The sequence below is a fragment of the Acomys minous genome, assembly GCF_964271855.1.
Source record: "Acomys minous genome assembly, chromosome: 18".
Taxonomy (NCBI): domain Eukaryota; kingdom Metazoa; phylum Chordata; class Mammalia; order Rodentia; family Muridae; genus Acomys; species Acomys minous.
Genome location: NC_140501.1, coordinates 51,766,254 through 51,838,342, shown reverse-complemented (window position 1 = coordinate 51,838,342; position 72,089 = coordinate 51,766,254). Strand labels below are relative to the sequence as shown.

Below are 72,089 nucleotides of genomic sequence, written 5' to 3'. Positions count from 1 at the left end.
TATATAGCTGATGATAGCCTTGAACTCCCAATTCTCCTGCCTCCACTTCCCAGATGCAAGGGTCTCTCTGAGCCTCATCCCAGATCCAGGGTGGAAGGGCAGAACCAACTCCATATGTGTCCCACAGCACGTGCACATGCACATGTGCATACTAATAAGAATTATGATGATGATGATGTGTAAAGGACCAGTGGGTATAAATTAACATCATATCATTTTCTTCTTTTTCTTAGGCCATATCACCCTTGGTGAGAGCATCTAATAGCCAGAGAACAGACTGCTGAGACACTAATCCTTAGCATCCTCATCTACCCCTCTATGATTCGGTGTGACACTAGGCCAAAGTCCCGACTCTAATGTCACGTGTCATATTCCACTGCAGTGACCCTAAAGGAAAAAGGATGTCACCCCCTATTTTATATTGTGTCCTGGGAGCTTCTTGTACAGTTGTTCCTGAAATCCACACAAAACTTCTGTGAGTCCATTATATTTATTAATAATAGATGATTAAACAGAAGCCCAGAAACTTTAAATAGCACAACCTATGTCACAGGCAAACATGCAGGGTTTACATATAATTTGCTTACACAGTTCATTCTTTATCTTGGAGAAATTAAGTATGTGCGTATGAGGGTTGTTCATGTGACTGTGTGTGTGTGTGTGTGTGTGTGTGTGTGTGTGTGTGTGTGTGTAAGCTGTGGATGTATGTTTGCATACCTATAGAAGCCAGAGGACAGCTTCAGGTGTTGTTCCTCAAAAGCAGCTACCCCTTTTCACATTTATTTACTTACTTTGTGTGTGTGTGTGTGTGTGTGTGTGTGTGTGTGTGTGTGTGTGTTGTGTTGTAGTGTCTGTGTATGTGTATGTGTATGTGCATTCATGTGCATATGCTTACAATGGAACATGTTTAGGGGTCAGAGAACAGGAAGGAGTCTGTTCTCCCCCTCTGGCATGGGTTTCAGGCTCAAAGTCAGGCTGTCAAGTTTTGCAGCAAGTGCCCTGCCTGCCGAGCTACCATCCCACCAATCCTTACTGTGACTTTTTTTTGAGGAAAAAAAAGTCTCTCGTTGCCCTTAATCTCACCAATAATCCCAGGTGGTTGCTCCCTGGGCTCTGCAAACTGCCTGCCTCTGGAATTACAGACACATGCCACCATGCCTGGCTTTATAGTGTGGGTTTAGATGATTAAATCATGCCCTTGTGTTTATAAAGCATATCTCCAGTGGCATCTCCCCAGTGCCAAGGAACAGGAGACTGCATCTAGTCACAGCAGCCTCACTCAATATGAGCCTCACTCGCTCAGGGTTCTGGGAGTGGATACAGTCTCCACCACCCACTGCTGTGTGGGCTTGAACACCTGGTGACTATTTTCCTGAGTAGGATGGAGAAGGTATTGCTGAGCCCTTCACAGCCGTACAGGAAGAGCCGCATGAGTCACTGAATGTGACAAGGATAGAACATCCTGTCAGGGCCACATGGTTACCGTGATCACTTGGTGACCACATGCTCCAAGTGAAAGATGACACAACTAAAAGTGAATTCAGGTGTTGGGCTGCGTCACATCCCAGAATGGTTAACTCTACCGTGACTCTAGGAAGGACCATCCACAGCTCTGGTTTAGAAACCAGTGATTGACAGGCCTCCTCCACTTGTGACACTTTGCCGTAGATTCACTTCCGAAGCTACAGAGAAACATTAGGATAATAACTTGAACCAGTTTTCCCCGACAAAGCCCTCTAAATCCCCTTCGTCATCAGTATGCTGGTAGGCACGTCTATTTAATATGGATTCCTTCTCCTCTTCCCTCCTGGTGCCTCTCCCATGCTCACATGGATTCTTCTGTGTTTTCATTAAGAATGCTTTCTAGTCGCCAGCCCCCCCCCCCCAAAACCGACTTCTCCATACGGTGGCATCATTTCTTGCAGAGACGAGTCTTCCCCTTCATGACCATTCACAAGGCTCAGTTCAAACAAGAATTAACTTCCAACCTTCTTGCCTCAGATACAAACGGAAAGGTCAAGCGCCGACACTGGAGATAGCATCCTGCCTGGGTCTGTATGTAAATTGTGAAGATCTTGAGGGTGTCTGGCTGGGAGTTTTTTTTTCCTCCATTTGTTTTATTCCTCTTGTGTTCTAATTTGGTTTTGAAAAAAAAAAGTTCTAGCAGCTTAATAAATGTCTCTTGGCTATCCGGGAGGAATAACATTAGAGGCTGTGTCTGAGGGAGTGTGGTCAGGTGACTGGTTTTATTAGGGTGTGTTATTTTGGTGTCGACAGATAAAACGTATTTAACCAACTTTTATTCAGTTTGTGGACTAGTGTAGGGGATGAATAAAGTTAGACCCTCACCTTTGAGAAGATCAAACAAAGATATTTGTGGAGTAAATCAATATTTTCCTTGTGTTGTGGGAGCTGTAAAAACTGCAAGTGACAGGAGGAGAAAAAAAAAAAAGAAGACAGAAAAGAACAATTTGCTGTTTCAGAAAAGGAAAGAAGGGGAGACAGAGCCAAATCCCTGGGGCTCTCAGGTTCCTTTCGGCCAAGATGAGCCTAGTCAGTGAGTTCCTCAAGTAAGAGAGCCTGTTTCAAAGAAGACAAGGTGGACAGCTCCCAAGGACTGATGCCTAAGGTGACCTCTGGGCCTTGCATGAATGTGCATACATGTGAAACCACACAAACATGCACAGATGCATGCATCTGTACATAATACACAGGTGCATGTCAAAAGGGGGGGAATCGAAGGAGAAGGGGGTGGAAGGAAGGAAGCTGAGCATGGTGGTAATCTACCACTCAAGAAGCTGAGGCAGGAGGATCACGGGTTGGAAGACATAGCAAGACATCTACTAGATAGATAGATAGGTACGTACGTACATACATACATACATACATACATACATACATTCATACATACATACATTCATACATACATACATAATACATACATACATACATATATTCATACATACATACATACATACATTCATACATACATACATACATACATACATACATACATACACAGACAGACAGACAGACACTCCACAGACAGGGAAGACTCTTCCACAGTCTGAAGCTTGAGGACCCTGAAGCCTGGGCAGGACTTTCATCGTGATGACAAGAGACACACTGATGGGCAGGGAGAGAAAGGAGTAAAGGAGGGAACAGGGAAAGTGTCATTGCACAACCAGAAGAGAGAAGGACGCGGCTTTAAGTGGACAAGATGGCTGAGTTTTCTTTGGACAGACTATGGAGGTCCTGACACCAAGACACAGCCATAAAACACCAGAGAACCACTTCCTTAAATGACAGCAATGCACTGGATACAGAGCTGCTCCAGCCTAAGCCGTGGACAGACTTCGTTTAATGGGAAAAATGTCTTGGCAGACCCACAGTGTTGACTTAACACATTTTTATTATGTTTTGCACAAACATAAAACTGGGTAGGACATTTTGTGAGTATCAAGCATCTGTAAAGTCAAGTTCACTTAAGTAGATGGAAACAAAACTCACAGGGCAATAAAAACCCATCAATTTAGAATAACCAACAGTGTTGTTTGGCAGCAGCGGAGGTGCCGTTCCCAGCATAAGCAGAGTGCTGAGGACTACCGCCCAGTTGCTTTGGAGCTTGGAATGTCTACACTTCTATGTGATGTGATGACTAAATTTCCCTATCACTTTCTTCTTTTAAAAATGACTGGAAACTTAAATTCAGACAGCATGCCTGACAGTATTTAATGTCAACTTTATGAAATGCATAATTTATCTATTAAGCCTGACTCTGTTCTTTTAGCCATCTGTTGGGGTATGTCGTTTCCATGACGTGAAATCAAAGTCTTCATTTATTTAAAAACATGAGAAATAAACACCATAGCTGATGACTGTCTTTCGGTTATAAATGATCACTGGAAAATCCTATCACTGTATTTATGAGTGTTATGAATTTTAATACAAATACAAAGAAGACTGGGGGTCATAGCTGTCATTATCATATAAAGACTTTTCATGCAACTCACATATGAGCCCAACACATGTTCCTTGTGTACCCACCTCCACAAGCATAAACACAGTCCCAGAATCATGGAACCACATGCACTCATTTCAATTCCAAACATAGTCTAATTATTAAAAATAATATAATATCAGAAAAATAATTATAACAGTATCAAAATAAAAACATAAATACAAAACTTCATAAAGAACTTGTAGACCCTTATGTGATGTTTAGCCATTCCCAGGAGGTGGCTAGGAGTACTTTGAGGAGGGATGAGCTACGGCAAGGATCCTGTCCATCTCTGAAGCTCTCCCTATAATGCACGCTGGTCATAGGGCTGTGGAGATGGCCCCGCCCCGCCCCCACCCCCCACCCCATCAGTATAGGATGCACTTCACAAGTGTGCGGAGCAGAGATCCATTCTCTGAACTCATGTGCTTGTTATCCTGTGCTATGTTGACATGGGAGCTGGAGCTGGGCAGGTCCCTGGGTCACCTAGCCTACAAGGCAAAGATTTAGGACAATGAGAGACCCTGTCTCAAACCAAAAGTGGAAGGCGCCTGAGGAATAACACCCAAAGTTGCATTGATCCATATACACACACTGCGTTTACACACACACTCACACACACACACACACACACACACACACACACACAAACACACCACTCATCTTGTCCCTCATTCTCAAGCTTTTCTCTTCTCTGGGAGCCCAGAACCCTGTCCACGCAAAATCTACTCTTAGAAAAGAGCAGGGTCTTGGACCTTCAAGTCAAACCATGGGTTTACGCCATATTACTTCTTACAAGGGCAGTTTGCAGTATGACTGTGTCCTGTGTTTTCACTTTCTTTTCGTTCCCTATTTTCAATCCCTCATGCAGGTATTCCTGATATTAATAAATAAGTGCAAGGGGGGGGGGAATGTTTAGTGGGAAAAGAAAGAGGAGCTCAGGGGCACAGCAGGGAGGTGGTGAGCCCTCGGGACATCTCAACCCTGAACATCTGGAGCCGGAATCACATGAGTGATGACAGCAAGAGTCGCACAATTATAAACTGGGCAGATTTGAAAATTGATCCTGAATCAAACAACCGCTAATTTTCCTGGTCCCCTCTGGCAATCATCCTTTCAAACTATTCAGGGTTTTTAAAATATGAAAATAAGGAACCTCTGGCGAGCCCCTCTTCGTGCCCGCTTCTTCCCCTCCCACCAGCTTCCCTCCCCTCTTCTTAGAATCCCTTCTGGTTGGCTATCTATATTCAAATTATACTCTGCAAGCTGCTCCCTGAAGAAGTTCAAGAAAAGCCCCCCACCCCCACCACCCCCAACACACACACACACACACACACACACACAGTTGCTGCTAACCTGTAATTGCTTGCTGTATCTTTTGCTCTGTTTGGAATAAGTGGTGTTAGCTTTGCCACTTGGACTAACCCTCAGGAATGTGACCTGTCATTATAGAAACTTCTAAAAATATCGTCTTGCACCTCACAGCTTCCGCTCTGGTTTCATGTGATTCCTCTTCAATATGTTTTAGTTGAACCTGCTAACCTGCTCTGAGAGGGGGGGGGGGGGAGGGACGGAGGGGGGGGGAGGATTGCTGGCATTGCCTGTCGCCTGTCATTTGCTGTGTGTACCTCCTCTAGAATGCAGGTCCCTGGATAGTTGAATAAAAATGAGAAGGAAGGAATAAAAGGACGCCTTATTGACACTCACAGCTCCCTCTGCTCTCCTGTGATTGTAGTTGAGAATTTGTTTCTCTGCCTTTTTTCAACTAAGGCACCCTGGAAAGGCCACAGTTACTGAAAAACACCCAGCATGCAATGCTGTCTTTATCTGCTTTGAGATACCGTAACCGAATAAGCGAGAGTGGGTAATGTGTGGACAGCAGAGGTTTAGGTTTCAGTTCTGGAGATGGGAGAGTTCAGGACCAAGGGGCCTGCCACATGGCAGAAAGCAGGAGACAGAAACAAGGATATTCTTGTGAGAAATATTTTCCCACCATAAGCTCCCTTAATAATAGTATTAACCCTTTCATGAAGGGACAGTTTCTCATGACCTAATGACCTTAGAAATCCCAGCATCAATAGTGTTAAACTGTGGACCAAGTGCTGTGGGGAGTGAGTTTAAGCCATAGCATGTACCTGGCTATTAAACACCCCTCACAGGACCAGACACTGCATTGTCTTGCATTGTCTACTTAATGTTAATGGTTAAGGCTAAGGGTTTAGAAAGCCTTTGGTACCTCTTGTGGGCACCCTTGCTGCACCTCCATGACTCAGCCGTGTCTAACAAAGGTCATTACCTGGCTTCTCATTCAAGTCCCTTCTAGGGAAACCAGCTCGCGATGGGGTGTCCACAGGGCAGAAGGGGCCCAGTGCTTTTCTCTTTTATGTTCATCCCAATAGACATGTTCTGTGGATCTCAACATAGGCCAATATCTGGATGGGCTAGACAGTGGAAGGAGAGTGAACAGAGAATTATTGTCTGATGGGCACAAGACTTCAGTGAAGGAAGATGGAGAAGAGTTCTGAAGATGAATGGTAGTACCGCCAATAACCTACGAAACTACGAAAGCAAGTTTTACATTGTGTGCATGCCACCACAATTGAACTATTTAAACTTTACTAGATAATTTAGATTTGTATAGACCAGTAATAAACTGAGTTTATTGGTTACACCTCTAGTTCTAAAAGACACAGTAAATCAGCATTAACCCAGGGTAGGCTAAGGCAAGACAAGCTACTGCCACAGTATGAAGCCCTAGAGACTTAGAGTTGTGTGTGTCCTACTAAATAATATGCTCTACAATTAGGAGAAAATTGGGAGAGGGATCTTTAAACCAGGTTAATATCATTGTAATATTCTCCCAATAAAGGGCCTTTCAGAAAAAAAAATTTAAGTGCCCCCAGTACACTGGGTAAGATGCAGTCTCCATCCTTCAGAAGTTTATGCCAGAGGATGTGGATGAATGAAGTAGGTGATTTCAGTATGATGTGCTAGCAGCATGTGAAGCCTATGTTCCTAATGTCCTGGGGCAGCCAAATATCACAAGTAGGACTCGCAGACTCCAGAGAGTCCCCCAAGGAGATTTCAGCAGTCGACAACAGACAACTACTCCATGCACCAACATTATGGGTGCTATGAGATATGTCGGAACAGTTCACTTGTGGTGGAGAGAGACAGCACACTGTCAGCTCCGAGGCAAGCATAGGCCAATGGGAGGGAATGTCTCTTTTCCCACAGAGCAAGGAGGGCCCAGGGAAGCTGGCAATCAGGACAGCCCCAACTTCTGACATCCCAGCTGGGTACTTGCCACTATCTGGTAAGTGAGCCATGAAGGAAAAGGACCCTAGAGAGCTATGTACCGGGCCCCTAAAACTTAGGGTATGTAGCAATACTGCGTATCTTTTGCTTCTTGTTCTGAGAGCTTGTAGGTAGGACGTCTTCTCTAGTCATCAGAACCATCAGAAGTTGAAGGTGATGAGGTATCATGCACCCAGGAAGAACATGGAACAAGTACCTCCTCTTCCCAGCTCTCAGTGGTACCCGTGAGTACAAAAGAAGAGACACCATGGTATGTCCAGCCTGGCCATACGGAAGGACATGTGGGAGTCCCACCGGGTGACCTCTCATTATTGTTACACACAACTTTATTCTACCTTGTATACAGGGCATAAGGCTTCCACCCCCACCATGCTACCTAAGGCAATTTAGTCTTACGTTTTCCATAAGCAGTTCTCTGCTCACTCCATCTCTTTCTGTCACGCCTGTGTCCCCTAAATCTGGGCCTCATGGCTGCCATAACTCTTTTCTACTCTCATGCAACCAAAGCAGGTGTTCGTGGTAATACTCTGGCGCTGCCTTTGCATGCTTTTAAGCTCTTGGGTTGTAACACGGTTGTCATAAAGCACAGAACGTGGGGTGAGGGCACAAGACATCTATTGCAGCTCAGAGGAGGAGTGGGCTCTTGTCTGAATGAAGGGCCGTGTCCCTCACCTGCACAGCCATGGTGACAGTGTCAACGTTAATAGCTCAGTTTTATTGAGAGCTTAAACCTGAAGGGCCTGGTGCTAAGTACCTTTCACATACTAGCTCTCAATTCTCAAGAGAGTCAGCTCACCACCAGAGACACCCATGAAAATGACTCTAGAGCCCTTCCTTGTGACACTCACATATCCCCTTTTCCAGTTTAATGATGACTATTATTTTTATTAACTTCTTTTTACTAGTGAGGGCATTTAGAGCCAGAGCGATTTAATAACTTGGTGGAGGATTATCCACACAATTTGAGTGACTTGTCCTAGAGCAGAAGGCAGTAGCATAGTGGGATGGTTAATCTCCATTGTCATGTTGATTGAATTTGGAATCACCTAGGAGACACACCTCAGGATGTGTCTTTGAAGACATTGCAGGGAGACCCACAGACAGGGTAGGTGGTACCATCACACAGGCTGGGGGGCCCCATACTGGATAAAAAAGAAAGGAGGAACTCTGCTGAGCACCTGGCATAGAGGAGTCCTAGCTGCCACACTATCCCCACCACAATGGATCACTTTCTCTTAAACCATGAACCGAGGGCTGGCAACAACAGTATCCAGCAGACTCAGCCTACATGGGACTTGAGACCGAGAAGAGAGAGCAATTTAGGATCAGATATTTAAAGGCTACATCTACATCCAAAATCAGCTGCATTAACAGAGGAAAGAATTTCTACTTATCTGCCCAATTGAATTTCAGACATTTTCTAGAAGATTCTCTGATGCTCCAGTTTGAAATCCACATACATTAGAATACATGTGCAACATTAGACAGTTGGGAGGCCCAAGGGTTTAAGGCTCCGCATTCATGATACATGTGCGACACCAGCCTGCTTTGTTCACAGGCTAACATTTAAAGAATGGGTAGTGCCCGGTGTGAGTCGGGAGGGCAATGAGTTAAGCCAACCTGGGTGACTTATCCAGGCCTTGTCAGAAAGGGATGGAGATATGGGTCAGTGGTAGACTGCTTGCTCAGCATCATTATGCCTTAGTTCACGCACACAGTACTGAAACAAACAAACGTAATGATAAGTATTAAAATGCTCAAGCCTGGCGTGGTGGTGCACACCTTTAATCCCAGCACATGGGAGGCAGAGTCAGATGGATTGCTGTGAGTTCGCGCCCAGCCTAGTCTACAAAGCGAGTCCAGGACAGCCAAGGCTAACACAGAGAGACTCTGTCTCAAAAAACCAAAAAAGAAAAAAAAATGCTCTTATTTTCTCAGTGTGGTCTGATGAGGGAAAACATGACACCTAAAATAGAGAGTATTTTCTTTACTCAAATAATCAAGAAGAGAAGGAGGCACAGTGATGATTTAACTGGGTACCAGCAGTTTTAGAAAATGTTGAATGTTGGCCCTTAGGAAAGTTTCATAGCTCACATTGAGGTTATTATGCCAATTAAATAATAGTGAGATTCAAGAAACCTGACCTGCCTATTTTAAAGAAACTGGGGGAATAATTGTTCTAATAATTGGATAATTATTGAGTGATTTCTATGATTCATATGTATATTAACTTAAGACATATGTATATAATATATAATATATATGTTTTAAATGGATCTGGTACTCAAAATGAAGCCCCCCCCCCCAAGAGGTACAAGTGTTATTCTTTTTATGCCCAACTCACAAATAGAATAACTAAATGTGATAATTGGCTTTCTGTTACCGTAACAAATACCTAAAATTAAGTGCGTACAGGGAGGAAAGGTTTACTTGGCTCCAAACTTCAGCCCACTGCTGCTTGGCCTTGCTGCCTTTGGCCCTGAGACCAGACAGCACAGGGCGTGCAAAGCACATGTTGGAGGAAGATGCTCACGTCATGGCCGCTGAGTGTCAACATGAGAGAAGGCGCAGGAACTGGACTCTCTGTGTTCCCTTTGAGGGCATGCCCACATTGACTTAACTTCCTCTCCTTTGGCCCTAAATCCTAAAGCCTCTGCCAACCTTCCAAAAGTGTCATGAGTGGTCTGGAGAACATGTAAAATTCAAAATATAGTGCTGAGGTTCCTAACCTGAGCTAAGCCAACTAGGAGACAAGGCTCATATCCAGCAGGCTGGATCTTAGCCTCCAGGCCTTAACTAATTTCTGTAAGGCGTGTGTGTGTGTGTGTGTGTGTGTGTGTGTGTGTGTGTGTGTGTGACAAATGTTTCACATAGGACACTAAGAAAGCACACCCACTGCTAGTTTAACCTCCTTTCTTTAATTGTTCCTGAAGTGCTAAATTGTACCTCTGTGATCAAACATTGCTTCTCTGAAACTTGGCAACCACTAAATATAGGTGCCTAAGGCTCTCCAAAAAGTTAAAATCACTGCACAAATGTTGGTATTACTGATTTTTACTGGCTTGAAACAGCATTCTTTTAAAACAGTGCCTGAATAGATGATATTGATACCCCCAATTCAGAGCTGAGTTTTGCTTGTCCAAATAACACTCGACACGGAGTGCTATTGGAACACCTTACGTAATTTCTTTGAGCCCTTCCAAAAACCCAAAATATGACTCGATGATGTCAGCCAGAAAGATGATATTAGAGAGAAAAGGAGCTTTATAACTATTTCCACTAAAAACAATAACTCTATCAAATCTCCTACCATCCGAGGGTGAAGTCGCTTTCTCAAGTCAAATGCATCCTCCAAGAACAAAGTCTCACGAGGATGGCATGCCACGGGCAAGCATGGTGTCTCCCAACAACACTTCCTGGTAGGTTACCCAACACGGTGCTTCAGGCAAGGATGGAGATGGTCCTAGGATGCAGCCTCTATCAGAGAACTACAGCACCCACCAACACTGTTGCCTTAAAAAGGTCACAATGCTTAACAATATTATTGCCGACATCACCCCACCCTCCACCCCCCGAGAAGTGGATCCATTCTCTGTTAAAACACCATAGTGGTTCCATCCATCTGTTTAGAACCTCTTGGCAAACAGTTTGGCTCTATGCTAGGCTCAGAGTGAGAGCCGCTGTAAACTGACCTGGTGAACTCTCACCCTACCCCGGAGCCCCCACATTTAATATCCTGAGCTACAGGACAGGGAATGAGGCTTGTGTCAGAACGAGCCAGGACAGAGGTCAGCTGGTGAGGAATGTCCCCAGGACCCTGCACAGCCAGCTCAGTTGGGGCTGGTGCAGAAGGGCGGTGATGAGAACCAAGACTGAAGGCTGCAACTGTTGGAGCCCTGTTATCTGAGCCAATGTAAACACCGAACCACAAATACTTCCCCTTCCTCCCCCAGGGTCCAAATGTCAATTGCTTCCAGCTTCAAAGTTCGGAATCCCCACCACACCTCCCTTTGATTCAAGCTCGATTGGAAGGAGAACAACAGGTCTGACTCCATCTGTGTGGTGCGGAGTCGGCTAGCTGAGCAATTAGAAGATGCAAGGCGCACCCCAAACCTGGATCTCTAATTCACCCGAGAGAAAAAAACTGGCCATCTACCAAACGACCACACAAACAAGAGGTCGACCTTTCAAAAGGCCATCCTCGAGGTGGGTGGGACCCAAGACAAGCTTTCCTGGGATGGCTTAAGGGGTGCAAAGGATGTGGTAATGCTGAGCCTGATGGCCGCTGGGGTAAGGCCTCCACCTGGGTACAGGGATGAAGGGCAGAGCAGTGTCTCAGTTTTTCCTTGCTCTTCTTCCCGATCGGCACAGTCTTTTGACCATATTTTACCACCCCTTTTTATTAGCAAACTTATCCCAGCCCTTCAGTGTAAAAGCAGCTGACCTAATGATCTGCTCTGATCAGTCTGCCAAGTGTTCAGCCCGCTCTAAGTACTTTTTGGCATGGGCGTGAGGGTTCTGAACAAATATTTTCAGTCATCTATATTAGTCTACATCATGTGACTCTTCCTGGGAAGACATAAAGAGACATCCACTCATGCCAGACCATTGGAAGACCAGACCATTGACAGACCAAAGGAAGGATCCTATCCAGGTCCAGCTTAGAGAGCCAGTGAGTTGACTGGGGGTTACTTATAGATATCTGCATCACCCAAAAGTCTCACCCCAAGGATAGATGACTCACTAACAGTGGCACCAGAGGAATCCCAACCCCCAGCCATGCTCCCCCGTTTAGTACACCCCCACAAGAACTGAACTGAAGCAGGATTCTATTCAGAGTAGAAAGGAGGGGTGACTGGACTCACAGGCGAGGGTCTAGTGATCTTCCCCGCCCCATCCATGACAAAAGAATACTGACAGCCTCAGTAGCATTACTATAGACCTAACCATCACTGCCGGCTTCCATTTATTTCATTACCATGACTGCAAGATCCTTGGTAGGCCATTATAGTTACTGCTTCATGAGGACTCTGGGCCTCTTGTGTTCATAGGAAACAGCTCCAGTTCTGTTTTCTATTATTACAACAATATACACAAAACAGAGAGGTCAAATATCCAATAAAGGATGGCACCTGCCCTGAGGAGGGCTCCCTTGGTTGTATCATGGAGTGGTGAGTGGCCTTATGGTAGAGTACATGAGGAAGGGAGGTGTTACAGGAGTCAAGTATGAAACCAGGGACAATCAGGGTTCAGACTTGTTCTTCTGTAACAACCCTACCCGGGGCCCCTGAGAACTACATAGCTTCTCCTGAGGACAGTGCCTGCTCCCTACCTAACCAACTCCAACCAGGTCCCACCTATTAAAGACCCTTCCCCCCGCCCCCAACGTCACTCTATTTATCAGCAGGCATGTTTTATTTGCATGTATGTCTGTACACCACATTTGTACAGTGCCTGAGGAGGCCAGAGGGTACCAGGTCCCCCTGGGATCAGAGAGTTACAGATAGTGGTGCTGGGAGCAGAGGGTGCCGGGTGCTCTGAAAGAGCAGCCGGTTCTCTGAACACTAGACAGTCTCACCATTGTCTATTCTGCGAGTTGTAACGCTGAAGTCCGACACTGGCTTTTGGCAGTCTTAGATTCTTTATCTTGCTCCAGCAACTGTGACTCCAGCCACAATGACTTTAGGTGTAGTCTAGCTAGGTCTGAACGGCTCCCCGCTGCTTTTTGTAGCACTCGTTCTGGGGTGGTGGCGAAGGGGAACATGGGAGCAGAATCCTTTAAACACATCCGGGCAACCCTAGCCTCATTGTGGTGGCATCTCCCCGCATCCCCAGTCCAACCCTGTCTCCAATGCTGACTTTTCTTTGTCCTGCTCTGATTCCGGCTTCATTTCCATAACAGGCTTTTTTTTGTTGTTTTTCCCTCTCCCGGGCCGTATTTTCGTGATACATAATTTCCCTCGGGTTCATAGGTTGGAATCTGACCTCTGTTTTCACAGGGCTGTGTTCCTGGCAAGGAAGAGAGCGGTTTGCTTTTTTTTTTTTTTTTTTTTTTTTTTTTTTTTTTTGGTGAGAGCAACTTGGGGGCTCATCGGCGCTGCTGCACTGACCCTTCCAGCCTTCCAGGCACCGGTGCTGATCCCCCCTCCCCACACACTAGCGCCTCACACATTCCTTCATTTTCAGAAATGAGAAAGTGCTTGGCTCTTTATTTCTTAGGATCCACAGGCAAACGAGAAGTGTCTGCAGAAGGAAGGACAAAGGCTTGAGGGGTCTGAGGAGCCTGGATCCCAAGCCTGTTTTAGTCACAAGTTTATTGAGTGTCAAGGGAAAGATTGGTGGAGATCAAACTCTTCATCTGTGGAAGGAGAAGACACACATCTGTGGAAGGAGAAAACACACACACACACACACACACACACACACACACACACACACACACACACACACACACCGCTTCAGTAGTGGTTGCGATAAAGCAGGGGATGGCTTAGGACACACGCTGGTTTTCTGTTCTTGTCACACCCTGTTTGTCTGCATGGGGGTCCTCTCTCAGGCTATCCCTTTTCCTAAAACCTCTCCAGGCTTGTTCCCAATTCAAGACCACCTGGTTTAACTCTTATTATTCAGGCTTTAGTTTACATATCATTTACATATCCCCAAAGAATCCACCTCCACCCACCCACCCCCTACCCTGACACCACACTAGGTCATACATCCTTTTTTGTATGTCTAGGGTGGTCTAGGTACTTTCACATTTTATTCCCTTTTTTTAAAATTTTTTTATTTTTTATTTCACATCCTCTCCTGGGATGTCCTATCACAGTGGTTATTCTTGATTCTTTGGGCTTTTCCGTACAGTGATGGTTTCTCGGCTTTTCCTCGTTTTTCGTGACCTTGACAGCACTGAGGCTGCTGGTTCAGTAGTTCACAAGCCATTCCTTAGTTTGCATTGTGTCTGTCTGATGCATTCATGGAGCTGACGTTCTGGGTTCTCATCACCTTCTCAAGGGTACAGCTGTCAATCGGACCTACCCATATTGAAGTTGACATTGGCCATCTGCCCAGGGCAGCTTTCCTCATGTTTCTCTGCTGTATTTTCCATCCCCATGTTGTTCTCCTTGGCTGTTAGTCACCATGTGCAGACCATGATTAGGGAATCAAGAGTTAAGCTCTTTCAAATAGGATGCTTCTACAGGAAAAAAAAAATACTGAAAAATTTCTACAGGGAATATTTTTCTTCTCTATTTATAAAATTTATAAAATTGTGGACTAATGTATATTTGCCTAATATTTTAGACATAACCTAAACTTCAAGCTTTATTCCAGTTTTGGACGCAGAAAACTCCTTCAGTTTGGCTCTTGTGTTCTTTTAGTATATATTCGTCTGTGTTTGTATATGTTAGTGCAGGGTGTGTGTGTGTGTGTGTGTGTGTGTGTGTGTGTGTGTGTGTGTGTGTGTGTGTGCAGGCATATTTCATATATCCCTGCCTAGGCCCTAAGACCAGCCATCCCTTCTCAGGGTTCTAATTCCTTGTGTTGGAGGAGTTATTAAAAATACTGCATGCCAATGTCCTCACTGTCACTGGGGTATCTTTTAGCATCAAATAATCCACAGACATATACATATTAATATTTACCTCTAGACATATTTTTAATATTTTAATTTTAAAATTATTTTAAGTATGTGTAGGTGTGTGTGTGTGTGTGTCTGTCTGTCTGTCTGTGGGTGTGTGCACATGAATGCAGGTGCTAGACACAGAGGCCAGAGGAGCTGGAGTTACGGTTATGAAGCATCTGACGTGGTGCTAGGAACTGAAAGTGGGTGCACCGGAGGAACAGCAAGAGCTCTTAGCCGCCAGCTGCCAAGCCATCTGCCCAAACCCATTCTTTTGTATTTATATTGAGCTAGAAAGGAGTTTGTATTCCTATATCAGGCTGACCACAAGCAATCGGACTGAGGTAGCTTTGGCCATGTTTCTCCATTCTACGTATGTTTCTATGTTATTCCAACCTATAAATCTTTGGGAAATTATAAATATATATAGTCTCTCTGTATATGTATATATTATATACTTTATAGAGAGATTTATATATCTGTATACATCCAGATCTCTCTTTCTCTATACATAAATTATATTCTATGCACAGAAAATTCCATACAAAATTAGATAGATAGATAGATAGATAGATAGATAGATAGATAGAGTGTTTTGTGTAAAATTTTGCGCAGATGACATTGTGTGATGCTTGGTCTTTTACTGGGTGTTTTCATTTAGCGTTCTGCGTTTCTGTAACCATCTCTAACCGCTCACTGCTGAGGGCTACCGTAACAGCTAGTGGTCTAGGAAGGCTAACCATATGTCTCAGTCTACCTGGAGTAGTCCTTGCTCATACCCGGTAGGCTTGGATCACACTCATTGTCTCTTCAAGCGAAATGTCTCAATTAGACGATGAGTTATTCTGCCATCTTAGCTCTATGTCATGGAGCGACTCGAGAGTCTCGCACCTCACGTTGCGTACACTCTAATGATCAGTGGCAGACTGAACATAAGCAGAGGGATTTCCTGTAGTGCCACATGGAGAAAGAGAGAAAACTGTAACTGACCTAAGTAACTGCAGGGTTCTTAGTGAGTCATGCGGGCATCAAGACCTTGTAAGGAAGCAGGGGAGGAACTTCCCTCCAAGCTGAGGCAACAGCAGATGCAGAAACCTAACACAGAGACAAGGGGGTCATGTTTGAGGGAGGTAACGGAACTGGAGGAGAACGGCATGCAACGGGGCTGGCTAGACAAACTGTGCTAACTTCCAGGACAGCCAAAACCGCACAGCGAGAAATGCTAAAAGAAGGCAAAGAAAAGCAAAAACGTGTTTTAGAAACCCGCATCTTAGGTTGTAACAGTTTAAAGTATAAAGAAGGACCCAAAGTGATACGTACGGAGTTTTCCAGAATAAAAGGAAGCTGGGGCCAGTGAAGTAGCTTGGAGGGTAAAAGCTCCTGCCACCAGCCAAGCTTGACAACTTGAGTGCAATGCTAAGGATGCACATGTTAAAAGGAGAGGACCAGCTCCTGAAAGCTGTCCTCCGACCTCCATGCACGCTCTGAGAAGCTGCACTGCCTGTGAAGAAATGAGGATCCATTTGACACCACACTTAAATTACAGCACCGAAGGCAGATGGTAATGGAGAAATATTTTCAAAATGTTGTAAGAAATTATCCTGAAGCCTAGAATTTTATACCAACAGCAACACCCTTTTATATATAAGCATGTAATAAAGCTATTTTATGCACACACAGCCTTGCTGCAAATATCTCTTTGGAAACACTCCGGAGAAAGCAGTCAAGCCAGAAACACAGTCAACTCAGCAGTGTTGTGTAAGGTAAATGAAGAGCCATAGGCTTATGCAATTTAAAATACCACCTGGAATTAAAATTCTAGATTATATCAGCCAAATAGAGATAGAAAGTGGCATAGAAAGTGGGGGAAAAAAGACAAATAATTTCATGTATGCATTGACATGCACTGATTCAAATGAAAAAGTCAACTAATTAGAGTCAATATGCACATCCTGATTGATAGCGCCAAGAATTAAGAGTGATGCGACATTAACAATCTATTTCTGATGTTTATTATATTACAGACAGATGCAGAGATAAACACATTAAGTTAAATTAAAATTCTTAGTTATTATCTTAAAGCGTCCCAAAGAATTAGAAATAAAAGGCAAGATCTTTATCTTTATCTTCAAGAGTTATTTATTTTCATTTTGTGTATATGAGTGTTTGTCTGCATGCGTGTATGTGCACCACTTGTATGGCCCAAAAGAGGGCATTGGATCTCCTGGGTTGTAAACTACCATGTGGGAACCCAGCCAGGTCCTCCAGAAGAGCAATATGCACTCTTAACCTCTGAACCATCTCTCCAGCTCCCCTAAACATCCTTATCTTTATAAAACCCTAAAACAAACATTATATGAAATGTTTGGATGCAATTTTTGGAATTTTGTGAACGCGTGTCTTTTAACACCTAGAATAAAGTATGCACTTTCTCCAGTATGACTGCTTTAAACAGCATTTACTATAAAATGTTGAAGATTAGAAAGGACAAGAGTCAACATTGTCATTGTTTGTTAGGCATCTATACGGCAAACAAACAGGGGCTGTTAGAATGGGCATGAGGCCCTAGTGAGGCTCCTTCAGTACTAAATCACCACCACCAGTCAAAAACAAATTAGAGCTGGCTATGGTGCTGCACACCTTTAGTCCCAGCATCTGGGAAGCAGAGGCAGTCAGATCTCTGTGAGTTCGAGGCCAGCCTGGTCTTGGCAGTGAGTTCCAAGACAGCCAGGGCTATGCAGAGAGACCCTGTCTCCAAAAAAAAAATGAATGAGAGAGAGAGAGAGAGAGAGAGAGAGAGAGAGAGAGAGAGAGAGAGAGAAGAGAAGAGAAGAGAAGAGAAGAGAGAAAAGAGAAAAGAAAAGAAGTTAGAAAACTGGGTGTCTTCCTCAATGAATTTAGTAAAGTATCAGGACTCTGATGACTCAGGAAATAAAAGCAAGAATTGATCATGGGACACAGCAGATTAAAAAGCTTCTACACAACATAGTAAGCAATCAGCAGTTAAGGGACAACACACAGAATGGGAGAAAATCTTGGACATATTCATATAATAAAGGATTGATATCTATACTATATAAAGAACACAAAAGGTTAGTGTGGGAAAGACTGTAAGCTTTGTCACAGGTGAAAGCAATCTTGGCGGGCTTTACCCTTGGGCACCCCATGGATACCTTGAGGTAGACTGAGTGGAGCCATCCTGGGCCTGGAATTCAGGAAGCAGACCTGGAGACTCCACCTGCACTATTGTTTTTCTAATTGACCCTCAACGGGAGAAGGAGACCGCCCTTAGCGTGACCCAGACAGGCAGAGAGGAGAGAGCAACAGCAGGTTGAGACCCAGTTGGAGCGCACGTGGATCAGCCAACAGGCTGGACCAGTGTTGGACCCTGGAGTCCAATTCAGGAAGGGGGTCGCCGCAAGAGACCACTCAAGTCACACAGACTGGAGGTATATGTAAAATTTATTACTGACACATCAGAAGTCTCAATTGTTGATGTGTCAGGGTCCCTCAGCACTCGGGAGGTGAAGGACCCCGAGTAGCTGTTACAGGCTAGTTTTAAAGGCTAACACCACAAAGCAGGTGGGGTTGCTTATCAAGTTAGACCATATGGACATTAGGACATCTGGCATTGGGAAGCTCTTTGTGGGGGCTTGGGTGTGGGTCTCTAGAGCGGTTACTGGAAACCGTATGAGACCTCTGATATTCGGGAGCTCGCATGTAGCTATTCTGGGAACTAGGGTGGAACTCTTGAGGCTAGCAGTAACGAGAACTGGGAGAAGCCTCTGGGTAGGCAGGGCAAACAGCGTCTTACATTTTATAATTTTACAATTTCACACCAGCACACAGGCCAGAGACACCTAAGGACCCGTCCCGTGGAACCGATACCGAAGGTTCACTCTTTTTTTTCCCTTTAACCTTTTTTCCCTCTTGTATAAGGTAGTTGGGTTGTATAATAAAGTTTAATTGTTAAGAAACAGAGCCTACAGGTTAGCCCCTAAGCTATAATAACCCAACCAGTTACTGAGATAATCTAGGCCTGGTGGCACACACCTGTAAACCATCAATGAGAAAGCAGAAGCAGGAGGGCCCTAAGATGGAGGTTAGTCTGGATTACATAATAAGATTGGGGCCAGCGTGGGCTACATAACAAGAGTCTGTCATAATCAAGCAAATACATATTTAAAGACTTGAATAGAAATTTTGCAAAAGAAATACAAATGGCCAATATATTTTTAAATGCTCAGCTGGGCATGATGGCACATGCCTGAAAATCCCAGCACTCTGGGAGGCAGAAACAGGCCGATCTCTGAGTTCAAGGCAAGCCTGGCCTACAAAGTGAGTCCAGGACAGCCAAAGCTACACAAAGAAACCTTGTCTTGAAAAAGCATGCCAGACTAACCAACCAAACAACAAAAAAAAAAGTGCATACATAGAGGTGTGTCTCCTAGGTGATACCAAATCTATCAAGTTGATACTTGAGGTGAACCATCATACCATTGAAAGTTAAATTCTGTTTAAGGTGCTTAAACAATAAAAAATATTGTAAAGATACTCAGAGAAAGAAAGCACATTAGAAGATTCTGCATCACCAAAGTGCAAGAAAATTCTGAAAGAATATATGCCAAAAACATTAAAATATTTCTATTACAGAAGGGACCTTATAAATGATTTTAATTTCAACTTCATTCTTTCCACCACTGCAAGTTTGCTACATGAACATGTACTTGTTTTATGATAAAAAATATGTGATACATTAATTTTATAAATCATATTGGAGAAATGGAAATATAAATTTATTGTCTCCTTCCTCCAATGCATTCATATTGAAATATATTCAAGGAAAATGTAGTCTGAGGAAGCATTAATAATTTATATATGGTGAGCCTGGCGAAGTCTAAGGATTTCACTGGGCTTCCATTTTCATTCTAGTCCCCTACTAATTGGCACAGGTGTTCTAGCTGGAACCGAGAGCCCTGAACTTCAGCAATGGATCCAGCGGCCCAAACTCTGCGAGTTGTTCGAGCAAGCTGAGTTGCTCATCATCATAATTATACTGGGAAGAAGGTGCTGGAAACACTGGATTTCCATGTGTCAGGGACATACATAAATGTGTACTTAATTCAGCCTGGCACATTGTGTGTAGTTATCAAGAAGTTTCTGGGGGGGTGAGTCTGTAAAAAACAACCAGAGAATCATTATTCTCAAGCACTTTATCCATACACTCATTCCTTCATCTCCAATAGGTTTTTAAAATTTTTATGATTATTTATTAACCGTGTATAAGATGTCCCATGAGATGCTAGTTACTTGAAGGGGGTGGAAATACAAAAATCCATCCCATGGAAGTGGTAAGTCTCTCTCCCTCTCTCTCTCTCTCTCTCTCTCTCTCTCTCTCTCTATATATATATATATATATATATATATATATATATATATATATTGCACATTTGTGTATATATGCATATGTGTTATTATGATTGGCCTTCCTCTCTCCATACCCAAGACTGTCCTAACAGAAGACTCTACCAATGTGGATAGAAGTTACTAAAAAATTAAGAAATAACATTTAAGAGTAGGGGCTGAGGATGTGTCTCAGTCAGCAGAATGTTTGACTAGCACCCATGAAGTCCTAGGTTCAAATCCTCATGCTGAGTAAACTGGGAATGGTGGTGCACACCTATAATCCCAGCACTTGGGAGGCAGAGGCCTGGGTGTCAGGAATTCCAAGTCATCTTCAGCTACCTAGTGAGTCTGAGGCTGGTACGGGCTACATGATATTATATAAATAGAAACACATAAAGAATACTATCACAGCTATTTACATGGTATTAGATAGTATAAGTGATCTAGAGGTAATAGCAAGTATATGGGAGGACAGAGGAAGGGTCATATGCAAATGTTTTAAAAAAATCTTATACAAGGGACTTGAAAACTTGCATGTTTTAGTATCAACGTGGAGAGATCTGTGAAACTCCTGAGGACACAGGGCATCCATCAGGTGTCAGGAACTAGCTGCACACAGGTGAGAAAGAATGCTGTGTGACCTGGGTATACAAGCATGATTGAATTTTCCTCCAGAGCACAGTGTCTCTGTGTGGGACAACTGAGGAAGAGGACGCTATTTCAGACTCTGCCTTTCTTCATGCCAGTATTTTCACTTTGCTCTCATTTTCTTCTCCTGTGCCTGAATTTCTCCATCATTGATTTCCATCTCTTCATCCATTTAATCTACTTTTTCTGTAAATTGTTTAACATATGTCTTTAATATGAAGGAAAAATTTCCTTTTGTAACTCTTTAAAACACAATTTACTACTTAACAGAAAAAGTAATTGGCTATATATTCCTGGCTTTATAAAGTCTAGAGGGGTAAGATGTATAATGATATATCAAAAAAGAGCACTGGCATATTTAGCATCTATTTTAAGAATTTTGGGAATTCCAACATCTTGCCACCATTCATTTGTTCTCTGCATCTTATGAGTCGCAAGACCCGGCTTACTGCCAATCTCCATAATGTTTTGCTATACGTTGAACATTAGGTCTAAAATATCAACAGAAAACAAAAGATATGAGCAGGTATAAGTTGAGGAAAGGCTTGTCAGCTTGACTTACATAGGAAGAAAATTGGGGGTAGGCTGTCATGTCAATTTCTCTAGATAGCATTGATGTTGTAGAAGATTTTTTCTCTCCCTTTTCCAAGCTCTATGAATAATGACTTATAAGAATTAACTATTATTTACAAGTACCTAAGCCATATAGCTAGGCTCTTCTCTGACTAGGTCATAACTTAAAATAACCCATTTAAACTAATTTACATTCTGCCGCGTGGCCGGTTACCTGAACTTGGGTACCATGCCATCCTTCTCTTCACATCTTGGTGGCTGAATCTCATGTGCCTGCCTCTATCCCAGAGTCCCTTCTGCCTCCTGGATGCCCCACCTATTTCCTGCCTCAGACATAAGCCATGGAGTTTTTTTAAATCGATAAGTACATCCATACAATACACAAAAGACTCCTTCTTCACACTGGGATTTGAATGTGGGGGAATCCAGGGAGAGTGAATTCTGTCTGGCCTGAGGCCTCCACTTCCTGGTACCAGCCTCCCTTTGTAATTCTAATCTCCATGAACTCCCTTAGACTGTTCTCACTACAATAGACTGTACTCTTTCAAGCAGGAGATAAAATAAATCCTTCCTCCTTTATTGCACTTCTGTCAGATATTTGGTCACTGAGGGGAAAGTACCTCAGAGAGAGGCTCCCTATTGGGGTGCAGTCAAATTTTAAGGAAAGACAACTGTGCAGATAAGCATCGATGGGCTAGAGTGATGGTTGGCAGACTGCTTGCCATGTCTGGATCCCCAGCACACACATAAGTCTGGGCACAATGGCACAAATCTGTAACCCCATCACTGTTAAATCGGATGGACTGAAGATAGTGACTACTTGTAGTTCATTGGCCAAGCAGCCTACCTAGCCAAGTGATCCCCCGGTTCCGTAAAAAAGACCCTATCTCAAAAGGCAAGTTAAAGAGTGACCTAGAAGAAAGACATCAGAACATCATTGACTTCTGGCCCTCCACAAGCATGATATACAGATTCACACACACTTTTACATGTATGTGCACATACATGCATAACTATGTACACACACACACACACACACACACACACACACACACACACACACACACATTGATGGGCATGAGGCAGCCCTAGTAGAACTAATGAATTGAGAGGTGTTACAGTTTGAATGTCTTGACCCCACATGCTCATGTGTGGACAACTTGGTTCCAGACAATGAAGCTATTTAGACAGGCACTGACAGTGCAGAAGGAGACGCTAGCTGGAGGAAGCCTGTGACTGAAGGCATGTCTCTCAGACCCGCATTTTTTGCCTAACCCCTTTCTGCCTCTGGCTCCTGATTGCCTAGGGAGGAATGGCCTTCTCCATGCCTCAGGCCCACAGCAATGAACCAACCTCCCACGAATCAAACCTTTGGGACTTCAAGTCCGAATAAATAATTTCTCCTTTAATCTGTTTTGGGCTTTATTTATTTATTTATTTATTTATTTATTTATATTTTGTGTTTATGAGTGTTCTGTTTGCATGTACGTCTGTGCACCACATGCATCTGGTGCCTCAGAAGGCAAGAATGGGGCCTTCAGATCCCCTGGGACTGGAATTACTAGAGACGGTTGTAAAGAGCCACGTAGGTGCTGGGAATTGAACCCAGGTCCTGTGCAAGAGCAGCCAGTGCTCTAACCACTGCTCATCCTGTATAGCTCCCTTCCAGCTGTTTTAGGAAGCGTCTGTCACAGAGAAAGAGAAAAATGACTGACAAGAGAGTTGAAAACACTTCCCATAATCTAATATAGAAGTATTTTGTTGTCCTATCTCGAGCAACTCTTTGTGCTACCACACTTCAGTGAGCACTGAAGGGCAGGAGCAGGCCAGCTAATGGGTTGAGTGTAGGTGGAGAGAGCAGACAGGTATGTAGAGACCTCACATGCTAAGGTAAGAGGCGCCTCGTTGTATGAGATGCTATGTTATAACTAGAGCAATCAGCAAAGCCCCTGGTCCAAGAACTGAACAACTAGAAGACCAGAGAAGCTTCTCCTTCCACGCTCCCCCTGCTAGGAGGCTTTCCCTGTTTCCACTGACCGGCCTAGCATGGAGTGTTGTAGGACCCACAAGTCAACTGTTAGCCTAATGCGTCCTTGATTTAAATGCACAGTGTCCTGGGCCAAAGCACTTGATTTGTTTTCCCCATGTATTCCTACGGTCTAGCAACAATCAAGGGTTGCAAATATGTCATTAGTATGAAACAAAACAAGAAGAAAAGCAATTGGGATGGAGCAGAAAAAGGGATAGTATGATGTTTCAGGACACTGTTTATTTATCAAGATTTTGAAATCTAAAATTTTGCTTTTCTTCAGGCTCAACAGTCCATCAGGAACCAAAATAATTTGAGCTTCCAAATTCCTGGTTGAGGGTCTTTCTGGAAGCCCTGGGTGGGCATTTTCGCCATATCACTTATCGCTTGTCTCATGGCATTTGAAGTGGTAACGTAAAACCCAGGGAAGGGGGCCAGTTTTTAATATCCAAACCACCAAGTCTAAATGTGGGTTTGTGAGCCTCCGAGGCTTCATTAAAGGAAAGGGTAATATCAGCTCAGACCTCACCTGAACCCACGAGACATCTGAATTCTGATTTATGATCTAGGCTGGACCGGCATAAGCAATCAAGAAGTCTCATGTTCCATTGCTTTTCAAAAGTGTAAAGTAACAGGAACAGGACCAAACTTTGCTCAGTTGCTGATGGAATGGCCCGTGGGGTCATGGGGGTAGCTAGAGGTCAAAGGAATAAGCCAGAACAAGCTGTATTTTTTTTCTCCCTTAGGTTTGTCACTGAATGACTAAGTTATTGCGTTTAGATTCCACTAACTTTCTGAGAATCTTGGGCAACAAAGACAACGTTCCCTCATTTAGAAGAACTGCTTATGTCGGTCCCCAAGGCCAATGGGGACACGTCTGCCTTAAAGCAGGCAACAAGATACAGAGATGACAGAAAATGGGAGTGGTCTATGTTATGCAAGCTCTTTGGAGGTGCCCATCCCTTCCAACTATGAGTATATGCACCTGATTTTAAAAAAAGAAAACTATGTTCACTTTTTAAAGGTTCATTTTAAAATTTCTGTGTTGGGAGTAGATTAATAAGTGGGCTCTCGCACATAAGAGTCAAAGTGTTTAAATGTAAACAAGATCTTACAGTGTAAAAAGTATTTTCACATATACAATCTAGTTAATTCTAACAGCCTTTCTGTGAGCTTTCTTTCTACAGAAGCACATTCAGGTTTAGGGGTGACAAGGACATGGATAAAGAAAGGGTGCTTTGAGCCCACATATCTTGGTTCAAAGCCCTTTCTCTGTGGCCTGGCTGACACTGAGCAGCAAACTGAGCCTGAGGATGCCATGGAGATCCAAGGGTGCCCTTCTAGAATATCAACACAGGATAGTTACATGGGATTAGGGTCGGGCAAGTTGTTAAGAAAACACAACTCAAGAGTGACTTAGCAGAGCTTGAATACAGGCTCAGTTGGTAAGTACCTGGGTTCAACCCCCAGCACCCACGTCAAGATAGGATGTGTATTCCACATAAGTGTTCCACACTTCTCTTCTTCTTCTTCTTCTTCTTCTTCTTCTTCTTCTTCTTCTTCTTCTCCTTCTCCTTCTCCTTCTCCTTCTCCTTCTCCTTCTTCTCCTCTTCCTCCTTCTTCATTAATATTTATTTAATCATTTTACAGCCTGTTCGAAGACCCCTCCCTTCTTTCCTCTCAGCCCCACCCTCACATTCCCCCTCCTTCCATTCCCTTTCCCCTTCTCCTCAGAGAGAGTTACCAACCCACCCCGGGACATCAAGTCTTAGCAGGACTAAAAAGCTTCCTCTCCCACTGAGGCCAGACAAGGAAGTCCAGCCATGGGACAGGGATCCAAAGCTAGGCAACAGAGGCAGAGACAGCCCTGGCCCCCTGCTCCACTTGTTAGGGGACCTGCATGAAGAACAAACTGCACCTCTGCTACACATGTGTAGGGCATGGCCCAGCCCATGCATGCGCTTTGGTTGGTGCTTCAGTCCCTGTGAGCCCCCATGGGCCCAGGTTAGTTTACTCTGTAGGTCTTCTTGTGGTGTCCTTGACCCCTCTGGCTCCCTTCTACTCCCTGAGTCTGGCCTATTGTTTGTCTGTGGGTCTCTGCATGTTTCAATCAGCTGCTGGATGAAGCCTCTCAGAAGACAGTTAAGCTGGGCTCCAGTGCTCCACACTTATAATCCCAGCACAGAGAAGATGGAAACAGTTTGGTCTTTGAAGCTTCATTGACCAGTAGAACTAACCTAATTGGTAAGCTCCAGGTGTCCAGGAGTGACTTTATCTCAAAGAATTAAGTGGGGGCTGCAGAGACAGTACAGCCATTAAGAACACTTGTGCAAACCATAAGGATGGCCATTCAGAGATGCCAGGCCACACAGAACAAGCTAAACATCCCATGAATGCTTGTAACTACAGCTGCAAATGATTTGGTGCCCTGTTTTGGCCTGCATCTGAGGCATGTACAGGCATACACACTTGCACATATATTCAAGACTACATTTCCTGATGCCTAAGTCCAGATTTTTTGTTTGTTTGTTTGTTTTGTTTCTCTGTGTAGGCCTGGCCATCCTGGACCAGGCTAGCCTTGAACTCAAGATTCACCTGCCTCTGCCCCTGCCCCTGCCCTTGCCTTTGCCTCTGCCCCTGCTTCTGCCTCTGCCTCTGCCCCTCCCCCTGCCCCTGCCTCTGCCCCTGCCTCTGTCTCCTGAATGCTAGGATTAAAAGCATGTGCCACAACTGCCCTGCAAGTCCAGAATTTTTATACCATTCTGAGAGGTAGGACCTACTTTTATTTCACATAACTGAGGCCCATGGAGACAATGTACCCAGCCTAGATCCCGCACACCAATCAACTGGGCCTTGTTTTGCTTTGTTTTTTGAGCAGTCACTTTCAGTGAAGTGAGCATGGGCCCCACAGATTTTGTAATGTCAGAGAATGTGAGTTGTTCTACATAAGCCTTGTCCCTTAGGCATCTCTTTGCCCTTCTTGAGGACAGATTCTGTGGATCCTTCTATAATATTCAATCCAATTCAAATTCTGATTTGGGCTCATTATGGAGATGGCCTTCCAACCTGGGGCTCCCCAAGCATTTAAATGCTGTGGCCCCCACTCTTTTCTACTGTTAAGAACCATCTTTGAAACAAGTCCTGCTGAAACCCCTGATCTGTGGGAAGAACCTAGAAAAGTTTATTTTGCTGCCAGTGCACATGGCTTTGCAAACAAGTAGGCTTCTTTTTCAGGTCAATTAAACTTGTGTTCAATAAAATCACGCCAAAGCTGAGAGGGCTGGGGATGGGGCTTATTGATTAAGTGTAGGTGACACCTGGGCAGAGGCTCTCCTTGCTGAACTTGATTAAAAATCACTTCCAAATCTGAATTTCCACAGAGCCACATCATTTTCCACAGAGCCACCTCATTTCCCACAGAGCCACATCATTTCCCACAGAGCCACATCATTTCCCACAGAGCCACATCATTTCCCACAGAGCCACCTCATTTCCCACAGAGCCACATCATTTTCCACAGAGCCACATCATTTCCCACAGAGCCACATCATTTCCCACAGAGCCACATCATTTCTCACAGAGCCACATCATTTCCCACAGAGCCACATCATTTCCCACAGAGCCACATCATTTCTCACAGAGCCACATCATTTTCCACAGAGCCACATCATTTCCCACAGAGCCACATCATTTCCCACAGAGCCACATCATTTCCCACAGAGCCACATTATTTCCCACAGAGCCACATTATTTCCCACAGAGCCACATCATTTCCCACAGAGCCACATCATTTCCCACAGAGCCACATCATTTCTCACAGAGCCACATCATTTTCCACAGAGCCACATCATTTCCCACAGAGCCACATCATTTCCCACAGAGCCACATCATTTCCCACAGAGCCACATTATTTCCCACAGAGCCACATTATTTCCCACAGAGCCACATCATTTCCCACAGAGCCACATCATTTCCCACAGAGCCACATCATTCTCCGCCGTCCCCATCCACCCTCTCCCCTCCCTACCTGCCACCCCTCCAATCTTGCTAAAGATACTGTGTAAGTGGTAGTGTGTTGAATTCAAAGACCACCTGCGCCTGGCGTGGACCAGGGTACCACTGCAGAAAGTGTTAAGTGTTTCTCTTTTTCTTCCTGTGAAGAAATAATGACATCCCAAGAAATAATGACAAAGAACAGAAGCACTTGATTTAACTAACGCGGTGGTGGGAGACAGGTCCTCAATCTGTTAGCTTTCAGTACCTAGTTAAACGTAGTTGGGGCTCTCAGCTCACAGAAGTTACTTAAGCTGCCAGAGCCTCCGATTCTCAGCTCATAAATGGAGATAACAATGCTTGTCTCACCCAGCACTGCACTAAGTGAGGCTTCTCTCGTTAGTGAGACAAAAATCTCATGAACACGGATGGAATGTTCCAGCCACCCAGCTCACCGTCATATGACTTAGTAACTGGACAAGCATGAGGTCACAACGTCCCCTGATTCTTTACACCTTCCAGAAAACATGGAGAAATAAGAATTTCAAAAAAAAAAGTAGATTTGGTTGTTTTGTGAGGAAATTAGTATGCACGCCTGCATCGATAGCTCCATCTATCTCTGATATGAAACATCGAGCAGTGAGTGTGGTGGTACACGTACATCAGGCTAGAGCTTAGGAGTTTGAGAAAGAGGTTTAGGATAGCCTGGGCAAGGTACTGGGTTTGAAGCTAGCCTGGGCTCTCTAGTAAGGCCCTGTCTCAAAACAAGGAAGCAAACAAAACCACAACCAAAACCAAACAAAACCATTCAAATGTAAAACTTCACAGCACAGATCTGTGCTGGAATTCTGACTCTGTCCGTGCATGTAACCCACCAGGGAGTGTCAGCTCAAGTCTGCACCCAGTTTCCTCATCTGGCAAATGAGCATGAGGCTGCCCTCCTTAAAGGGCAAGGCCCCAGCCTCACACCAAGTCCACACATGGCAGCAGTGATTTTCATTCATAGTTATCATCACTGGGAGGGAGGCCCATGCTACTCATCCAAAGTCACAGCGAAGAGATAGCAGACAAGAAAGCAATCCGAGCTCATCACAAAAACAGCAGCGGCTTCCTTAGACTGATTTACACTCATGAAAACCGGACTGTCTCCACGGGCACATTCTCCCAAGATGTCTCATTATGTGCTTGCATTGAGCATCTATGACCGCCAAGTTCATGCTGTTGGATGGTCCTACACAAAACGGAGGAGAGGCACCAGCCTGACCTATTCCTCCTGGGAGGCACTGTGTTAGCTACTGCACATGTTACTGACATATGTCAACTATGTCTGCTGCTGCTTCTGAACACCATGAAGGGGGAATGAACCCGACTGCGTGTTTAACACTTAAGGAAACTGAGGCACACACACATTCAATGAACTGCTGACAATAAAGAAGAAAGCCTGGACTCAGACCAGGCAGAGCAGTCTACAACGCCAGGACTCGGTCTCTCATCTCCATCAGCTCTGGGGGCTTCCTACAGAATTGGGGGAGAGAAGCCAATCTGTAGTGGAAGTGCAGTTCTTCTTGGGAGTGTTAGGAGAAGCCAAGCTGTGAAAGTTCTAGTAAGAGTAATGCTATGTTCTCTAGTTTATGAGTTCCTTCCTACTTAGCATCTTCCAAGGCCTTGAGAAAAGGAGTAAAGATCAGAGTGTTGACAGTGAGGCGAGTCCTGAGATGCACGGGACAGACTGCAGTTTTAGTTGAGCGTGCTATCTGCAAAAGTGCTGCCATTGTTTTTCCTTCTTTCCTAACTTCCTCATCTCCTTCCTTCCTTCCTCCCTAAGTCACTTCCTCACTCCTTTCCTTTTTTCTTTCTTTTCTTCCTTACTAATCTCCCCTTTCCTAATTTAGTTCCTTCTATCTTTCCTTCCTCCCTTCCCAACTTCCTTCTTTCCTAACTTCTTTCCTTTCTTCCTAATTTCTTCCCTACCCCTTTCCATCCTAACTTCCTTCCTTCCTTCCCTTTCATCCTCTCTCCCTCCTTCCTCCTCTCTCTCTCCTTCACTCCCTTTCCCCCCTCTTTCCCCCTCACTTAGCCCCTCTCTCTTTCATATCCCCCTTCCTTCTTTCCCCACCTAAAGCTAACTCAGGTACATACCTTACTTATATAAGGAGAAAGTCAGAAACAGACCGTGACAATACGTTCCTATTGGCCAGGAGGAAAGGACTGTGCTCCCCTAAGTGGATGAACGTGAGTGTCCTACTGAGGGATAGGGAAGCCTTCAGGCCAGTGTGGCACCTGACTTGTTCTGTAAGCACATGCACACATGTGCACATATTAGAAGAGGGTCAGACACTTCCTCCAGGGTCCAATTCTGTCCAGAAGGTGTAAGCGAGAGAACACGTATGAGTCGCATGTATAACTCTCTCATTTAATTGCTAAGCTTACAAGGAATCCTATAAGGCGGGGACTCGTTCTTGTTTTTCATTTTATACAAAAGCAAATAGACTTCTCTTTAAAAAAAAAAAAAAGGTCTCAATAAGTAGAACTAATTTGAATTTGATCTTTGGATGATTTTAAGTGAAAACAATTTTCATTTATAATGAATGCACCAGAATGTTGGTTACCTTTCCTGTCACCCTGGCAAAATTTCTGACGGAAGCAACTTGAGGGAGAAAATACTTACTTGGGACTCAGCGTCCAAAGGTTCAGTCCATGACAACAGAGAGGGAATGTGAAGAGGCCCAGTCCGTGGAGTGGGATGGGAAGCAGCTACGGCTCACACAGCATGGATGAGGAGGCAGAGAGCACAGGCCACGACCAGAGGCCAGGATAGCCATCAAAGGCCCATCAATTCTTCCTCCAGGTTTGCCTGCCTCCCATGACAGCCTCACCAACCGAGGAGCATATGTTGAAACACACAGCCTGTGAGGATATCTCACCTTAAGCCACAGCACTTTGTCACATGCCTGCCACAGACACATGACCTCTGCTCTCACGGTTGAACCACAGGTGGGCTATTCCCTCCACCTTTAATCCTCAAAAGACTGGATTAGGCAGGCCAAGCAATATTTTTTTTTTTGGCTTATAAAAAGAAATACTTGCTGTTTTAATGCCTTATAATGATAAACCTGTTCTTATGTTATTTAACACAATAAATATAACACAAAAATTGAAAAAAAGAATGCTTTATTTCATAACTCAAATCATTCATAATTTTTTATCATAAAAACATTCACAGAAACCTCTTTGACTCTAGAATTGCCAGCCTCTACTTTCCTAAAGTGATATTAAATTATACAGTTTCATGGTATTCTTGGACTTGACTGGTGATGGTAATTTCTCCTTCTGTCTTAACTTCTTGTAGAGATTGTTATCATGGCTGCTTGAAATGAAGCACCAAGCAATATTTTTAAAGCTACACACCTATTTAGAATGGCAGGCACAGTTCTAACCCAGGCCTCTAGGACTTTAAAGCCATGACATTCGGGGCTCGGTGACATCTCATCACAGAGAGTAACCACGCCAGGCTTAATGCATATGGACCAGCAATAGGGGTGAAACCTGGGCCATCCTCAGGGTGTGTCTTTGTGGAATTTGTATCAACTGAGAAAGGAATGGAGACTGTGTCAGTGTGGGGGCCATGTGATTGGAAAAACAGCTTCTAGAAATTAAGAAGAAGAAGAAGAAGAAGAAGAAGAAGAAGAAGAAGAAGAAGAAGAAGAAGAAGAAGAAGAAGAAGAAGAAGAAGAAGAAGAAACCAACTAGTGAAGAAGAAACAGAAGTTTCCATAGTGCAGCTGTGATGGTGTAGACACAAACGAGCTAAACAGAAAAACAGGCAGGGTCGGCTACAGGAATCTGTCCCCTAGAAGCTTCCTGAACTAAAAGAGAGGGAACAAAAGAAAGACCCTCAGAGGACTTAGGGTCAGCTTTGATAGACACTGAAGAAGCCGGGATGAGAAAGGCATTTCTGGAGGTTACTTTGAAATGGTATCTTTAAAGCAAATGAAGAAAGAAAGAGAAAAAAAATGAATTAAAAACAACGAGTTACAGTATATGACAGCCAGCAGACCACGGCCACATCGGCCTCAGTTGTGACCATACCTGTGTGCTGTTATTCCACAGACAGGGTTTCCATGTTTCAGACTGACTTAAATGACAGGCACCTGGCAGCCCCACCCCACCCCTTCCCCACCCCCATCATTGTGGGAGACTAGGTAGGATTCCCAAAGCTGCTCCCAGCCTTAAGGTGCCCGGCTGACCGCTATACTATTTTTGTGAGAGCAATCAGATGAACAGAAGCAAAGGGGTATAGAAGCACGGGGCAGGTGGCAGGAAAGATGTCCGAATGACGGGGAAAGAGAGGAAATGTGTAAAGTGCATCTGTATGTACATATGGCTGAAACTGGAGTTGGATTAGAAATTACTCAGAAGCTAATTAGCGCTCCGAGAGAATCCCTTTGTCATAGGCTTGATCTAAGCACTTTATCTCCGTGAACAATGGGGCCGGGCTGCACTGCCTTAGGCTAGTGAGTAATGGCCTGGGCCATCTGGGGCTGTTCTCCAGGACCTGAAGCCAGGGGGAAGCCTCTCTGCATGGGACCAGCACCCCCATGGAAACTCTCCTTTTGCCCCAGGCCCCTGCCGGTCAGGAGTCTGGATCTTCGCACAAGGAACAAGACGTCCCCAGGAATACCCTGAAGTCGCTATCTTAAATGCTTTCCTCTCTTTGCCTTTCCTTTCTTTTTATTTCTCTTCCTTTACTGTTAACACTACGACACAATGACAGATTACCGCACTGCTAGTCTTTGCAGGAGGGGAAAGAACAAAGTATTGCATGGTGGAACGGCTCATGGCCCAGCTGGGCAAAGACAGGCCAAGCAGCCACAGCTGAGAAATGCAGAAAAGGAAAGAACAGGAAGGAAACGTCTGTTTTGGTTCACCTTGCTGGAGGTTGAAGTCCAATATGGGTTGGCCCCATTGTTTGCGGAGGAGGGAACAGTGAGGAAGAGCACTATGGCCAAAGTGTGTGGCAGGGAAAACAATTCTTCTCAAGGCCACCAAGAAGTAAAGAAAGGAAGGAAGGAACACAGTCCCACAATCCCCTTCCAGGGTATCCACCCCCCCAATGACGTAACTTCCTCTCGCTAGGCCCCGCCCCTCTATGCCTCAATAGTACCATGGTGACACACGGGCCTTTAGGGGGCGTGCAATCAAAGCCCAGAGCGTAGCCAGCCTTTGCTTGCTACTTTCCCATTCTGTGAACTTGGTCCTTTACACACATGTTAACTATCTTTCTTCCAACAGTGCTGTGAGTCAGGTCCTGCTTGACTTTCACCTTCAAGGTCAAATACAACATAAGCACCTGCAGCCACACAACCTGTAACAGTAAAGTTGAGTTCACATCAAGAATCCTGGGGCTGACCTTCCTAGTCAGTACAGTTTTTGTCTTCCAGTCATTTATTCTTACACCCACAGAAAAGCATAGCTCTCCCCAGCCTCTTCAAAGAAGCTTCCTTTAAGCCATAGATAAAGAACCACAGAAATCGACAGTGGATCAAAAGCAGAGTCATAAGCTACCATAAGGTTCCTATCCCAGGTGGTGTATCCACAACGCAACCCCTGCATCTAAGGCCCAGAGAACATCAGCAAAAAGAGAACAGAAAGACGGAAAGATGCAAAGGACCAGGATACTCTGAGGCTGTATCTTTTATATATATGACAGGGATGCCTCACCCATGAAGTCTCAACAATATGGTTGCCTACACGAGACCCGCATGATGGCTGTACCAATCAGAATGCCAGGGGCATGGGAAACATTTCATAAGGACTCACCCCTAAATGAAGAACCCTAAATGCAGACAGTCAGCACCACCTGAAAGTTGGAGAATAGATTTTTCCCAGGGACAAGACCACGAACAGGTCATCCAAACCCCAGTGGTCAGCCCTAAACACAGCTACACAGGAGCAACACTAAATGGAATCAGCAGGATATCTATCTTTATCTAAATCTATAGTTATATCTATATCCATATCATTATGCAATAATAATAATTATAGAAGAAGAAGTAATGGACCTAAGAAGAAAAAAGGCAAGATGAGGGGAGAGGGAAGGAAAAATTATGTAAGTACCATGCGCTTATGCATGAAATTGTCAAAAATTTAAATATATATTTTTTTAAATTCTGTGGCTAGAGATGTCCTAGATGGCTTAGCAGGTAAGAGAGCAAACACACTGAGCAAGCATGAGGGTCTGAGTTCAAATCCCCAGCACTCACACAAGAAAAGAAACAGGTGTGGCTACATGTACTTGCAACTCCAGCACTATATGGGACAGAGACAGGAGGACAGGAGGACAGGAGGACAGGAGGGAGGACAGGAGGACAGGAGGACAGGAGGATCACCGCAACTTGACAGCCACCACCCCAGCTCCAGGCTGTGTGAAAGACCGTGGGGTGAGCATGCCTCCCTCTGGCTGCTGCATGGGAGGCATAGGCACACACATCTGCACACTTACATGTGCATGCACCACACATGCATCCACACAAAGAAGTCTTCCTTGTGTCTTTTATGAGATCTTCTAGAAGAAATTAATATGTGAAGAAGGCTTTATTCTTTGATTTAATTTTAACTATACACATAACATAGAATTTCAAGTAGTACGTCAAGGCTTCAAAATGAAATCTAATGCCTCTCCCTTAAGACATCCCCTGTTCCCACACCCCACAAGCAGCTATCCGCAATTACTTCCCTGTTGTTGCTCTCCAGCCAGGTATTTTAAAGCGAAAAGTCTGCACGGCTTTCCTCAACTCTTCAGTTTCATGGACTCCCAAATCATGGAGACGTATCGCTTTATGCACAATAGTGTCCTAACCTCAATATATTCAGTCAAATCAATAGTCTCTGCCTCTCAGTGTGAAGATATTATTCACCAAATCCTGTAGACTGGTCACACCCTACTTCCTGTAACAGTGCCACAATGCCCTCCCCTCTGTCTGGAGTTTGTTTATGTGCCATTTTGTTTGTCTAGTTTTCCACGAATTATTCTCAAATTAAGTCCCTATTCTCCCCTCCCATTGACCTGTGAGTGTCTACTTAATATAATTGAACATACCCATTATACTCATTATTTCATTTTTCATGAAAAAATATTCTATTTAATGTAATACATTTTTATTAATTCTTTGAGAATTTCATACATGCATGCATGTAAAGTAGTTCGATCTCTCTTCTCAACACCCCCCCACCTTTAGCTAGCCCCTCCCAGTTGCACATTCTATCCTCTTCTCCCAACGTCCTGTCTTCCATTTTCTTTAATAACCTTTAGAAATAGCATGATATTTTGCGATATTTTGTTGCTTCTTGCTTCTCTCTGGAAAGTTTTCTTCCTAGATATTTTTCCCAGATGCAGTTCTGGACAAATCTCTTCAAGCCCTCTTCAGTTTGTTATTTATCTTCTCCCCTGGTACTGGGACCCAAGTGGCTTCCTGAAATGATGTCAAAAAAACACGACTCTTCTAAAAAAATGTACTTTCTCTATTTTCACAAATAAATAACCATGAATAAGTATGAAATTCCCAGTTGCAAATAACTTTACCTCAAAAAAGCTCGAGACCATTTTCTGCCCATCAATTGTTTTCTTTCAGAGAGGTTTTCCTAATGTTGTATTTCTAATGTTTAAGCAACATTATTTATTTCTACTGTTTTAATTTCTAAGAGTTGTGTTTTAATCTGCAAACACACACATTTATTGTATCCCACCTTATGATTATGATGAACTACCTCACCTTTTTCTTTTGAGGAACACTTGCATTGTTATGTTTTGACATTTTCTTCTGTTTTCTACCTTGTCTCAGCTTCCTCTGAGCAACATTTTTTTTTGTGATTATTAATGTCTCTTCCACACTGCTTTTTAGTTGTTGCTGTTGCTGGTGGTGGTCGTGGTGCTTTTTTTGTTTGTTTTAAGGCAGGGTTTCTCTGTGTAGGCCTGGCTGTCCTGGAACCCACTGTGTAGACCAGGCTGCGCTTGTACTGAGAGATCTGCCTGCCTCTGCCTCCCTAGTGTTGGAATTAAAGGAGTGCACTACCAACATCTGGCTTCCATGTCATCTTTAATGTGTTTACTATCACTTTAATTAGACTCTCAGAGGAGGCTGGCTGAGATAAACTCAGTGTGTTGTTTTCCTTGTTCAATCAAGAGTTCATTCATAGGATTTCATATCAGTGAGAAAAATCTATATTATTCAATCAGTAGCATGGAGGTGATTATGAAACAAATTTGGATTTCTCTGTACCATTTATGAAAAATAAATTTTAACTTGAAAAATTAAAAAATTCACACATGTGTTAATTCAGTGTCCTAATTGTGAACATGTTTTAAGGACACCAAATAGTACAAAATATATAAAGGGAAGTTACTAGATTGGAACTTTAAAAGTCTAAAATTTCTGAATGACAAAATAAAACAACTTATAAGTGATTAGACATTCATTTCAATATAGATGATCAACATAGGATTTGTAAACTTGAAAGAAACGTCAATGAGTGACACAGAAAAAGAACCCAAATTTAAAAGACAGGAAAGAGTGGTTCATGAAAATGAAATATAAATGATAAACAAATGATTACAAATATAATTGATACTTTCTGATTAACACAGCATAGCTCTGTCCTAAGGGCTGTTTTTTTTTCCTTAAGGGCAATGCCAATAACTGACACAACACAGGATAGTGATTATTTTCTGGCCAAAGTATTTGGCTCAGCTTCCTGCAGAGCGAAATGCCAATCTAGTAATGGCAACTTAGCATAGCAATCTATTGAAGCTATTAAATGTTTAGTATGCCTAACAACAACAACAACAACATTCAATTTCTAGAGATTTTTGTTAGTAAATTATGTGTATACAATGGTTTTCATTACAAACTTATGTATTTGCTACTTTAGTGTGCATTGGTGTTTTCTGTGCAGGTATTTCTGTGTGAAGGTGTCAGGTTCCCTATAACTGAGGTTTCAGACAATTGTGAGCTGCCATGAGGGTTCTGGGAATAAAACCTGGGTCCTCTAGAAGAGAAACTGCTAAGCCATCTTGCCAATCATTACAAAATTATTAGCAGAAATGCTCTTTATAATAATAAATTATTATTATGGAATTACAATGTGATAAAATATAGTCTTTTTCTTTCTTTTCTTATTTGTTTATTTTTTGGTGGTATTGTGACTCAGGACGTTATACATATAAGCAGGCATCTCTAAGATTTTCTGCCCCTTCCTTTCTTTCCCTCCCCTCCCCTCCCCTCCCCTCCCTTCCCTTCCCCTTCTCTCCCCTTTCTTTCCCTCCCCTCCCCTCCTCTCCCCTTCCTTCCTTTCCCTCCACTCTCCTTCCTTCCTTTCCCTCCACTCTCCTGCCCTCCCCTTCTCTCCCCTTCCTTTCCCTCCCCTCCCCTTCCTTTCCCTCCCTTCTCCTCCCCTCCTCTCCCCTCCTCTCCCCCTCCTTTCACTCCCTTCCCCTCCCCTCCTCTCCCCTTCCTTTCCCTCCCCTTCCCTCCCCTTTCCTCCTTTCCTTTCTTAGGATCCTATTTCTTCGGATCCCTAAGATCCGTTAGATGCATTCCCAGCCCACTAGTCTTTAGTCTTTTAAGAACAATCGTTTAATTGAACACTTTTTGCCATAGGAAAATATTGGTTATATGGTGCAAATGAAACTAATAGAACTATAATTTTCCTATTAAAAAAATAAAACGACTCTGATGAGGAATAAAAGTATCTGTCCACATGCACAGAGGAAATATGTTGTCCTTACCACCATAACAAAATCTCTGACCAAGTATCTTAATGCAGAAGGGTTTATTCTGCCTCACAGTTTTGGAGACTCTCAGTCCATCATGGAAGGGAAAACATAGAGGAAGGAGTAAGTAGAGGGGTCTCTTCACACCTGCAAGGGTCAAGAAATAGCAAGCTCAGATTTGGAGGGAGACTAGGATATAGCCCTCAAAGGCCCTGCCCTGGAAAGATGACCCTCACCCAGAAGAGAGCTCAGCTGTGGATCAAGCATTCAGACACAGGAGCCCACAACAAAAGGTATTTCTAGAATATTCTACAAAGAAGTTCACGGAACACCACAGATTCTCTAGATTAAGGGCATTTGTCTCTAATGTATCATCACTTTTGGATTTTCTCTGAAATACGCATATTTCTTTTTAAATTAGCAGAGAAGCAAAATATTTTTTATTAAAAAGATACTTTATCTAAAATAGTACCACAGTATAAAACACTTAGGAATTAGCTGAAGAAGAAACATACTGAGTCTAAGTGAACAAACTTTAAGGGAAGGGTACATGGAAGATTTAGGTCAGGGCTCCATTGAGAAATACATGACTATAGGGGAAGTTACAGTTTTTAAACCGATCCTTTAGAGTGCATTCTGTTCTCTATTCATATTGAAATAGGTTATTTTTTTTCCCTTGTTTGTCATGAAGTCCTATGGGAACCTCAGAGTGAAAACGAAAATGTATTGTCTTTTTAGAGAACTTCAGAAGCGTAAAGAGAGCTCCAGCCTTAGCCTGGCATGGTGAACATGCTTATAATACTAACTCAGGAGCCTGTTGGGAGCCTGAGGGAGGAGGAGGAGTTCAAGGTCATCCTTCCCTACATAGCTAATTTCTAGACCAGCCTGGGATACTTGAGTTAGTTTTCTATTGTTATGATAAACCACCATACTAAAGGTTCTAGAAGGAAGGTTTTATTTGAGCTTACAGTCCCAAAGCCTAAGAGTCTATCACCATTATGGTCGATGAGCACAGCATGAGATAGCCCTGGTGGCAGAAACAGCGAGCTGAGAGTTGAACCAGACGCAGGGAAAGAGACCTGGGGATGGTACATGGCTTTTGAAGCCTCAAAGCTTGCCCTCCAAGGCAACACATCAGCCTCTCCAAACAGCACTCAAGAAAATGAGGGATGTCTTATTCAAGCCACCGCTGTCCGCCTTCCCACAGTTTTATTAGCATTGAACCTGGACCTCTGTGACTTCGGAAGCTGGGTTTACTCTGTTTCATCATAGGGTGGAATTATAAAGCTGGAGCTGAGCCTGTGAGCTAGGATTGGGTAGGAAGACAGAGCTTCGCACAGGAAGCAAGATCTGCCCTGGGCCTTGGAAAGGGGTCTGATATGGTCAGATAACAATTAATGAGGGACCCATTGAGAGCGGTGCCCCAAGAGGGCTTTATAACCTTCCCCAGCGCCATGTCTGCCTGCATGCCGCCATAGTTCCCGTTATGAGGCTAATGGACGAAATGTCTGAAACTGTAAACCAGCCCTAATGAAATGTTTTCTTTTATAAGGAGAGAATGGGGGCAGGGGAAGAACTTTATAGCTTTGATTAATTTCATCAGATAAGAAGAAAGATGGAAAATTAATGTCCATCTTCAGAAGTTATAATAATGAACAACAAAGTAAACTCGAAGAAAGTAGAATTCCATGGTTAACTGAAGAACAGACACTAATGGAGATGCCCATTCACTCCCCCCCCAAAAAAAGCAAACAAAAGATGAATAAACAAAGGTAATCAATAAAGGTAAAAGTCTATCCTTTGAAACTAAAGATGGAATTTGTAGGGGAGGTAAAACTTTTCAAGAAAATAAGAAAGCCTTAAATAAATACTATTATAAGTTGCAAAACATAATGTCAGCATGAAATATTAATATTTTTAAACTTATATAAAATGGGTAAATTCATAGAAAAGTTTACCTAACTACAACTAACTTAAAAAGAAATAAACATCTGGAAAAAAACATTTATTAAAGACATTTAGACAATGATTTAAAAAGAAATTACCCACACTAAAAGTGCTGACCCAGGGAATTTTATAGGATCAGGAAACACATGTAGAAAGACCCGTTCTAACAGTAAAAACATAATGCAGAGAAATGGTTCTTATTTTCATTCTGTGAGAACAGCATAATTTTCATTCCAGACATGGTTTGACATGATTCGGAGAAAGAACTATTACACTTACGAATAAAAACACAGCCCTCATAAATGGGAGATTTGAAAAATAAATTCAACAGTACTTGTAGACCATTAGAGTGGAACCAGTAAAGGCTTGACATGACAAAGCAAGTGGTTTTAATAACTTAAGAAACCAGGGCCAGGGGGTGTTAAGATGATGAAATGTATGTTTGAAAAAAGGAGAGGGAGACGAACAATGCGGATACTTTTGAGTGAGTGAGATTTATCCGGAGCTTTTCCGTGCTGCCCAGGGACGGGTCCATACCGCGGACGTTGTTCTTGATTCCCGTATAACTTAAAGGGAAACTTAAACACAATGTTCGGAGCCCTTGACGTCCTACGGATGAAGGAGGAGGACGTCCTCAAATTCCTTGCGGCAGGAACCCACTTAGGTGGCACCAACCTTGACTTTCAGATGGAACAATACACCTACAAAAGGAAGAGTGATGGTATCTACACCATAAATCTGAAGAGGACTGGGGAAAAGCTGTTGTTTGCAGCTTGGGCTGTGGTGGCCATTGAAAGCCCTGCTGACGTCAGCGTCATCTCCTCCAGAAACACTGAGCAGCGAACTGTGCTGAAGTTTGCCGCTGCCACTCCCATTGCTGGCAGCTTCACACTCCACACCTGGGACCTTCATCAACGAGATATCCAAGCAGCCTTCAGGAAGCCATGGCTTCTAGTGATGGCTGACCCCAGGGCTGACCACCAGCCCCTCACAGAGGCCTCTTAGGTCAACTTGCCCACCATCGCTCTGTACATCACAGATTCTCCTCTGTACTATGTGGACACTGCCATCCCATGCAACAGTAAGGGAGCTCACTCAGTGGGTCTGATGTGGTGAATGCTGGCCTGGGGAGTACTCTGCATGCGTGGCGCCATCGCCCGTGAGTACCCATGGGAGGTTATGCCTGACCTTTTTTTCTACAGAGACCCAAAGGAGATTGAGGAGGAGAAGAAGCAGGCTGCTGCTGAGAAGGAAGTGACCAAGGAAGAATTCCAGGGCGAAGGGACTGTGCCAGCTCCTGAGTTCACCGCTGCCAAGACAGAGTGGCAGACAGGTCTGAGGGTGTGCAGTTGCTCTCCTTACCCATCCAGAAGTTCCCTACTGGGGACTGGAACACCTAGCCGCTACTGAGCTAGCAGCTTCCACAGTGCAGGCCACCAAATGGTATGGAGCCTCTACTGAGTGGTCCTGAGCTGTTCTGCAGACTCCTAAGCAAAGAGGGGGGGGGCGGGAAACGTGGAAGGAAAATAAAGCTGAGGGAGGGAAAGAATTATCAGGGGGCTGGAGAGATGGCTCAGTGGTTAAGAGCACTGACTGCTCTTCCAAAGGTCCTGAGTTCAATTCCCAGCACCCACATGGTGGCTCACAAGCATCTATAATGTGATCTGATGCCCTCTTCTGGCTGCAGGTGTACATGCAGGCAGAGCACTGTATACATAATAAATTTAAAAAAAAAAAAAAGAATTATCAGGAGAGGGCACATGCCTTCTTTTGCCACCAGAAATTCTGATGAAATTCTGATCATGCATTCAGTGTTATATTAACACAGGAATGAACAACCCAGTTACAGAATAAACTAGAAGAACTAGAAATGGATTAGGAAAGAAAATTGGGATGGTTGATCAAAGGCATGCATATATATATATATATGCGAGTGAGCAAAGCAGTACGTGACATAAAAATGGGTGAAAGATGTAAACAGGCATTCCAGAACAGGATGTCACTGATCTGCATTTAAAGTTCATCATTAGCGATCTAGGGGACGTCAATCAAGGCCCAAAGGAAAGATCATTAAACACCCACTTAATTAACTAAAAACAACAAAACCAGCGCCAGAGAGAATATGAAGTTACACAGGTTCCATACACTGTTGTAGGAGTAAGCTGACAAATGCATTGTGGGAAAGCTATCTCTAAAGCTAAATATTCATGTGTCTTACGACCAATAACTTGACTCCCCAGCACACCCCAAGAGAAAATGTTGCACTTCTACAACATAAAGCATACACACCGTTCCCAATAACAAAAATCTGAGCTACTTAAAAAAATAGAAAGGTAAGCAAATAAACTGTGGTACATTCCTACAAGGAAGAGCACATTATGAATCTACAGATATAAATTACTATAAACATTATTATACATTTCAAAAGGCTTCCAAAATTACATTTGGTAGATACAGTTGTTATAAAATCAAAGCCAACAAAACTACATATGTGAAGAGATGGACACATGGGTTCCTACACTGGAAAAGGAAAGCCATGCCATGAGTCAACAACGGTGACATGATATCACGTGGTACACAATAGAATAGGAAGGGCCACAGGACTGATCGACTGTATGTGGGTCATATGTAACATCCTGACTTTCATTCTGAGCTGTAGTTTCAGAGATATTTGTTGCAGAATGGAAACCAATAAGTAAGTGTTGGGCCATGCAGGGATCCATGCTGAGGCTGTATCACAGACTAAAGACAATTACTAGTCCATTTAATCATAAATAAGGAAGAGCTAGGAGACTGTATAAGTCTGCGAAACAGCTGTACCCACAACTCTGAGATGAAGGAATCATACTATATCTGAACAAGTCGCCACTTGCCCATACCACACACTCACAATGTCCTCTGTGTGGCAGAGAATGTACATTTTCCACTGTGTTTAATGTGAATTCATTTGTTTGGATGTTTCAACAGATGCACAGCATGAAGGACTTTCAGTAGGGGAAGAACATAGTCACATTCAGAGAGCAGTTAAGACATTTAGCCTGACTTAAGTAATAGGAAGCCTCAATAAATAAAATTGACCAAAGGCAAAAGGTACTAATCCTGTGTAAAATCCAGATCATCATTCCAAGCAATGTGCCATATTCTTTTCTTTCTCCCTATCTTTCCATCCAGAGGGTGTGAAAGGTTTTCAGGGCATATACCCAAACTTCCCACTTACAGTATCCATCTACCCATCATCTATTCTCATCCACCCATCCATCCATCCATTCATCCATCTGTCCATCCAACCTCCATCCATCCACCCATCCTTCAACCCACCCATCCATCCATGCACCAGTCCCCCCTCCATCCATCCATCCATCCATCCATCCACCCATCCATCCATCCACTCATTTGTTCATCCACATATCCACCCATCTACTCACCAATCCATCCATCTATCCATCCACTCATCTACTCATCCATCCATCTGCTCATTTGTTCATCCACATATCCACCCATTCACTCACCCATCCATTCATCTATCCATCCATCCATCCATCCATCCATCCACCCACCCATCCATCCATCCACTCATCTGTTCATCCACATATCCACCCATTCACTCACCCATCCATTCATCTATCCATCCATCCATCCATCCATCCATCCACCCATCCACTCATCCATGTGCTCATTTGTTCATCCACATATCCACCCATCTACTCACCAATCCATCCATCTATCCATCCACTCATCTACTCATCCATCCATCTGCTCATTTGTTCATCCACATATCCACCCATTCACTCACCCATCCATTCATCTATCCATCCATCCATCCACTCATTTGTTCATCCACATATCCACCCATCTACTCACCAATCCATCCATCTATCCATCCACTCATCTACTCATCCATCCATCTGCTCATTTGTTCATCCACATATCCATCCATCCACCCACCCATCCATCCATCCACTCATCTGTTCATCCACATATCCACCCATTCACTCACCCATCCATTCATCTATCCATCCATCCATCCATCCATCCATCCACCCATCCACTCATCCATGTGCTCATTTGTTCACCCACATATCCACTCATCTATCATTTATACACCCACCCATCATTTATTTTATCCCATCTCAGTAAACACATGAGAGTCTTGACAAACAAGCCAGTTTCTTTCTTTTTTTTTTAATTATTATTTGAGCAGCGACTGCACATTTGAACGTATTTACCTCCTCTTGTTAATAGCATCATTCAATCACCGTTTAGTAGCTTCCAAGTGAGAAGATTAGAAGTGCCAAGGGAATTGCGCACTCTAACCAGGAAATGTGGGGTTTTTAGTTCAAACAGGATTTGAAGGAAGCTGGGAAGCAACAGCTGAGAAGATGAAAGATCAGATCAACGCCTCCCTTTGAAGTAAAGACTCCTCAGACTGTGAGAATAACAGTCTTCATTACTGCCAGAACTCCAAGTGGCTGCTCCTGCCACATGCTTTAGGACGTATCATAAAATCCATAAAAAATATCAACAAGATGCTTTCAAGTGACACAAAACAGCTAGAGTGCCCTATTTGCAGGGACACTGCTGTTTAAAGGCAATTTGCTGGATTGCTTTCCATCTGGGACCAAGGCAAGTGCCTTCCAATCTCCTGCTCTCTTTCCCTCTCTTTCTTGCTCCCTCCCTCCCACCCAGTCTCAAGTAGAAACTCGGGTTTTTAATGTTTCGTTTCTGCCTTCCTTTGAGGGCCACAAGGAGAAAATGAAGCTTTTCTTGGCTTGCTTCTCAACTCTCCTCAGAGATTCACAGACAAAAAGATTGCTTTGGGAAAATAATAATGCCAAATGAGCATTAAAATAATAAATGGGTTTTCTGGAAATTAGGTTCTCAGAGGTCATGCAATTAAAAGTTAGGAGGAAAACACACCTCGGGCTTGATTGGAGGAGACAACGGAGAGCCAGGGCAAATATTTCCACCACACTTAAAGTTCCAGTCAAGGTTTTAAGTGTGGGAGCAAGTTGATTAATCTATTTGCATACTTCCAGGGTTTGGTAACAAGCCAGGATGCAGCATAATTTCATAGCTCCGATTATTAATAATAATGTGGAAAGTGATTAGAATACTGAATATCCAGGGGTCACAGCTGGGCACCAGGCGGACATGAGTCAGCAAGGCAACATTATCTGAACAATAACAAACAAAGGCTTTTCTGACCTGAGATGTGTAGATGCCATCCGTTCCCATGATCCACCAGCCTTCACCATCCCAGCTAAGATCAAGGAGCTTGCTTCTAATAGACCATCTCCATATGGACTGCGAGGAAACTCAGGACTCGCGGCAAACAGACTGAGCATGCTTCCAGGGCTAAATTTATTCATACCTCCATCGGTAGATTCTTACATTATCTGCGAGTCTTCTCAGTGCTGTGATAAAATGTCTGAGAAAAGCAACTTACAGAAGGAAGGGTTTCTCTTGGCTCACAGTCCGAAGGCCCAGTCAGTCCGTCACAACAGGGAAGGGCACGAAGCAGCTGGTCACATAGTATTTGCGGTACATGCAGAAAAATATGCGTTTTCCCACCTTGATAAACTAACTCAGTGTAGGGACTCTAGCACAGAGGTTCCCTTGCCTACGGAATGCAGCTACCCCCAATGCACCGGGTCTCCTTACATCAATCAACAAGACAATCCCTTCAAAGACCACAGGCCAATCTGGTCTACAGAATTCCTTGTTCACATCCTCTTCCCAGATTGACAATTGAAACAACCAGCAAAAATACCTCTCCTTCAGAGGCCAAGTTCTGTCTGTTCCTCGCTATGCACCTCACTTCTCACTTGGCCGTTAGGCTCCCTGGTCCTGGCTCCTCTTGCATTCTATGTAGACTATTTTCTTTTCCTAGAACTGGCCATCTGATTCCTTCTTCCCACCCATTAGACATTTCCTCACAAACACAAGATGAACCTCTCGTTACCGTCTGAATATCTGTTTCTTTCTAAACTCATAAGCTGGCATCTCAACCCCCTCTCCAAGAATGTGGTCTTAGAAGGTGGAGTCTTTTAGAGGTGAATGCGTCATGAGTGTGGATCCTACACCATAGGATGAGACTAGCATCCTTATAAAAGGGGCCCAAGAGAGACTTCTCACTTCTCCTATGATGTAGGGACTGAGTAGAAGACAGTATCTACACAGTGGGGAAACAAGAGCCCATGAAGATACAGACTACCTCAGCCATTACCAGAGGTAAACTTGTCTCAGAAGTACAAATTCCAGTAGTTTAATAATTTACTAATTATGAATGAATTATTAATTTATTTCTCACATAAGACTTTATTGGTCCCTTTGGCTGGCAAGAACTGCTGGCCTAGCCTTCTACCCTGGCCACAGCTTTCTCTTCTGGAACCTCTCTCTTCTCACTGCCATCTTCCACCATTAACTCTCCTCCACCCTCAAACACCACTTAGCCACAGAGGCATAGAATTTGGGATATGCAAGACCCCTAAAAATAGCTTAGTTCATAACGTTCTGAAGTCAAGGCTCATGGACTTAGATACTTCGCCACTGTGAGAAAACTGTGATAGAAGAGACAGTTTGAAGCTGCTATGTGAGTTATCGCTCCTGGGTATTAGCAGTGTTCATTAGCAAACTGAAGTTTCTGAGAATTTTTCTTAAGAGGATGAGGTTAAAATATTAATTTTTTTATAACAAATGTATGCATTATAATATAAATCTGTGAAATAGATTGTGTGACCAATAAGGTCTTATGTGAGAAATAAATTAATAATTCATTCATAATTAGTAAATTATTAAACTATTGGCATTAGTGTTTCTGAGACAAGTTTACCTCTGGTTAATGTTCTATATGACTATTATTCCCTAATACTCTCTTTGGAAAATGATGATGCAAGCTTAAACCCTTCATTTTGTACAACATATTACTGAGACCCCCCAGAGTCTGCTGTTGTGGTTTGGCCAAGATCACCCAGTAACTATAGTGGAATGAAAAGAGATCCAGATTTCAGTTTGAGAACCATTTCTCTCGTGTAACCAGATATTTGACTATAGACAGCCAAATATCATTTAGAACATCAAGTCCTCACGTGTGAGGTGGGGACTCTGCTGACTCAGTCTCAGTGTTCTCATAACTGAGGTCACAATTAATCGATAATTTTATACTGAGGCACTGTATTGCACTTGGGCAATCAGGGCTATGTGCGTTTCCTCTAGACTACTAGCCCAGTGATCCGTGTCTTACCTCATCCTGGCTTCCAAGCTCTCCCTTCTGTTAGTCCCATCAGTCTTATGCCACCTTACCAACTGTATGTCATTTCATGTCTGTGTGGCTGTGTCATTTTCAAGATAGATAACGTACTTTCTACTTTCTTCATGGCTCCAAGCACAACGAGATGTACACAGGAAGTGCTTGTAAAGCAGTAAATTGATATTTTTCTAAGGCCATTAGAAAATGGTATTCAATATACAGAAAGAAAAAAATTAATTCCTAAGACAGTACTCAAGACAATCCAGTGCCCTAAAACAAGCAGAAGAAAATGAGATAATTTAAAAGTTTGACCTATGGAGTGAGGGAATCGAATGGAAGGGGATTTTTTTTTGTTGCTTTCTTTATGAAAATCTCTAATTGTATTTCATGAGAAGTCTTTGCAATGCGAACCCTCTATATATAGCTCTAAAATACTTTAAGTAAATATACATGAGCATATATATGTTCTATAAAAGACTCATGTTGACAGCTATAAATCCCAGGAGGACTAGAAAATATTGAGCTTTCTTGTTTCCTTGGGAAGACATGAGCAAATGTCTATTTATCTCAACTAGGAAACTAAGAATAGATGAGAGAAGTAAGTCCCCCCAAGTCCACCCTATTGAATCAATGAGTTTATTGGGGTTACTTACAGGAGCATGGTGACACAAGGGCAGAGGCATCACCAAAATACCATCCCAGCAAGGGTGGCAACCCACAGAAACCACATCTTCAGAGCTCCCTGCACAAGTGTTAGGCAGCTCAGTTGCTTAGAGTCTTCTCCCCACTCCCTTTATCTTCCATTCTTATATAGCCTTGGCAAGGGCCTTGTGAACCTTGCATGCTTAGCAGCTTTCTGAGACTTGTAAGTTTTGTTTACTTTCTGAGCCTTGTAAGTTTCTTCCCAGTTTCAGGGAAATAGCTCAAAATAATGACAAGGGAGACAGAGAAATAGACTGACTTGGGGAGAAGAGAAAAATCAGTGTTCTATGGTTAAGCACTCTCCAGTGTGTGCAAGGCTAGGTCTAAAAAAATATTTAGTCCGTATGTTACTTTTACACATATATGAATTATGTTGTTATGGGGAGAAGCGTTTGGTCCCAATTACCCAAAGCTTGTCTTGTCCCCCTTGGCACCCTGAACTGACATAAAGATGTAAGAGTAGAGCATAACCAGACAGAGTACCACTTGGATGGGAGGATTGGCTCAAAACCACATAGTATCCAGGCCCAAGGAAGAAGGGCTGGGCCACAGGCTGCCTTTTGACTCCAGGAGACAATACCCAACCCTGTCTCCTTACAGGCAGGCAGACGTCCCTGCAGCCCACACGGATCAGCTAGAGAGAAGCCGAGTTTCCTGAGGTGACAACGGTTCTGCTGTCTACACTTCAAGATTTCTATTCATAGAAAGTCACCTCCATGGCAAAGAGGTGAGAATGGGTGACAACAGCATTTACCATTCCTCTGCCTGACTACCTTGCTTCTAACCAGTAATCCTGCCCTACACTAAGTACTCTTACTCCAGTAGTTCAAAGTTGATCCGCATTGCAACATTCTGCCTTTGTGTGGGTAGAGGTGGAAATCACCTACTTCCTTCTAGGTCCACCAGCCTAGCAAAGTTTTTTTGTTCACTTGTAGATGGTACGCAATTCAGCGTGGTCCCCCAGGACCACCAGATTCCTGGAATTCCCAGCAATGGATAGAACTTTCCACAAGGTAACGAACCTACTTGTAATGTGTCCCAGGAGATGAGCAAGATCGTCCAGCAGCGGCTCTGAACCTGTGGGTAGCGACTCCCTTTGGGGGTTGAAGGACCCTTTCACTGGCATCACCTAAGACAATCAAAACCCACAGATATCTATATTATGGTTCATAGTAGTAATAAAATTATGATTATGGAGCAGCAATGAAAATAGTTTTATGGCCGGGGGTCACCACACCATGAGGAACTGCTATACAGGGTCGCAGCATTAGCAAGGTTGAGAACCACTGCCCTATAAGAACATGTTTCAAACAGACCAGCTGATATACCCGGCCCATTCTCTACCTCTTGGCACTGAGCAGAGAGGAGTCTGAAAGATGCCACCTTCTAGAAAAGGTGAAGTAAGATGACTCCAGCACCCAGAATTTTTCGGCTATCTGGACACTGGCGCTGAGGATCCTGGAATAAACTTAAAATATATTCACCAAAACAATGTGGCAAGCTAGTACAATGTTTAAAGGGGGTGCGATCACGAGCAGGATCAATTTCAGGCTAACTGGCTACTTTCAGTGGCAGTACATCTGACAAGAATGTTTTAGCTGGAGTTGGGGCTTAGAATTGTCAGAGTGAGGGATAGAGACTTACAGGTGAAGACTCTGAGCCTTAGAGTGTCACAGTACAAAGATGGAGGGAGGTCGCACAGCCATGCAGTGGCCATGCTCAGCCTGGACCCGGGTATCTGCCCCTCAGGGTGAGGTTAATAAAGCCAAAAGCAGGCTCTTCTGATGGATCCGGGGATATGCTGTTTGCTCTGCTTCTGGGCTAAAGGGCTACCTCACATACTTCAGGCTCTTCTGTCAGCCCCCAGACATGGAACATGAAAATGGATTTGTTCAAGGGGTAACCCTGAGATTCTAAGCCTTAGCACCTTTTAAAATGAGCAAGTGACACGGTGCAAGGTAAGATGCAACCTCTGCAAATGAATTAATTAGACTTTTCAAAAAGAGCAAGCCGGCACGCTGTGGTGTTTTATTACAGTTTTCTAAGTGGTAATAGAAAAAGAATCACTTGATTTTAAATTCTTTTCCCCAAGGTATATAAGAAATGTGGAAGACAGAGGCAGCACCACCACCACCACCACCACCACCCCCGTACAAAAATGAATTGTTACTCTTGCTCAAGAATCTGTGTTCTCAGAGCCCCTCAGACTCGCTTTGGGAAGTTGAAAGGGAGAAGAACATGTAAGGTGGAGAGCTCCAGCCATACCATAATCTAGAAGTGTGGCACATCCTTGGGTGGTGCTGTGCTTCCAAACTCTCGTGGCTAAGAAGGTTGAATCACACTCAAGGAAGACACTGAGCATGACCCTGGCACTACCTTCTGGGTAGCCTACCCTGTCTCCTTCCATAAGACACTTGGTCTTGGAAGTGTGTGATGATAATCTTGGTTGTCCATTTGACTGGACTGAGAGTCACTTAGATCCATTAGGCAAATTTGTGGGTGTGTCTACCGGAGCACTTTATGAGATGGCTTGCATGTGGGACAGCGCCTAAAGGAGAGAGCTGAGTGTGAGCAGCAGCCTCTGGTAGGCTGGGGGAACCAATGCAACAAAACATGAGAGTAGGAGGAAGCCCACTAGCTCAGGCTTGCTCTTTGCCTCTCTGCTTCCTGGCTGCCACAAGGTGAGTTGCTTTTCTCCACTACGGGTTCCCATCAACGGAGCCAAATGATCAAGGACGGAAAGCTCTGAACCTGTGAGCCAAGATGAACCGTCTGCCCCTTTATTTCCTTGAGTCTATTTGTCACAGTGGCTGAAAGCTAGCTAAGAAAGCCAGACCTGAGCCTAAGCACAGCATTCACATTAGAGAGAGAGAGAGAGAGAGAGAGAGAGAGAGAGAGAGTGTGTGTGTGTGTGTGTGTGTGTGTGTGTGTGTGTGTGTGTGTGTGTGTGTGTGTAACCTGAAGGTAGTTTGATTTTGTGTTTTTAGCATGCTGAGCCCTGTCATATCAGGTCCGGTGAGGAAGTCTCCACTGGTGGCATCACACAAGTTCTGAAAAAGCTTCAGATTTTGGGTCATTTCAGATTAAGGATGGCCAATCTTACATCCAGCCTGATAAATCTACCAAGGTGAGTAAGGCAGCCTGCCTTTCAGGGGGCAATGGCAGACTGTGTGATGGGGAGCCGAGCAGGAGGTTCGGGTGTGTAAGAAATGAGGAAGGCAGCATCAGCAGCAAGACATAGACACATGAGGACATATCTATATGCTGTCATCCCACAAGGTGCTAGGAAATACAACCAGAGATGAAAGCACTGGCTACCTATCACCTCACCCAGTCTCTCTCTTGATGCAGTCATACTCCTTTACCTGGGATCCCAAATGTAACTCAATGTGGGTCCAGAAGTCAGAGTCACAATTTGAGTCTTGACTTCATCGTGTGACCTTGGGCAAGTTTACTATTTACTCTCTGTGTGCCTCCCTGGCCTCATCTGTAAGGGGGCTGATGAGAATAGCCACCTCTTAGGTGTCTCGCTAGAACTCAGTGACTATATAGAGACAGCCTTCCTGATGGCGCCAGCATGAGAACTGTCCCTCTGTAGGCACAGGTGGCCCTCTGATTACAATAGAGTCTTGTCACCAACAGAAGATAGCATAACTTGGAAAATCATTAATACGCCTAGCCTATCAGGCAGCAAAGCTAACCATGGTGCACTCTCAACTACGCGCTATGTCTGCGAGCCCAGTGTCACCAGGACATATCACATGCCAATAATACCTCAAGAAAAGAAAAAAACACAATATTCTGTTTCTACTGAATGCCAACACTTTGGCACCATTGTGAAGTGGAAAATCTATAAAGGTAACCGTCAAAAGTCAGAAGCCATATGTGTCTGCATTGGACTGGCTGAAAAATTTGTAGAGCCTGACATATGAGAGAGGGCTGATTGAGACACTTGCAGGGGTTGTGTTTTAGAGGGACTTCAAGGGCATCTCATCAGGTCATGTGGCTACATTGTGGTCACAGGGACACATGGACACACACACACACACACACTCACACACACAAAACTCACACATCACCCAACACCTCTTTTGTACAAAGAGAAGGACGAGGAAGAAACTGAGCACACCAAAGATACTGGGAAAGGGGAAAAAAACTCTTCTGGAAGCAACTACATTTATCTGAAAGTAATTAGGTAAATTTTTACTGTGGGCACAAGAGAGAGCTTAAGAACTAAATGCAGCTCAATTGCTAAGGAAAAAGGTGTTTCGTTTTGCACAACTGAGTTTGTTTCTGCACGTTTCATGTCCATGAGCAGGAGCAAGAGATCTCGAAGTCTTTCCGATCCCCAATCCTGCAGCCCCTTCCTTTGACACTGACCTTATGCTCTAACTGCACTTCTCTTCTGCTGCCCCCCCCAACTGTGTCATGGTAGTGGACAGTGTCCCTCCTTTTCAGTCATAAAATGGGTCTGACATCTCTTCCTCTGGTCTCAATGAGCAAGAGGTCCTATAGAGCATTCAAGAATGGTGACCTTGAGGTCATGAGTAAAGTAAGCATGGTGGTACCAAACTTTATGAAAATGGGAGATGAAGACCAACTTGCCTTTCCTAGAGATTAGAGCCCTACCTATATTGTAGGGGGCTGTGATGCATACGTGAGGTAACATTTGTAAATTGCCAGAAATTAATGGCTAGAGGGCCATGGCATGATTATTCCTCTTCTTCTTTGGGGCAAGTTCTTTCGGTCAAACCCAAAGCTCACAGAGTCTCTTTTCTTCGGGGATAATTTTATACCTCTCAAGCCTAGAAATGCAGGTCACTTGCCATGTCCACCCAGGTCACTTGCCATGTCCACCCAGCATTTATGTGGTTCTAGAAATATGAAGTCTAGTTTCCTCACTTGGGTGGCAAACGTTTCAACCACTAAGCCCTATGCCAGCCATTTCGATTTTAAATAATAAAATAAATGGCTGGCATGATGACAAATACTTATAATCCCAGCACTCAGGAGACTGAGACAGGAAGATCCAAGATCTATGGGCTATATAATGAGACTGTGTTTCACAATAATGACAAGAAGAAGAAGAAGAAGAAGAAGAAGAAGAAGAAGAAGAAGAAGAAGAAGAAGGAGAAGGAGAAGGAGAAGGAGAAGGAGAAGGAGAAGGAGAAGGAGAAGGAGAAGGAGAAGGAGAAGAAGAATTAGTAGTAGTAGTAGTAGTAGTTGTTGTTGTTGTTGTTGTTGTTGTTGCTGCTGCTGCTGCTGCTGCTGCAAGTGCTCAGGAAAATACCATTCCTTTGTAATAGTTATTCCTTTGATTGTAAGCTTTCAGAGACTCTAAGACACAACCACCTATGGAGGTGTATAAAGACACCTCTGAGAAGACGAACTAACACTTGCCCCAATTGGGGAGGCTTGGGTAAACTGTGCTAGAAGGTTTTCCCCAGTAAAACTGCTGAGTTTTGGGAGAAGGTTCTGGAAGGATGTCAGAAATCCCACTGGTCAAGAGCATTGCACAATTACCCCAAGTTTTGGAGACTGTCCCTAACCATCTATTCTTTTTTGTTTTTTTAATCTCAAGTGATTCCATCATTCCCGCAAAGTCAGGTTCCTGCACACTATTAAGCCCCCTGCTTCTCGAAGTGTAGTCTTGGACACATAGAGACACCATCTTTCTGGGTCTCTAGGATGGGCCAAATCCTAGAGTCTCCCAAATCCGAATCTGCAGTGAAACACGGCCTCTGACACAGTCTCTACCTCTCAGACTTATATTGTGAGGCTTCACAGAGCCCACACACAACAGGACATGCTGGAGAATGTCCTGGCTGGCAATCAAGAGCTCCCCTATCTCTGGCTGCAAAAACTTTGGCAATCTCTAGACCTCAGTTTCCCCCCCTGGCAAAACAGGATTTGAGGCTAGACAATCCCCAGCTTCATTCTGAGTAGATACATGTGGCTTCCCTCCAGCTCAGCGTCAGCTTCATATGAGCCTCGGTCCCTTCCCCCATCCCCAGCTGGGATCCCCAGGGTGTCCTGCTGAGGAGTCCAACCCAGGAGCGACTGAATCTGGCAAGGGCTAAAAATTAATTCCCTTCAAATCAATAATTTGCAATTAAGCATGGAAGACACTAAAGCCAAGGGGGGCAGGCTTCTGGAAAGAGGACAGCTGAGCACTCCTTCACTGCCTTTGGAAAGGGGGGCGGGGCAAGCCCCAGCTCCAAGCAAACAAATGAACATTCCGTTCCATTGTTCAGGGGGAAAGCTTGCACAGGGACTAAGTGGTACTTGAGGAGTGAGAAGAAAAGATCAAGAGCTCATATCAGCAGGAGTCAATGCCAGGAGCTAATTTGGTTTCCACTGGGCTCTTTGCTTGTACACTTTGTGCAGCTCAGTGGCCCCATCCCAGGACTCCTGGGTGCTCTGAAGCCTCTGCGTGGCTTCACAGTGTGCTGGCTGCAGACAGCACCCACCCAGCTCCTGAAAGAATTGGAAACCTGCCGGGGTTCCCTCCCCACCCTCAGCAGCAAGTGTCAGACCAGCCTGGGCGAATGCCAGGCGGGCAGTGCCAACGTGGAGCACAGGAGATAGAAGCAGGCAGTCCCGCAGAGCCAGGATGGCACCGACAGTTGATGCTATACAGTGATAGCTTCAATCCAGGGCTCGGAGCCATCCTGTAGGTCTCTAGAGATGTGCAGGGAAATGCTGAGATTCTTGAAACAAAACTAAAGTGCGCTTAATTGTAGAAGTGAGTGAGTGCTGGGCAGGGCTGCCACGGGTGGGGTAGGGGTGGAGTGGGGGTGTGCATAGGGATAGGGTTAGGGATAAAAACAGTGAAGAAAGCAAGTGCTGCAGCTCAGAGGAGACAGGAAATTCAATGCATGGGGACTAGGAAACAAAACGCAGATCTTTTGCATTCCCCGAAAACCACAGGAAAATGAAGACAGGGAATACCAATTTTTTTTTCTTCCATAAGAGTTAACAAATGATTCATATGTGAGTCCTTATAAGTCAGTAAGACTCAAGAACAGAGATGGCAGGAGAAAGGAATAACATTTATTAAGACCTGCTGTAGGGACCTTGGAGGCGGTTCACTTGGTAGTGAGCCTTGCAAGCGTGAGGACCTGAGTTTAGGACCCAGAACCCAAGCAAATAGCTGGGCATGGTGGCGGCATAGGCTGGTAATGCCAGCGCTGAAAAGATGGTGCCAGACAGGTCCCTGCAACATCTGTGGGTCAACCTGTCTACACTATAATACAGGAGCCAAGCTAATGAGAGACCCTGTCTCAAAAAAGAAAGTGGACAGTGCCTGACAAACAACACCTGAGGTTGACGTGTGGCTGACCCCTGGCCTCTACAGTCACAAATACACACATGCACCTACAGAAGCACACACACACAGAGAGAGAGGTGGGGGGGAGAGAGAGACGCGTCCCCACGGTTATTACAGGGCCTGGTGGTCCACGGTAGATCTTCCTGAAATCTTCAGGGTACTTGAAGACAAACTTGACCATCACCCTTCTTCTCGAGGCAGGAATGCTTTTCAGGCAATTGCTTGTTCAATTCCAAAAACGCAAACCAAACCCTGCTCTTTATAAAGCATTCACTTAAACATGGAGATAAGACAGCAACAACAACAAAAACCAAGCAAGCAAGCAAGCAAGCAAGCAAGCAAACAAACAACAAAAACCATGTAAAGCAGAGCCTCTATTTATAATCTAGTCAGGAAAGCAAAACCCATGAAGGATAAAAAGGCTCAATACAACAAGTGTTAAGCATCAAATGGGTAGACCAGCCAGGACATTAAAGGCAGTTAAGAGTTAGAAGTCACTGGTACCATGAGTGTTGAAAGGAACCTTGAAAGAAAGCATGCTTTGAAAGGCACGAAGTGTGGGAAGGATACTCCAACAGGAGAGGGCAGCTAGGCAAAAGTCACAAAACTGAAGGGTACAGTGGACCTGCTGGCTGTGCAAGATCACATATACCCATTTTTTAAAAAATCATATTTGAATTTTTAAAAAGAAATAAAAAGGAAAATGTATGTTGTAGGAGGCTTATTGTAGATAAAAGGGAGATCATAGTTAAAGGCAAGGGCATAGGGGAGAGTCCAGAGTGGATGCGACTGAACTGTGCCGTGTGGGGAGAGGGAAGAGATGAGGACCAGGTACATCAGCCGAGAGGCCCAAAGGTTCAAAGAGAGTGGGTACCAAAAATGGTTGGATTATACAGTGAAGGGCAGCCCAGCCTCCTGGACTGGAGAAGTTTAGGGTAGGGTGTAGGGTATGCCAGCCAGGATGACCCTGTAATAGGCAGGGGCTGAGGGCTGCAGGGAGAACCTGGTGGCCAAGTCTGCTTTGATATATTAAATAGGCACCTAGCAATATCACAATAATCCTAAATGGAAAAAAAAAAAAGGCTGGCTTTGCAGACCCTGTGATTCAAATCTTTTCAACTCTGAAAGGATTTCTAACCCTAGAATATTCTTTAAAGGGACATAGGGAGACCCAGCCACTCCACAGTTACTTGCTTGTTTGCCCTGGGGTGGAGCATTGCAAGATATCTACAGCAGCTTGGTACACTGCTGAGATAGCTGCCTTCTCCAGGAGATGGGGTACCCGTGTCCAGTACCCAGCTGTACTCCCTTACTATGTGATGTGGAGCCCTAGGCTGAGTGTTTCACCAACTGTACCCAGCTGTAATCCCTCACTGTGTGATGTGGAGCCCTAGGCTGAGTGTTACACCAACTGTACCCAGCTGTAATCCCTCACTGTGTGATGTGGAGCCCTAGGCTGAGTGTTACACCAACTATGTTCTACCAGACCATGGCTACTGCTCCACTGTGCCCCAAAAGCTTGACTGAGAAAGCTCCAAGGCACTTTCTTCTAATTAACTGGAGTTGTTTCTCGAACCTCGAGACGTGAGTCACCTTCTCACCTTCCCAAACCCAAACCCAATAGGGAAGAAGAAAGAGATGGGACCAGAAGCCACAGCCCTCTGTGCTAACCTGCCATATCTCTCTTTTCTGAGTTGGGTGGAGAAGAAGGCGGTAAGGCCTGTCTGTTCTACAGCCTCTGCCTTCTAGAAAAGGAGAGATGTTCCATCTTCAAGGGGAAAGCCTGATATGGATTGCTTATACTCCAGAACATTCTAACAGACCCTGCTCTAGACAAAGCGTTGACTGGAACAGGTCACAGAAGACACAGGAACGCTGCCTTAGCATCCAGGCAGCCATGTTGTGAGGTGCATTGGTTAGCTCCATGCTCACTTCCAAAGCACTTTCTTCTTTGGCTTGTTTCTGCTACGGCTCATGCTGCTCCATCACAGATGTGAGATCTGAGACATATTTGCATGTTGAAATGAAAGTGGAGGAGCTCACAAAATTGGTTTATGTTTGAGACTGTGTGTCCCTGGATGAAATAGGCAAAAGAATCTGGAAACGAGACTCAAGCTGGTCACTGGAGCCCTACATCAGCACTTGGGGGAGAACTGAGTGCAGGTACACATCAGGGCAGAATTCTAGTATTTCTGCACACACAAACCAAACACAATGGTGACTGTTTCCTAACACAGTCCGTTAACAAGACCCAGCCTTCATGATGTCTGATACTCACCTGAAATACTCAACTCCCAAGCCATTGAGGAAAATGAGGGTTCTATGCAAATCCCACTCCCACTTCTGTGTCTGGCCCCCTTCTGTGACTGAAACCACAGAAACAGAGACACACAGACACACAGACATACAAACACAGACACACAGACACACACACCACACAAACACACACACAACACATATAACACACACACACATACACACACACACACACACACACACACACCAGCTTCACACAAATTAGATTGAGACATTTCTGGAAAAACAATCCCTGGTTCTGTTTCCATGGAAGCAATCTTATGTCCCCAGTGGCAGCAAATGGCAGGCAGCCGGCGGTAAGGGAGCCCCTGGGGCCGCTGTGGGCCTTCTCCTCTTTGCCAAGCCAGCAGAGTGGGCTATAGGAGAGTGGGAAGCAGGGCTGAGCCTCACCAACAAACCCAAGCCTCCAGGGAGACAGTGGACCCCAGCTGTGCCTCCTCTTTTGGGGCAAATGTACATCTGGGCATTCTGGGCACAGCTCCAGCCAATCAGCCAGGCTGATCCCCCCTCAGCTTACCACAAAAGGCTGCTCACTCAGAGCAGATGGCTGCTCTGAGCCTGAGCCTAAACCAAGATGGAGGCCACCCATGGGGCTTGGGCTGCAAAAACATTTGCTGCTCCAAGCAAATAACCCCTGGATTGGAGAATGTCCCTAACTTCCCTCAGATTCCAGAGTACCCTAATTGTGGTCCACGCTCTACTGATGGTACGTGGGACAAGGTGAGGCAGCTCACGGAAGAACACTCTTTAAGACATATTGGCTGCAATAGTGACTATGCCTATATTAGAGAAACCATGATGTGTGATTTCATGGGTAATTACAGTTCAGTTTAAAACCTAAGGAGGTGTTAGTGAAGTTTCTTTATTTGTTAAAATTAAATAAACCACAGAGTAGATATTTATAGATATGGACCAAAATGGAAATATGCACAAATAGGGCTGGTGAAATGGCTTAGCCAGTAAAGATGCTTGCCACCAACTCTGACTATGTGAGTTCAATCCCCAAGACCCACATGGTTAAAGGAAAGAACATATTTCTGAAATTGCCCTATGATGTCCCCATGTGCTCTATGGTAAACATATGTATGTACACACACACACACACACACACACACACACACACACACAGAGAGAGAGTAATAAAAAGTATATTTAAAAGAGTTAAAACTGAGTAGAAGTAAAACTTGAGAAATGTTAAAGTTCTTAGTGTCCTATTTTAGGGCTAGACAATTGTCAAAGCAAAAGGAAAAGTTCTGGAGGTGGCAGGGTCAAGATGGAAGCTCTGGACGGGGAGGGGATCCCACCAAATAAACTTTCTTAAGGACAATCATGGTGGTAAGTTCCCTTTTCCCATCTTACTCAGTCTCCAGTATGATCCCCAGGTCTTTGCCAATGCTCTTGGCAGCTATGCCAGCGTGGACACACACGTGACTGACTTCCAGTTCTAACCACGGTCCCTTCCCCTAAGTCAGTATAACAGCTACTTTTCTATTGCTGTGATAAAAGTACATGACCAAGGCAACCTGTAGATGACAGGGTTTATTTGGCTAATGGTTCTGGAGGGGTGTAAGTCCATGATGTCAGAATAATAGCTGAGCACTCACTCACATCTCAGACAACAAGCAGGAAGCAGAAGCTATGTGCCAGAGACAGCACATGGCTTTTGATAGCTCAAAATCTGCTCCCAGCGACATATTTTCTCGAGCCAGGCTACTCCTACTAAACCCATGCAAACACTATCACCCCCTGGTTTCCAAGTTTTCAGATGCTGAGGAATATGGGACACATCTCATTCAAACCGTTATATTCCACTCCCTAGATCCCATAGTCTCACAGCCATATCATAATGTAAAATGGATTTAGTCCAACTTCAAAAGTTCCCCAGCCTTTCACAGTATCAACATTATTTTAAAGAGAAAATTTTCCTCTGAGACTCCAGGTCATCTCTTAACTGTAACCCCTTGTAAAATCAAACTGCAAATTGCATAATTGTAGTGTACAATGGCACAAGATATACATTAATATTTCAGGAGGGAGGAATGGGTCATCATGAAGAAATATTGAACCTACGCAAGACCAAAACCTAGCAGTGCAAACTCCACGTCAAAGGGCTTAGATGCCTCCACCCTTCCAGCTTACTCCCTGCCTCTCTCTTGGGCTGATTGCACAGCCTATGTGTAGCTTTCCTTGAGGTTGATCCCCAAGACAATGCAGGGGTCACTGCCATAAGGTCATACAATGGCCTCTCCAGACCTCTTGCCCTCTCAGGGTCTTTATGTAGGGACTGCCCTGCTGCATACCTGGTCTCAGTGGCTCTCTGAAACCATGGAGGAAGAAGACTCTACAGCCCCTTCACTCAGATATCCTTCATGACGCTAAAGCCAGCACAATATGGACGAATGGCAGTGTCAAGTTCAGCTCCAAGGTTGGGGTAGAACCAGTACTCCCTTGAGTCCCATTTACAACAGCTTTTGTGTCTTTTCTAAGAGCAGAAAAATGCCTTAGGCCTTTTCCTTTCACAAGTTGGCAGCTTAGTGGGGTGGAGTCTTCCTTTCCCCCACCCCTAGGGCAGATATGGCCCTTCCTTCGTGGCTCTACTCTCCCTAACTAACAGTTGCAGCCAGTCTTTCAGTACCCTCCTTGGCAGTAACACTCATCTTGCCAGCATCCTTTTCTTTTCCAAACTGTACACTGTGTATTTCTTGCTACCCCACTCGTTCCTTTTCACTGTAGACTTGCATGAGAGTGATTACTAATGACCATGGGACAGAGCCAATATTAAGGCTGTCTTGAAATCTCCTCTTCCAAAGAAGTCGGTCCATTACTTTTAAATTTAGTCTCAGGCAAGTCCTTAGGGCAAGGTCAGAAAGCAGCCACATTCTTTGCCAAAATATTCACAAGAACAGTCTCTGACCCAGTTCCTAATATTGTTCCCTCTGAAACTGCTTAACCTGGGCCTCCGTGGTTCACATGACTCTCAGAGCTACTGTCTTCCCAGCTCCCAATATGGTGGTGCACTAAGCCCCGCCTGCAGCATTCAGGTGCCTTTCTAGTCTAAAATCCCAAAGTCTTCCCTATTCCTCTAAAACCAACATGACGTACAGCCAGGACGTACTACCATATCCCGCTCCCTGATACCAAGTTCTATCTCAGTTACTTTTCTATTGCTGTGATAAAACACCATGACCAAGGCAACTTACAGAAGAGGATTATTTGGTTTAGGGCTCCAAAGAGACAAGAGCTCACAGCTGTGGAGTAGAAGCAGCCAGCGGTTAGAGGCTGGAGCAGTGGCTGAGGGGGGCGGGGGTCACAACTCAAACCACAGCCAGGAAGCAGAGAGGATGCACTGAAAACAGGCTCTGGACGGTGACACCTCCTAAATCTACCCAAACAATGTCACCAACCAATCCGGACGCTTGAGAATATGGGGGAAACACCTCATTGAACCCACCACAGCCAGTGATCCTGGCAAGCCAGGCTACACAAAACCGAAGGCTGGCCAGCTCCTCTCACCTCACATGTCACTTGCGAAGAGAAGTCATCTCCTAGCCATGACCACATATCCCAAGGCCCCGGCGCACCCAACACACTGTGACAATAAAAGTAGAAAAGAGAGAGACCCTTCTACTCCTCGTCCCACCTCCACCCTGCGTCACGTGCTGTTCAGGACCGTAGAACAAGGTACCACCCACTGAGGGGCTCAATCATGGACTTCATCTACATGGATTTCCGGACTCAGACTGACAACATGCCAGGGTTCTAGTGATGCCTTCATTATGATTTCCCACCTCTCCACCTCTCTGCGCGTCCTTACGAAGCACAGAGACAGAGAGCTCTCCAGTGTCTCTTCTTGTAAGGACACAAATATTCTCACGAGGGCCCCATGTCACAGCCTCAGCTAAACCCACCCATCTTGCAAATGCTTCAGCTCCAGACACTATCACTATTCCGGGGTAGGCAAGGACGAGGGGAGGGGCGAGGACAAGGGGAGGGGCTAGGGGGCCTAGGAGAAAGGCGAGGGGAGGGTAGAGCTGCAATGTATCTGCTTCCGGAGAACATAACTCAGGTCACAGGAAGTAACTATCTGGACCAGTACAGCCATACGGAAAGAAAGCAAAGACCTGGACCGTGGAGGCCTCCTTGTAGACATTAACAGCAATAAAAGCAAAGGGACCGGTCTTGTGGTGCGTTGACGCTATGTGACTTCACCGCCAGATCTCCAAAGTCAGCGTTTCCTTCCCGCCTTATGCAGCATCCAGGCTGAAACTCGGAGGCCAAATGACCAGCAACTCGAGTGGCAGGAATAGCTCTAAACCCAGGTCTCTGAAATTCCAAAATATCGCCGCAGCTGCCTCAATCAAGCTCCACGCTCCTCCTCAAGCTCCACTGTGTCCTCTGCTGCCTCCTCAGACCCCTCCCTATTCCTCTGTGCGTGCGTGCATTCAGAGGCATCCCCCAGAGACCCCATCAACCTGAACCCCTGTAAAAGGCCACTTCCTCCTAACACACCCTGAACATCTGTGAAAACAATTTCTCCTCAAGCCCACAAATGAACCTCGTAATAAAAACTCACCGTCCAATATAGCCTTAACAAATGTCCTGATGGCATTTTAACTACTGGAGGGACCTGCTGATGTTTCCTCCCTAATTGCTCTGGGATGGTGCCTGCCACTGTTGGAGAGGCTATCTGTGAAACAGTGGGACTTTATTTTTCCAGGTCGGACAATTTCTTTGGTCTTCATCTCTCTAGATTAGACTATGTGGCTGCAATAGACCCCTGGTATCAAGTAGTTAGGTTTATTTTCCACCTACCAACAATCTATTCCAGGTTTAGGAGACTTTCGAGGCAGCTATCAACACCTTGTGGTGTTGATAAAAACATTCCAGCGGATTCCAATCTGACGGCTTCCAAGATTGACCATGGTGTAGACTAGACCACGGAGAGTTGTAGAGGAGCTCACACCACACTGTCCAAAGCCAGGCAGGGATCACCTGTGTTCTGGTGACAGGAGAGTTGGAGTCACAGCGGAAGCACAGACCCTCCAGGCTTTCTCCTGTGCACTTGGGTAGGAGGATGGAGCACCACCGGCAAAGAGGCTGAGGGGGTAAGAGCTCTGGGTTAGGAGCTCTGGGGTGAGAGTCTGAGGCTCTGGGACTTTATAGAAGGCACTTCCACCTCTCCCTGAGTGACAGGGTAAGAGGAACACTGCTTGTACCAGCCTCAAAGTGTTGCTGCAGCAGATAATTTAAATCAATGAATGTACTTGTCCATTTTTTAAAAAGAGCTACTCATCCAAGCCTTATCTCTCATGTGCAAGGCAAAGAATAAAACAGAAACAGATCCTAAAAACCAAGCCCCCTGAGATCCTACTCCAGTCCTCCGACCCTCCATAAAGCAATCTGACACATCTGAGGCCCAGGTGAGCCAACTTTAGGACAGTGGTATGGTTCACATGAGGGTGGCCTCATATGGGGCACTGGGCCTACAAGCACCATTCACTGTAGTGTCCTTTACCAAGCAGAAGCAATTTTATTACAGAGTCTATGTTTCTGTTTACTTTGCCTTTTGAGATAGATAGGGTCATGCATGCAGACGAAGCTGGCCTTGAACTTGCAGTGATCATCCTGCCTCTCCCTCCCAAGGGCGAGGGTTGCAGGTGGAAGTCACCATGCCCGGCTAGAAAAGACTCTTAATCTCTCTTCTCCTTGGTTCTTGGAGTCTCTCCTCCTCTTTGCTCTTTCTAGTCTTTCAGGTTCTTAGCACACTTGAGTTTCCAAGCATCCGAAGGACCGCTCTCCAACCTTATGGCCCTCCCTTCCCTCTCCTGCCACGCACATCTTTAATGTCCCAAACAAGCTTTGCTTTGCTCACCATAAAACTTCCTGGAAACAAGGCTACACGTGTACCCGGCCTCTGTTTTTTATCTTCCTTTCCCTGTTCAGGACACTTGTAATTTACCCTACACTCTACCATTAGTGGAGAAATGTACCGGAAAAGTCACGTGACCTGCTCACTTCCTTTCTGACTGGTGTCTCTTTTTCTGAGACACTTGGGAAGCGTCATCCCAGGAAGAGAACTGATCCCATGTGAATCGTTTCTGCTCAGGGCCCACTGGTTGTTTCTTTACAGACACCTCTGCTCTGTTGCAGACACTGTCCTCACACCCACCCTGGACTCGCCCCTTCCCCTCTCTGAATCCTGTTGATTCCACCTGTTACTGGCTGCAGTCACAACCCTCCCCATCTCTCTCGTCGCCCCATCTCCTTTCTTTGCTCCTGCTCTGGCCCAAGGCTCTCTAATGTGTATTATTTATTCCCTTAGCAACTTGCCAGGTCTTTCTTCATTCAGCTCTATTATATATTTCCAAGGCTTGTAAGAAAAAAAATCAATTTATCAATTCAAAGAAAGTCATACTGTTAAGCACCTGCTTATATACTAAGTATCGTTCCTGTCTCCTGTCTTCTTCTCTTCCCTAGACTTGGTTGGCCATCACTCATCCCTAAAACCCTTCAGAGTTTCTCATTGGTTTTGAACTCTGGACCACATCCCCTTGTCAGGCTCTCATACCTCTTCTTTCTTTCCTATTGTAATGGACAGTTTGCTGTTCCCCCAAGGGTACCACTCCCCTGCCTTCAGGGACTTTGTCTCCTCTGCCAGGAATCTGTGTCTTCTTTCATTGCCTGGAAAAACAAACCAACCCACAGACGGTCTTTTCTGCTCCTCCACATAGCAATCAAATGAGCATCGAGTCCTTTGAGAAAGCTTTCCAAACTACCCAACATTCGTAGTCCAGATCGTCCAACCCAGCGGTCCTCGCCCGTGTGATGTAACCCCTTCGGGGGTCGCATCAAATATCCTGCATATTAGATACTTACATTGTGACTCGTAACAGTCACAGCATCACAGTTATGAAATATCAACCACATAATCCTACATTTGGGGGGGGGGTCACCACAACGTGAGGAACGGTATTAAAGGACTGCAGCGTTAGGAAGGTTGAGACCCACTGTTTTGGTCCGACTCTTCCGTACACTGGAGCCGTCTCCGTCTCTTCTGGTCAGCCAGCGGCATGACTCAGGGAGCGTGGCTAGATTATTAAGATCACCTTTAGAAAGACGGATCACCAAGAGCCATAGCCCAGGACTAAGCAGGGGATTCTTCCAGAAGTGAGCACTCCAGAGTCTGATTCTTTCCAGAGTCTCTGCCCCCAGCGCGCGCGCATGCGCACCCCCCCCACACACACACAAAGAGTCTGATTCCAGATTCTCTGCCCCCAGCGCGCGCGCATGCGCACCCCCCCCAGTATGATTCCAGAGTCTCTGCCCACAGCGCGCGCATGCGCACCCCCAGAGTCTGATTTCAGATTCTCTGCCCCAGCGCGTGCGCATGCGCACCCCCCCAACACACACAACCACCATTCCATTTCTAGTTTGCATTCCACTCTATCCCAGCATTCCAGAAGAAATGATGTCATTTGTGAAATAATGACGGGCATCGATAGTGAATGAAATGGTGTTCAACCACAATGTGTAGTCTACTGATTAAACATAGTCACAATATCTTCTCTTGTTTACTTGTTTGTTTGTTTGCTTGCTTCAAGATGGAGCCTCACTATATAGGCCCTAGCTGGCCTGGAACTCATTATATGAACTAGGCTAGTCTCAAACTCACAGAGCTCTGCCTGCCTCTGTCTCTACTTCTAAAAAGGTTGAAGTCCTATTGCACGGCAGAAAACATTTTAAAAAGTGATTTGGGATTTTGTTAAAAAAAAATCACCAAGGCTGAATCAATCTGGAACAGCTCATAGGGCAATACAACTATGCTTAGTGCAGACCCCACCAAGCATGAGCCAGTGAAATGCATTGCTTTGTATGCTAACATAAAAATGTTAACGAGGGCCTGGCGAGGTGGCTCAGCACTAAGAGCCCTGGTTGCTCTTCTGAAAGACCTGCGTTTGAGTCCCAGCACCCACGCGGCAATTCACAACACTCTGTGACTCCGGTTCCAGAAGAGAGATCTGGCGCCCTCTTCTGGACTTCTCTGGAACTAGACAAGCATGTCGTACAGAAATATAGATGAAAGAAAAATACTCAGAATCATAAAATAAACAATAAAAATGTCTAAATAAATAGAAACTTTTAAAGCTATTAATTGAAAAAATCAGAAAATAGCCAGTAACAAGGAACTAAACCCTTTACTCAAATTTAACCACCACCATCTTTCGAGTCTATTCTGTAGACATGTTGTACAGATGCTTTCAGACCAAAATAGGGCCATGCTAAGCAAACCACTTTGCGAGGTCTTGTTCGCACTTTCATTAGCAACGCCCTCACTGCTGATAAGAAAACAAATTTGAAAACAGGTGATGCCAAAAGGAAGACTAAGCCTCCTATGGAATAAACGAGAGCCTGGCTTCTCCCCTCCCTTCCTTCTTTTAGCCCCCCTCCCATCTTTCCTCAATACTTCAGAGGTTTCTTTGCACTGCTGTCACCGAGATCAGGCCTAAAACGTATTTATTTATTTATTTATTTATGCTACAATCTTCCCACGGAATACTTTTATCCCCATTTAAAAGGAGCGTCGCTTGGGTAAGTTTTAGTTGATAGTAGATTCCACTATTTATGTGGGTTAGAGGTCATTAGTTTACCAGAATATATTCCTTATTTCTAGCTGTCTTCTGAGAGGTGGGTTTTCTACTTGTGACTTTGAATCTTCTCGAAAATGATAAAAGGCGCACAGGTGTCCTTTCATGAAGCCCTTGCTCTGTATGACGCGCCCTTCTCACTTTCTCTCTGGTAAAAAAAAAAACACCCTGCCGTGAGATGCAGAGGATCAGAGGGGCAGGTGACGTAACGGCTTCTCATTGGCTGAAATTTCTAATGTGTAATATAAAGGCCTCCCACTGACTAGAGATCAGTGACTGCCCCCAAACACCGCCAAGAGCCTAAAGATTTTGCCCACTCCTTTTGTTGCCAGAAGATTCTGTATTTGAAAAAGAAATGGTTGCAGCTTTCTAATGTGTCCAGCGCTGCGCTGACACTCCTCCAGAAGGGGGCGCGGCCTGAGCAGAGAGCGAAGTGGGGAATGAAGCGAGGTGGTCCACCTATCTTTACCTCCTTGCTGTGCCCTTTCCTCTACTACCTACCCCAAACAAAAACAAAACAACAAAACCCAAAGCTCTCTAAGGTGACGCTTTCTAGAGTCAATAAAACTTTTGGGGTTTTTTTGGGGGGGGGGATATTTTGTTTGCTTGCTTTTGTTTTGTCTTAAAACTCTCAGTAGCCTAAAGGTTAATATATTGTCTCTATCTATATCCACCTGTAAAGGTGTAGGTATTATATCTATCCACTATCTCAATGTACAATCACCATGTGCTTTTTCCCCCCCATTATGGAATCTCCATGGATTTTTTTTTTCCTTGATATTCTGGAGAGATGAGCTACGAGGATGCGCTCGTAGCAGCTGTTGGGGAAATATTGCCTCCTCTTTGTTCTGAATGCTGTTTAAACATTGGCAGGGGGCCTCATTAAAGATGAATCGTTGAATTAGCAAGTAGCGTTGTAGCTTGAGGAGGCAGCATGTGCTCCTGTGGTGAAAACAGATTTGCACAAAGGAGGGAGGGGTAGGGGAGGTGGGGGCGGGAGGTGGACAGAGGATGAAAAGACAAGACAGGGCAATGTCAAGTGTTTCACAGTGGCTCGCTAGCCTGCCCACTGCAGAAAAGCAGCACAGGCCAGGCTGAGAGGGGCCCCAGCAGAGACCCGGGTTTCTGGAGTGTGAATGAGAAAAAGAGAGCCCCTTCATAAGAGGGCAAGTTGGGTTATTAATAACCTTTTTTTCCCTTCCAGATTGTACTGAATGAGTGTCCTGTGGTCTTTGATGACGGAAGCAGCCATCAGCCTTACTCAGCCATTTACTAACCCTGTCCCTACTCCATGCCCTCTGTCACAGAGGTAGCAAAGAGGCTTGAGCCGTCTGCTTGCTTTGACCGTCTTTTCCTATTCTTAAGTCCTTTTTTCCCATTCGGGAAGGTCTGCATCTGATTTGGAGTTTAGAGATAAAGCAGACAGGCCACGGGGGGGGGGGGGGGCGGGCAGGAGGGGTGGACTTCTGTGGAACTGAGCAGCCCCACTGAGGAGGAGAGTGTCACCATACTCCCTGAGGCTGCGTCTCATCACTCAGGTAGGCTGTTTTGTGAGTGTGTGTGGGGTTTTCTTGACCCTACACTTTCTCTCCTGAGTTCTGATGCATAGAATTTGGCAAGTGGAAAGGAGAAGAGAGGGCAGGGCGGTAAGAGGGGCTGCGCTGTGGAATCTACTGCTTGCCGGACACTGTGCTAAACGCGATGACCCAGATCATATTAATCATCGCCAGTAGTAACCAGGGAGGAGCTTTAGTCCCATTTTACATGTAAAGAAACCAAGTCTCAGAGAGAATAGACTGCCTTAAACGGCTGATGAACAGTCCAGATGGAATTCAGACCACAGCTAACTGACTGCAGGCCCGAGCCCTGGCTCTGCTACTCTTAATGCACATTTGCATACACAGTAGGAGAAAGGATTTGCGCTTGAGAGTCAACCGTCTAAAGTGGGATCCTGAAAGGCTTTGTCTCCAATTAACTCCCCCCCAGGGATCTGGAGGCATGAAGGGATTTCTGGCACGATTCCCCCATCAGGAAGTCATCTCCTTTCTTTCCTTTAATTCTTGCCATCCCAGCTCCTGAGGTCACCACCTTTTGGGGCAAAAAGGACGAAAAGAGTCCACATCCTAACACGCAGGGCTTCCAGCCTTCCCGAGCTGTTCTGCCAGCGAAGGTCATGTTTCCTGCCTGAGGGCTCAAAGCAGAGCTGCCAGCTTGCTCCCTTCCAAGCAGCCTCCTTCCTGTCCCATGCTCCCTCTAGAAACCTGTGTACTTTGTTTATATACAACAAAAAAAATTGATTTACAAACAACTCAGTGGGTAATTTACACCAAGCTTTGGAGTTGAGAGAATGATGGACAGTCTCTTGTCCCCAGACACCAACAAGATTATCACACCTTTTCTCTCTTGTATGGGCTTGGGGACAGACATCTTGGGTACATCAAGGATGTCATTAGGCCAACAAAAACACAGCTATGAGGTGGCTCACACTCTTGGTTTTCATCCAGGTTCTTGAGTCATCTGAACGGAGCTGGCGTTGCTGGACTGATGGATAGCAGAGATCCATGGACCAAAAGACATTCTGGTCCTACCCACAAGCACACACACAGGGCTGGCTTAGGCACGTGTGCATGTGCGCTGCAGTGTGTTTGTGTGTATGTGACCCAGACCATATGAATTATCCCCAGTAGCAACCCCAGAGGAGCTTTATTCCCATTTTAGATGTAAAGAAGAAACCAAGTCTCAGAGAGAATAACCTGCCTTAAATGGCTGATAAACAGTCCAGATGGAATTCAGACCACACTAACTGACTGCAAACCTGAGTCCTGGAGCTAGTAACCTTCACGTGAATTTGCATACATGGTAAGAAAAAGGATTTGTGTGTGCAAGCACCAATAGTCTAAAGTAGGATCCTAAAAGGCTTCGTCTCCAGTTAACTCTCCCTGATGGACCTAAAGAGATCCTGGATCCTCTCAAAGCTGTGTTTTGTATTTGCTGTGATGTCAAATGTGTTGCTCAAGTGATACAATAAAACAATGTACTCTCTTGATGAAAGCTGGCAGGTTTCGGTCATCTTAGTCTGTCTTTCTGAACTGTGTGGCCTTGGTCAACCTCACTGGCCTCGGTCTGATTTTTGACACCTTCAAAATGGGAAGATGAGTGATTAGTCCTTGATACGATCAAGAAATGACTAAGAGTTAGTGAAATCTGTCTATGAGGGCATTTCTAGAGAAGTGTAACTGACGGGGTTGAAGGAAGGGACCTGCCCTGCATGTGGGAGACACCATCCAGTGGGCTGAGGTACTGGACTACATAGACCCCCTCTCTAAAGGAGAAAGCCAGCATTCCTTTTCTTGGCATCTTGATCTGCACAGATGCGAGCAAGCCAGCCTCCTGCCACCGTGCCTTCCCTGCCCTGAAACACAAGCACAAACAAACCTTTCCTACTTTACATTGGTTCAGGCCAGTTATCAGGCCACAGCAGCAAAGATACAGGAACCAATCCAGGAGGAGACCACACAGTTAAAGAGTGAGCGCTGGTCTTAAGTGACTGGTGTGCAAAAACCGCATCTCTTTCTTTCCTTATTGCCGTAATAAGATAACCTGACAGTAACTGCTTACAGGAGGAGGGACTCATTCTGGCTCACGGTCTGAGAGCTACAGTCACCATAGTGACGCAAGGAGGCAGGCTGCTCCACAGTGGTGGAAGTGTGCACCGTCTATCTACTTATTACATGATGCCGGTCAAGGAGCAGAAAACTCAGGCTAGCACTGGAGCAAGCTCTAGCTTCTGTGACCCGCTCCACAGTGAGGCACTTCTTCCAGCTGTGCCCTGCTTCCTAACGGCTTCACAGCCTCCAGAAACAACACCACCATCTAGGGACCAAGTATTCAAACACAGGACCCTGTGGGGGGGCTGGGAAGCTTGCACACTCAAAGCATCATAGCTTGTATCTATCTAAAGCTGGCGCTCAGGAAACAACCAACCGACATGTTCTTCTCTGAAACCTCAAAGGGGAAAAACAAAAACAAAAGGCTCAGGCCATCATTCCAACTGGACAAAGAGACCCAGTTGAAAACGTTTACCGGCTCAACTGAGATAATGAACAATGGCAAGTCAGAATGTCAACACAAAATACAAACAACGAAGAAGCACTATTTGTATGTACATGTTCATATCTGTATGTTCCACGTTCATGTATGCAGGTGTACATGTGAACCTGTGCATATGGAGACCCAAGGACAGTCCTGTGAGTCATTACTTATGTGCTGCTCATGATTTTACTTTACTTTTCTTTCTTTCTTTTTTTTTTTTTTTTAAAGAAACGTTCTCACTGGGTTTGGTGGCGCATGCCTGTAATCCCAGCAGCATTCAGGGAGGCCGATGAAGGCAGATCTCTGTGAATTCCAGGCCAGGACAGCCATGCCTGTCACAAAAACCCAAAAACCAGTAAAATAAAATAATGACAAGTTCTCTCTTTGGCCTGGAACTTTCTGAGTAGGCTAGCCTGACCACCCAGCGAGGCCCAGGGATCCAATCATTTCCACGGCCATCTTCCCACGCCTGTCTCTGGGATTGGAAAATACTTCACTCACTGAGCCGTCTCCCCAAACCCCAAGAAACATGTTTAATAGTACAATACATACTTAGAAAGTTGGCTGCGGTGATGGAGTAGAAAGAGCTGATCATTTCCTGCAGCCTATCTAGTTAGTAGAAGGCGGCAAAACCCAAAATGGTCCTCCATCGAGAGCTACTAAACATGTAAGTTGTCCTGTGGGTTCTTCACCTGAAAGTCCTCCACGCGACTGTGTCCAGTCCACCGACGGATTTGCTGTGTCTCGACTCACACCTGCTCGTCTCTGAATGTGTATCAAATACAACCAATTCATGCCCTGTCCACAGGGAGAAAGGAGAAGAAAACAGCCAGTTGCCTCGAAGGAAGGACCTACAGAGCCATCTTTTTTCTTTCTTTAAAGATTTAATACCGCATAACTCTATAGCCCCAAATGCATGGGGCTCCTGCCCTAGTCAGAGGACACAGAAGGGCCAGCCAGAGCATCCTGGGGCCAGAACCAGTTTCAGCTGCGTGTTCGTTGTTTAGAAGAGGAGGCTGCGTTTCTCATAAACTGACACCGCAGGACATCTCTAAACAGGCAGGCCCTCAGTTAAGGAGGTTTTGTTTCCTACGGCACCGAATCCCTACCATTCCTGTACTTTCTCAGGTTGGGTCATAAAAAAAAAAAAGTACAAAAAAAAAAAACCTCTACTAGAAACTATTGATTTCTGTTGTGCTAAAGCCCCTGACATCACAGTGCGATGAAGATATTGCTGTGGACCCAGCGAGCCTCTTCATGGTTCTCCTCTGCTTATGAGGGTCTCTGCGGACGGTATTAAGGATATTGTAGTTCCCACTGTCTGACTGTGGGATATCAGCAGGGTCTCTCCTGTGTAAAGAATAATTATCAGCACTGCTGTTACCTCTAGTAAGTGTGTAATTACATGCTCAGTTCTGTGGGCTCTAGGCTGTGCGATTTTAAATTATACAATAATGTCAAATTCTCTCCTGCTCTCTCGTGCTTTCTTTCTCTCTCCACGTTTTCTTTCTTCTTCTTCTCTCTCTCTCCCTCTTTTTTTTTAAACTGAAATGGGAGGTGGATATTTGGGGGTGGGTTGTTTCTTAACAGAAGGAAGGGAGAGTGTGAGAGCCGTTCTGACTAGACCTGCAGGCTTGACAGAAAAGGGAAGGTCACACACTGCCTCTTCATGCCTGGCTTTTAACTTGAAGGGGACTCTCAAACCAAGATGGTTTTGGCAGATAGGAAAAGGGAAGAAACTGAGGCAGGCAGGAGGAAGTATTGAAATCAAAATTGCGGGTGGAGGGGGACAGGGTGTCCCGGGAAAGAAAGAAAGAAAGGAAGAAGGTGAGAGTTGAGATGGAAGTGTGGCCTGGAAGTCAGGCGACAAAATGCTCAGTAAGGGTAAAAAGGGCCTGGGCTGGGGTTAGCTTATCGTTCATTCCTAGCCGGAAGTTGAGAGGCTGGAGGCCACCTCAGAGTGGGGTATGTGGGCTGGTCAACAGCAGCTCTCCACTGACCAACTTGGTCTGAATGTGATCCAGAACATCTCATCTAAAGAACAGGCCACAGGTGTGGGGCTAGGGAGCTGCCAACCCACCCGCCAGCTCTGCCAGCCCAGCTGCCCCATGTCCCATGGGGTGGAGATTCTGCTCCCAGGGGCCGGTGTGCTAGAACAATCCTACCCACTCTACACACACTACACACACACACACACACACACACACACACACACACACACACACACACACACACATCCCTTCCCCTGTGGGACCTTCTGTGGAGTGCTATTGGTCCAGTCCCTAATTTACAGATGTTTGGTTTACATCCTACTCAGCCCCCCCTAGGGCTTGATTCTTCAAGAAGCCTTTAAAGAATTGCCCTGAACCCTCATTCTCTTGTGCACTCTGGATCCTTCGTTCCTTTCCTGCACCCTGAATCCTCCGTTTCTGGCTGTACCCCGAATCTCCCCCCT

The 72,089-nt window shown here is 44.8% G+C and overlaps 1 long non-coding RNA gene across 1 annotated transcript; it reads right to left on the bottom strand.

The window, feature by feature from the left end:
• Window positions 1–34,876: 34,876 nt before the first annotated feature.
• On the bottom strand, window positions 34,877–61,882 carry LOC311588908. Its single transcript, XR_014776359.1, has 4 exons — window positions 61,710–61,882; window positions 48,278–48,380; window positions 37,369–37,500; window positions 34,877–35,056 (listed from the first exon to the last, which is right to left on the bottom strand). It is a non-coding gene; the product is annotated as an uncharacterized lncRNA (long non-coding RNA).
• Between the last annotated feature and the right edge of the window lie 10,207 nt (window positions 61,883–72,089).